The sequence below is a fragment of the Arvicola amphibius genome, chromosome 3 (assembly GCF_903992535.2).
Source record: "Arvicola amphibius chromosome 3, mArvAmp1.2, whole genome shotgun sequence".
In the NCBI taxonomy this organism is placed as follows: Eukaryota; Metazoa; Chordata; class Mammalia; order Rodentia; family Cricetidae; genus Arvicola; species Arvicola amphibius.
In genome coordinates this window covers 122,178,643-122,250,731 of record NC_052049.1, presented here as the reverse complement: position 1 = coordinate 122,250,731, position 72,089 = coordinate 122,178,643, and the positions used below count along the sequence as shown (strand labels likewise).

The 72,089-nt window shown below is 43.4% G+C and overlaps 1 protein-coding gene and 1 pseudogene across 1 annotated transcript; both read left to right on the top strand.

Moving 5' to 3' along the window:
* The first annotated feature begins 5,015 nt into the window (after positions 1-5,015).
* Positions 5,016-6,666, top strand: LOC119809386 (annotated as a pseudogene).
* A 27,282-nt stretch (positions 6,667-33,948) lies between these two features.
* On the top strand, positions 33,949-66,276 carry Tnfaip8l3 (TNF alpha induced protein 8 like 3). The gene is made up of 2 exons (XM_038324528.1): positions 33,949-34,047; positions 65,714-66,276. Exons 1-2 carry the CDS (start codon positions 33,996-33,998, stop codon positions 66,274-66,276), a joined length of 615 nt encoding a protein of 204 aa, XP_038180456.1. The 5' UTR covers positions 33,949-33,995.
* Positions 66,277-72,089: the final 5,813 nt, after the last annotated feature.

Below are 72,089 nucleotides of genomic sequence, written 5' to 3'. Positions count from 1 at the left end.
ATATCCAAAGGGGTTGTACCAGCTTGCACTCCCACCGACAATGCAGGAGTGTTCCCTTTACCCCACATCCTCTCCAGCATAAGTTGTCATCAGTGTTTTTGATCTTGGCCATTCTTACAGGTATAAGATGGAATCTCAGAATTGTTTTGATTTGTATTTCTCTGATGGTTAAAGATGTTGAGCATTTCCTTAAGTGTCTTTCAGCCATTTTAGATTCCTTTGTTGAGAGTTCTCTGTTTAGGTCTGTACCCCATTTTTTTAATAAGATTTATTTATTTATTATGTATACAACATTCCTTCCTTCCATGTATGCTTGCATGCCAGAAGAGGGCACCAGATCTCATTATAGATGGTTGTGAGCCACCATGTGATTGCTGGGAATTGAACTCAGGACCTCTGGAAGAGCACTCAGTGCTCTTAACCTCTGAGCCATCTCTCCAGCCCCCTGTACTCCATTTTTTATTGGGTTATTTATTCTTTTGATGACCAATTTCTTGAGTTCTTTGTATATTTTGGAGATCAGATCTCTGTCTGATTGTAGGGTTGGTGAAGATCTTTTCCTATTCTGTAGGCTGCCATTTTGTCCTGTGACTTGTCTGTTGAAAACTACTCATCCAAACGGCAAGTTTCTCGTGTAAGATGAAATGAAGGGAGGACACACGGAGGAAGTGCGTCAGCACAGCCGGAGAAGCAGAACGACTGTTGAACAGATGCAGCTGGAGACGAAACTGGAGAGTCTGAGAAACTGGGGAAAACCAGGAGACAGCGAAAGCACTGCTCTTCCTACACGGAGAGTCACCGCTGCGGCCCTGGACAGGTGTCCTCGGTCCACGCGCAGAGTAAGGGAACAACGACACCTTGACTCTCACTTCTCTCAAAGGAAGCAAGGAACTCTTTAACTAGAGGCCAAGGAAATCCAGCCTGGAAGAATTTAAAGGAGAGAGACCTTGAAGCTAGGTGTGGCAGCTGGGAGGACCATCAAAATTTCCAGGTCATCCTCAACCACAAATCAGTTCAAGACCAGCTTGGACTACATAGGACCCCACTTAAAAAAAAAAAAAAACTTAATGGAAAGACCACTTTTATAACTGGTGCTGTGCTTAAATGGCGTCGGGAAGCAAAGCAGTTTATTAAACATTCACATGTGTATATCCTTTGACTGAAAGACTCACTCCGAAGAGTCTAGCCTATGGGAAACACTCAGGAACTCTGCGCAGAAATACTTGCTGCATCATTCTCGATGTTTGCTTAGACGCCCACTCCGTATCTAGTAGAAGGCGAAGTATTAGATACGGTTCAGAGTATTTATATGCAGAACACTTCCCCCTCCATCACCAGACTCCATAGGACCGTGTGGAATGTGGGTATTATGGCTGAAGACAGCATGCTGCAGGACATTAGTCATAAATTCATATTTGGTTTATTTTTCCAGAATGGGATTAAAGTGTCTTGAACCAAATGCACTTGATTTAGTAATCATCAATTACACAGTTAATTTTCATCGAAGTGGTTATGCCTGCGTGTTTGCGCTATCCCGGCACTAGCAGGACCTGCTGGGACATTGCTTGAACATCCCTCTCAAACCCTCATTTGAACAGCCTGCTGTGTTAGACTTGATGACTTTGATGGCACAAGATTCTCTCTTTTCGTGGTTTGCTTCAATTTGGAAAAATGGAAGCCCCACAGCGACAAAATGGTCATAACTACACTTAGCGATATTTTTATCTCCAAAAATTGCCAAGTGGCAATGTGCTAAGCTACATCCAGCCCAAAAGGCAAATTACAAAGGACATTAACAAGAGAAGCCAGTGCCATTAATGTTCACAGTGCCCCAGAGACTCAGACGCTCTCAACAGTGTCCTTGCCACCAGCCTGGATTCCAGACAGCTCCATCCCACACACTGCCTTTAGAGATCCCCTGAGCAGTCTCTCTCTCCCCGCTTATCTATCTTGTTCATAGACTATAAGTTCATATGAGCAGGGACCACATCTGTCAGTCACAGTCTTTGGCAAATACTAAGTGCTCAATTAATTTGTTGGGTGAACGTGTGAACCCCAAAGGGCCCTTGAGGGCATCATGCTTGAGGACTAGGGATTAGAAGAAGCGCTATTTGAGCCCGTGTCTCTCATCTTTTTCAATGGACCTTATTCTTACCCAAGTTTTAAAAAAATCATGGATTAAGCAAGCACCATCTAAAACATGACTTAGCAAACCCTGTGGCAACCATGCTACTTCCCAATGGGAGAGTTGTTTCAGGGAGGGCACTCTTTCCACTAAGGAAACTGAGTGCAAAGGCCCCAGTACCACCACCTGAGTCAACAACAACAACAAACCCATCCAGGATGTAATAAGTAGCTAGCAGGAACCAGTTACCAAAATCATTTGGAAAGGTGCAGTTGCTTCTAAACACCAGCCATGGAAGCTGCTTTTAAAAGAAACGTCAAGCAAGTAAAAGCACATTGTTTCTAAAGGGTTTTGAAAGCAGTTTCTATCATGGTTTTCTGTATCTGTTCCTTCTTTACCTTTATATACTACTTATCAGGACTCGAAGTTGTTCTAATTAGTTGTCTGACTATATTTTCTCTTTCTCTCCTTTTCTAGACTATAAATCCATAGACACAGGGACCATATCTGTCAGTTACACTCTCTGTCAAATAATTGGTACTCAGTTAATTTGATGGGCGAATGTGTAGATGGGTTAAAAGCATTATAAGGATCCACTTATGATCTCAGACCAGCTGAGCATGAAACAGAAATAGAATAGAACCTCATTAGAGATCAAAGAGCCCTGCAGGTCATAAAAAGAGAAATATATGCCAGAAAGGATAGAGCATAGAAATGCCATTTACTGGGTCCTTAGTAAAGAAAATTACAAATTAATATCATAATTTGCCTGTTTAAGGTAACCCCTCAAATCTACAAAATGTTATGAACAGATGTATAATGAGTCACAGAGGTTCTCTAGCCCATATGGTAGGTTGAGCGTTTGCAAAGAGGACAGGGTGCCACGGAGCACAGTCTCACTGTGAATTCTTGCTCTCGGGGAGCATGTGAGGTCCCAAGGCAAATAAACCGTGCATGAACTCGTAGCTGAGGCTGAAGTACTGGTACCAAGTGTATCATGTAGGATTTGTTCATTTGGATGGTATATGCTTTAAGTAAGTTCTCACTGGAGACACAGGTGCTGTGGCTGAGGCGGCATGGAGTTCACGGTTTGCTCTAGAATAATCAGGGTCCAGGCTGGCAAGCAGAACAAGTACAACAGGGCTGACGGTGAGCTGATGGCCCCTGGAGCTAAAACAGGGTGTGTGCTCTCTTGCTAGTGTTTCTTCTCCAATGTCGTATGGTTAAAACTTTTATAATCAAAGGTTAAAAAGCAAGTCAGTATGTACACATAGATTAGGATATCAGTGCCTGAATGGTGGGGTAGGTTTGTAAATGTCTTTCTGCTCTTCTTCTTCGGGGATGACGAGTCCTACCTTACGCATTGCTGTAAGGCTTAATAAGATGCAGGTGTGCATCTTAGGCAGGTGAGGGGCTTACAGTGATCTCAGGAATATTATCAGGGAGGGAGACACACAGGTACAAGTCTGAATATAGCTTTACCAAAACCTAGTTCAGGTTAAGGAATCACATGTGATCTTAATGTTCTTCTTGTTTGACTCTACTTTCTAATATTTAAAAGTGTGACTGTGTATTGCTTGTATAATAAAAGTTAAGCTGAATAGTACCAAATGCAGTAATCTAGCTAATGAACATTTAACCAGGAGATTAATTATTAAGGGAGGATTAAAGAACATTTTAGGCAGGAAGCCTGGCAGGGGCGTTTGACCCTGAATGATCTTTGATTGAACTCATATTCGCCCTTCAATGCCCAATCTTTGTGACATTTTTCCAATTTCTTTTTCCAAGGCCTCGGTTTATAACCTATTGCATTTACAATAACTGTTTGGTAGGCGGGGGACTGCTAATTGTCCTTCAGTATTTACTAACCTCCCCCCCCCCCCCAATAATAGAACCTCTAAATGTCAGCCCAAGAAGCGGTATCCCAGAATCAAGAATACATTTCCCAGTCTCCCTTACATAGCTTGTGACCATAAACAAATCCATTCAATGGGACATAGATGTCTAAGGAAGACCCTGAAGGGAGGGGTTATGAACAGTTCTTCCCTCTGCCCATCCTGCTGATTTGAGCCAAGTTACAGCCGTAAGTCACATAGGTTCAAGCAGATGAGGTCAGTCGGTTCCCAGAGAGGAAAGGTTGCTACCACAAACCTGGGTGCCTCCCTCTTGTTTCGTAAGTAAAGATAACAAGGTGTTTGATTTAGGCTTCTCTCGTTCTGTGTGTCTGTAACACACAGCTATACCCATTTCTTCAACTATATCCTTGCCTACCTCTCATGCACCCGTCAAGTCTGCATAATTCCTGAGGGGGTTACACCTACAAGTAACACATGAGTGATAAGATGAGGAGCATAAAGTGAGTGCTAGAAATCAAGAGATGATATCACAAGTGTCAAAAAACCCTCAGAGTTTATCAGTGGTTCTCAACCTTCCTAAAGCTGCAGCCCTTTAATACAGTTCCTTATGTTCTGGAGACCAACCCCCAAGCCATAAAATTATTTTCGTTGCTTCTTCATAACTATAATTTCTGATGTTATGCATCATAATGTAAATATCTAATATTCAGGATATCTGGTGTGTGACCCCTGTGGAGGTTTTGCTGCTATTATGAATCATAGTGCAAATATCTAACATGCAGGATATCTGATATGTGACCCCTGTGGGAGTGGAGACCCACAGGTTGAGAACCACTGGCTTAGATTCATGAAACTATATGATCAAAATAGGATAAAGTCAAAGAAAACTACAGTTATCAAATCAAAATAAAACTGCTGAAACCTCAAAGAGAAGATCTTGATGGCAAAAAAAAGAAAGAAAGAAATCTTATTTATTTGCCCAGTGCTTAGAAATAGAGCAATTCCAAAAGAAATCATTCTTAAAGGAGCAAGCAATGGCTCATCTGAAGTTTGATGGAGTAAGACTGCTTTGTTACCCAGTCTGCTGTGGTAGACAGCACAGAAATGGGCACCAGGAGGCCTGGGTTCTAAATCCAGCCTGCCTTAATTAGCTGTAAAATTAGACCACTGACTTCTCCCTCGAGGCTCCTGTGTCCTTGCTGCAAAATGAAGGCATCGAACTCTGCCCTCAACCGCGGCAGAGTAGTTTATTGAAGAGCAGCCTCACAGGCACCTGAAAAGGCTAGACAAGATCACAAAGCCGTCAAAACCATCAAGTCAAAAGGCACAGAGGAGACGAAGTCATGGAGAGAAGGTAGCGAGTTGGTAGGCACCGAGTAGTCTGTGGGCACCTCCCTCTACAATATAGTTGCTGACTTGAGTAGACAGGAAGCCAAGGAGAACATGGTGCCAACAGTCTAGCAGCTAGCCTTGGCTTTTGTCATCTTCACAGGTCCTGAGGGAGGCAATACTAGGTGAATGTTCTTAAGTAGTTTCCTTGCCCTGGAAGTAATAAAGCAAATATATTGCTTTACGTAAAAATCTAAGAAGTTAGGGGTGTCTAACCTCTGAGGTAATCACTAAAAGATAAGTAAACTGATGAATAATTACCAGCTGGCAGAGAAGCAATTAAAAAAACCCGCTTGATCTATTCATAATCTATAGAAGCAATGTATATCTGTGGTTACCAGAGACAGGGAAGTAGATTCTTGGGCATCCTCTTGGGTAGTTGAGAAGCAATTGCCCAAAGGGCAGCGGGGTATGGTGGTCTGTGCGTGTGATAGCAGCATTCCGAAGACTGAGGCAGGAAGCTGGGTTTGAGGCCAGCCTGAGCTACATAGTGCGGCTTTATCTTACAGCACAAAGACCCGGGGATGTGGCTCAGTGGTAGAGCGCTCACAAGGCCCTTTGATCCATTTCCAGTCCACAAAAAGAGGTGGATATGACATCTCCTTGTGGGATAATGAAAATGGCTCGAAACTAGACTGACGTATTGGTCATACAATGTAGGTACCTACCAAACACCATTGGATTTTTTCATTTTGAAATGGCCTGGTTTATGTTATGCAAATTTCACTTCAATGAAGACTAAAAATATGAAAAATAAAATGAGTTATCTGAAAGGAAGCAAGAAGAGAAAAGGGGGAGAAGATGGCAGTGGCCATGGAGCTGAGTCACTGGAAAAATCCCTGGGACTGAGGCCGGGGAACAAGTACAGTGCCCAGAGCAAGCTGCAGATTCCAGTTCTACAAACAAACAATAGCCCAAGTCTAATGACATTAACTACCACTGCAACTCACCTAGTCAAGCACACCAATAAAGAACCCTGGCCGGGGAGCCTTGCAGCCGTGGCGAGAGTGCAGGATCACTAGGATAGACGGACACTCCAGTAAAGAAGAACCCACACTCTGACTAAAGATCTTAATTCCTGTCTGAAGATAAAGCCTACCTTGCAGGAGATACTGTTACCGTGGTGGGTACTCTACTGTACTACGGGCTCCATCACTTTGTAGTTGACCTGACAGTCCAAGAAAAGGAGAACTATCCTAACGCTGGTTCTGCCACATCCAACATTACCCAGACATCAGGCAACATCTGTCTACTGTTGTCTTGATCAAGAGCAGACTGGACGCTAACTCCCACTAGAAGCCCTTGCTGTGCAGCAATAGGATTAGAAGCATAGAGGAAAATGTATTTTGGACCGTGGCATTGATGTAAATGAATATGATGTCATATTTGTCCCTTAGTTGAAACTTTGCTATTTTTTAATGTAAAAATTCAACCGTTATCCAAACAAATTGTGATCACATCACCAATAATCTTGCATTTACAGGTGAAATTTATTTTAATAAAAGTTGCAAATCAGTGGCTCAATCTTAAAAAAATAAGTCACCCTATCAGTGGTCCTCATCTGGTTTTTTACCTTTTTTAAAAAAAATATTTATTTATTTATTTATTTATTTATTTATTTATTTATTTATTTATTATGTATACAATATTCTGTCTGTGTGTATGCCTGCACGCCAGAAGAGGGCACCAGACCCCATTAGAGATGGTTGTGAGCCACCATGTGGTTGCTGGGAATCGAACTCAGGACCTTTGGAAGAGCAGGCAATACTCTTAACCTCTGAGCCATCTCTCCAGCCCTGGTTATTTACCTTTTCTGTGGTTTTAAAACTCATTTTCCTCTTAGTTACTTGTAGTAGTTTATTAAAACCTGTGATAAATTATGCTGAGGTTTCAGAAGGGGCGGTAGATAGTTGTTCTCAAAATATTTATGTGACTAATAAATGTGATTTTAAACAAAAAGAAGAGAAAAAGGAATACAGACCAGGTGGAACAAAACAGAGGGGTAAGTGTGTGAGTAGAAGCAAACTCAGTGTGTCAGTATTTTATTGAATGTAAATGGCCCTGATATATCAGTCGAAAAGGCAAAGTTACACAAAGTCCGTGCTTATTAAAATCAGTTTCCACACCATCCAAGTGAAGGAAGATAAAGGCACGACCCGTAAATACAAACCCAGGGACACACTGGGGCTGAGCTGGTGTCAGACAAGTTCGCCTCTGAGGCAAGGAGCATCAGAGATGAAAGGGAAACTCTATTTCAATAAAAATCACTACACCAGTAACTGTAATAATTCTAAATCTGACTCCACAAAAACACACACAATTCTACAAGTGCAAAGCCAAACTTGACAGAATAAAGAGAAATAGACCCCAGAATCATGAAATATGTAACAAATCTCTCCCATAATTCCTAGGTGAAGCAGTAAACAAGAAAAAACATTAAAATATTTGAGATTTAAACACAGTGCTGCATAAACCTGATTTAAGTGATTTATAAATTGTGGACTTAAGAGAACATTGCATTCTACAGTTTCAGAACACACATCATTCTCCCTTTTTCCCCTCAAATTATTCTGTTCTAAAATTGGAATTCATGGGGACATAAAACAAGCTTCAACACTATTCAAAGAGCTAAAGTCATACAGTAAATCCTCTCTGACCATAGTAGAATGGAACTACAATCAATTTATAAAAAGGCAAGCTCCCTGCTCTGTGGTCTGCCATGGTGATTACAGTTGGTAGCACTGTGCTGCCTTCTTGAATGGCATTAAATGAGATTTTGCATTTCCACCTTTAACAATATTTTTATCATTAGAGAAATGCAAGTCAAACCCACACTGAGATCACACCTCACACAGTTGTGTAGTCAGGTCTCCCACATCTGCACATCCATCTAACCTCTGACTTGAAAGACTTTTCTTAAAGAGTGTTTGTGTGAACGTGTAAAGGCCCTTTTAGCCACTATTTCCTAAATCATGCTATTTCCATAGCATCCTTACATTGTGTTAGATGATTTACAGCATGTGGGAGGGTGTGCAAAGGCACTCACAAATGCACACCTTTGTGCAAGGCATGTAACAAGGAGATGATTTACAGCATGTGGGAGGGTGTGCAAAGGCACTCACAAATGCACACCTTTGTGCAAGGCATGTAACAAGGAGATGATTTACAGCATGTGGGAGGGTGTGCAAAGGCACTCACAAATGCACACCTTTGTGTAAGGCATGTAACAAGGAGATGATTTACAGCATGTGGGAGGGTGTGCAAAGGCATTCACAAATGCACACCCTTGTGCAAGGCACGTGAAAACTTTCAGCTTTCTTATATCTGGCAGGTCCTGGAGCCAGTGTCCCACAGGTAAGGAGGGAAGGCTGTCATCCAAGGTAGAGCGAGAACTGATGGGATGTGGAACACTTGTGCATTGCTAGTGGGGATGTTATCGTGTATCCACTGTGGCTGTAGCTCAGTGGTTTCTCAAAAAGCCAAACACAGAATAAGAACGTGTGACCCAGCAACATTACTATCATGTGTGAACTCGAAAGAAATTAAAATTGGAGGTGTAACCGATATGTTAATGACAACGTTCACTGTAGTTTAATTCAAAATAAGTAGTGCTCAGCTTTGGTCGTTGGGACAAACTCTCTGAACAAACCAGCTGTGTGCGGGTAAGGTTTTTCTTGTCTCACATTTCAGCCCTGATGGAAGCCATTGCTCTAAACACAAGGTGAAGGCTGAATGCTGTGGCAGTGGGGTGGCAAGTCAAAGGAGGCTGCTCACCCCACAGGGCTAGGAGGCAGAAAGACAGACAAAGGATGGGATCAAGATATTCCCTCCGTGAACACACCACCACGGATCCACTTCCTCCAATCAGGCTCTGCCTTCTGCAGTTTCTACTTCAAGTATTCCACTAAATTACAAGCCCCTCAATCGACTAATCCACTAATTAGATCAGAGCGTTCATAACCCAGTCACTTTGTAAATCCTCCACTGCTGAACATTGCTTTGGGGATCAAGTCTTCAACACACGAATCTTCGGGGGAGACATTTCACATTAACCCACAATAACCAATAGGTGGACTGATGAGTCCAATAGATGAACAAGAGAGCAAAAATGCGACATGTTTGCATTATACAATGAATATATTTATTTATATTTTATTATTTATTTTTTATTATGGGTATTTTGCCTGCATGTATGATTGTGCATATTCTTGTGCCTGGTGCCCACGGAGACCAGAAGAGGACACTGTGCTTCCTGGGACTGGAGTTAAAATTGGTTGTGAGCCCCATGTAGGTGCTGGAAATCAAACCTGGGTTCTCTGGAAGAGCAGCCAGTGAGCCATCTCTCCAGTCTCTTATACAATTAAATATGATTTAACCATGAAAAAGTAATTGTGTTACCTGTTATAACATCAGTCAAACTGAAACATTGCACTGAGTTTGTATTGACAAACATCAACAGACAATCATATGATTCCATCTATGCGAGGTACCCAGAGTAGACACTCTCACGGAGACAGGAAGTAGACTGTAAAGTCGGTAGGACAGAAGTAGAGAACATGGGGGGGTTTCTATTTACAGTTAGAGTCTCTGTCAGGGAGAATGGAAAGTGCTGTTGGCTTTTTACAGTTAGAGTCTCTGTCAGGGAGAATGGAAAGTGCTGTTGGCTTTTCACTCTTTTTCCTCTTCGCAGGGCCGCCACCCAGCTCCCAAGTAATCACACATGGAGGCTTATTCTTTCTTATGAAATGCCCAGCCTTAGCTTGACTTGTCTAGCCAGCTTTTCTTAGCTTACCCTGCCTACCTTTTGCCTCTGTGTTTTTAACCTTTTTCTATTTCTTTATGCCTTTTCTTTACTTCTTATTCCCTGTCTCACTGTGTGGCTGGTCCTGGACATCCTCCTCTCTCCTTTTTTTCGCTTCCCTCCCAGAGTTCTCCTCCTATTTATTCTCTCTGCCTGCCAGCCCCACCTGTCCTTTCTCCTGCCTAGCTATTAGCCATTCAGCTCTTTATTAGCTCAGTCAGGTTTTTTAGATAGGCAAAGCAACACAGCTTCACAGAATTAAACAAATGTAACATGAAAAAACGCAACACAATTTTGCATCATTAAACAAATATTCCACAGCACAAACAAATGCAACACACCTTCAACTAATATTCTGCAACAGAAAAGTTTTGAAAATACACAATAGTGTGAATGTTAAAATAGAAAATATATATGTCTTTATTATATGTATATATATTTCTATATATATATATATACTTACATATATGCAACTACAATTCTAAACATAATATAATACAACAAACTATTGAATTTTATGCTTTAAGGTAGTTACTTGTATAATATGTATTATGCCTTAATAAATTTGCTTACTAAAAAGATAAACTTCCCAACTATTTAGAGATTAAGCAATACTCCCTAAAGTGAGGAGTCTGAAACAGATGCTCTCTAGGATCCCATCAAAGACGGATGGTTCCAGGGTATGGAACCAGGTTTCATGGCGGCCTCATCTGCCAACTGTCCTTTCCGTGCTGTGCAGTGCAGGGTTTATGGCAATGTTTCCCTTGCACCTTCTGAGGTTAATGGGATTTCAGCCTTTGTCTCATTTTAAGAGAGAAATTCCCCTAATAGAACTGGACAAGCTCGCGCTAGTTTTCTTCCTTTGATCTCTTCCCAGCCACCTGAGAGTGCATTTGTGCTCCCTAATAACCACTTTTTCCCAACTTGGGGCTCTATCATATTACGTGGGAGACATCCACAGATGGTCCAGATTCCTGGAGGCTCTGTGATCCTCATGGCACAGGTCTCTCCATTTCTTTTACTTTTTTATAGTGTGTGTGTGTGTGTGTGTGTGTGTGCACGCCCACACACATGTACACACATGTGGTGTAGTCCAGTGCAGTACAGTGTGTGTGTGTGTGTTTATATGTGTGGTGTGTGTATATTTGAGTATTTGTATGTGTGGTGTGTATGTATGTTTGCGTGTGTGGTGTGTGTATGTTTGTGTGCATGGTATGTATGTATAGTGTGTGTGTACTTGTATGTGTGGCATATGTGTAGTATATGTGTTGTTTGTATGTGTGGTGTGTATATGCATGTCTCTGTGTGTGTGTGTGGTATGTGTGGTGTGGTGTATAGTATGTGGTGTGTGTGGTATGTGTGTGGTGTATGCACACATCTGTGCAGATGTGCCTGTGTGTGTGAAGGCCAGAGGAGGATGTCAGGTATCCTGCTCCATCACTTCCTTCTTACCCTCTTAGGTGGGTCTGGCAGTGAACCTGAAGCAGACTAGAAGTCAGAAAGACTCCAATGGTCCTCTGTCCCCCCATGCCAGTCTGGGTTATAGGAATGCATGCAACCAAGCCCAGGATTTTAGGTGGCTGCTGGTAATTCAAACCCAGCTCCTCGTGTCTAAGCGGTAAGCACTCTTATCACCGAGACACCTCCAGCCCCCAGCTTCCATTTGGGAGTCTTCTCATAGGCCACACAGCAGCAGGGACCTGGGAACTGGTGTCTGGAGAGTGTACAGACATCAGTACCGAAGCCCCAGGTGGCTAAGAGCAGCAGATGCCAGATATCTTCTGTTTGAACTCTCCTGGCTAGGGCATGTGCGGCTTTATTGTTTAGGACCTGAAGGTAATTAAAAACAAATCACACACGATCGACGTGCCTTGATCCAAGATGAGGCTGGCATGGGCAGGTCCCAGCCTTGTCATTTATGTACTGAAAAAAAAAAAAAAACTACTCTTTTTTTTTTCTAGAGTAAACATGATAGGTAGAATTTAACAGGCACCTAAAAAATCATGTTTTCAATATACATTTATTAAGTTTACTCCATAGATTCTGCAGTGACAAGGAGGAATGTGGATGGTTCATATCTAGGTGAATGGTTCATATCTAGGAGAACTATGCCTCCGGAGTCTGGGTCCATGCCCCAGGGGTACCGTTTGTGATGAGTCTGCAGCTGGGTCTGAGGGCAATACAGGAACATAAGAGGCTTATCACCATCACCACCACAACCCAGGACCCCTTCAAAATCCTACCAAAGCAGATGCAGATACAGAGACATATGCACCTAAGGAAAAGATGCAAAGCTACCACTCCCCACGGACTTGTGCAATGGTGTGGTGTTAGTCTCCTAGGTCCAGATGTGTGCTGATGCCTTTTGGGGACTTGGTCATCATCCTTGAGCTGAGCTATCTTTTCACTCACAAATGTCACAAAATGAGCACAAGATTCAGGATCTTGTGGAAGGATGAGGAGGCATGCTGAGGGAAACCAGGTGATACAGGAGGTCCTTCTGTCTATGTGTTGCCTTTATTAGTTAATCAATAAAGAAACTGCTTTGAGCCGAAAGCAGGGCAGAACAGAGTTAGGCGGGGAAAACTAAAATGAATGCTGGGAAAAAAAAGGTGGAGTCAGGAGAAGCCATGCAGCCTGGCCAGAGACAGATACCAGATGCAATCTTGCCAGTAAGCCACAGCCATGTGGCAATACACAGATTAATAGCAATGGGTTAAATTAAGGTGTAAAAGTTAGCCAGTAAGAATCTAGAGCTAATGGACCAAGCAGTGATTTAACTAATACAGTTTCTCTGTGATTATTTCAGGGCTGAGCAGCTGGGAACAAACACATGGCCTCCCATAACAACTAGGTACCTATCTGGGCAAGCATAAATGATTCAAGCCTTCCCTGGGTCTTCTGGGCTAGCTCATGTAGCTGCTCTTCAGTAATTCACTGGAACCTCCTCCTTTCTATCTCCAGAACTGTCCGGTTCTGAGTTGTAAACTCAGGGCCTGCATGAGTCAGGGTCAGGCTGACATCCTTGACTCTGGAGCCAGGCCACCCTAGGGGCCATACGAAACTGACACAAAGCCCTTCTACCCTGATGAGGCAGCTGAGAGCAAGGTCATGGGTATCACAGAATTTGTTGAAGAGGTGGCCAGCTGCTTCCCAAAGCTTTCTGAAGAGTCAGTAGCAGGGACTGAATTCAGTTCTGGGTGTTGTTCATGTGACAATTATTATTTGGCTTCCTTATAGCCCAAGGTGGAGAGCATACGCCACTGAGGTCTATGGAGAAGCCATAAATGCTGCTCTTCGAGTTAGGCTAAATGTTCCCCAGAGACCAGGCTACACAGAAAAAGAGAGAAAGGTCGTTCTCCTTATCGGGTCTCTTTGGTTCCTGTGGAACCCCTCAGCACTATTCCTTCCCTGACAAGTGCCCAGTGTTGCTTCCCAACAGTAGCCTCATTGCCAGCACCCCAGTTTCAACATAAAAGGTGGGCAACAGCAATGGGAAAAAAGTAGATGGGTGCCCCATTTTATGAGAGAGCCTCAGAGTAGGCAAAGGAGAAAAATATTAATATTTATTGCATACGTGATACATAGTTTTACTCAAACCAGTGAAGTGGGAGAGTTTCCTATTTTATAGAAAGCCAAGAGAAATTGACGTACAAAGATGCTAATTCTGCAATTTGCCCCAAACCACAGCACTGTTGAGGAATGAGACTGAAATGGGAACTTAGGTCTCCCTGATGGACAGAAAATAAGCTTGGGAAGCCAAGTGTGTCTTTTGGAAAGGAAATAATTCAAAGACAGAGCTGCATGCAAAAGCAATATAGTAAACAATAGGATTCATTGTAACAGTTCAAAGGTCAGGGATGAATACAGGACAGGAGACATTTCAGGTAAGTTTTCAGAAAAAAAAATAGACCTCTCTTTCCCTAAGTGAGTCCTTCTGGACTATGGAGACCCTAGCCTCTGTTGTGATTCCTGTGCAGCCTTGGACGAGCTGCCAAAGCCTCTGCAGGGTTAGGTTCAGGAACTCGCAGGAGTAAGCTGGCAAAGCAAGGAAAATTGAGGCTGTGAATGTGAACGGCAAATTCTAGAAACGCAGATGTAGCTGAGAAAGGAGAAGCAAGCAGACAACCGGAAGGGAGACCAAGACTTGAGCCCCAGCAAGCAGAGAACATGACTGAGACCAGCTCCTGGGAGGAGCAAGGAGCAGATCCCCAAGGAGACCTAGGGATGGAAGAGGGCACCTGAGGATGACCTCCACGTGCTAAGACTTTCTGATTGCTCTACTGGCTAACAGATTTCAAAAATAAGGGGCATTCTGCGACTATCAGGAAGAGCGGGTAAGAAAGGGAATTTTGTGCTCCAATGGCAAAGGTAGGATTCCAGGCCGTTCCTTCAGAGCTGGTTTCTGCAGCATCTGGGGATCACTGCGGAGCTGACACGGAGATGATAAATATCTATTCATTAGGTAGACTAATAAATCAGGAGAACTCATTTCTGAGCCAATTCCACTTCTTCATGAATCTGAACAAATCAGTGTGGCCTCTTGATATCATGTTCATTCGTCAGTTGGAGAGCTTGGCTTGGACAGCCTCCAGCTCAGGTACTTAGTGGCCTCGTGGCTGAGGACTCTCTTAGTGAGGTCACTGAGTCTCTGAGGCCCAGGGCCAAGGATATCCTTGGAAAAAGAGCAAGTGACTCCTGAGCTGTAGTGAGATGGGGAGAGGAGAGCAGGGACTGAAGAGTGAGCCGTCATGCAAGAGTCCCTCAACATCTGAGCTCAGTTCTGCTATGGTGCCCTAGGAGATGGCAGAGCATGCGTCATAGAGTTGGTCTAATCTGGGATTGGCTGATTGGAGGCTGTTGCTAGGAGTGTTTTTTGTTTTTTCAGAGATTTCCACATTGTTTTCTGTGTGGGATCTGAGGGTGTTCCGCTGGCCAGAATGACTGCAGCACCTGGCTGAGGGTGGCCAGGTACCTGCAGAGGGGAGCCTGCAGGTGTGTACAATGAGCATGGAGGAGCAGGGTGCCAGCGGCTGTGCCACCCTTGTGGGTATGCTCTTAAGGCTTTTGCAGCCCTCGCGTTATTGATGCGCTGTCCCAGAAGATGAGAGGGGAAGCCAAGCTCGGAGCACAGCTATGGGTCTTAGGTAGGTGTAATGTTTTTTACTCCGGTGAAGTGAAAGCATTCATCTTAGTTTACAGCCGGGGCTCTGGGAGTTTGGTTCCATCCAATCTCTTAGTGAATCTCTCTAATGAAAAGGGTCTGTTTATTGGCCTCTTAACCATTCTAGGCTCTTCAGCATATATTAGATCAGAACATCTAAAGAAAGTCTTTGTTATCCCTCATTTTCATATAAAAGCCAACTACAAGTTAGAGGACCAAGGTCCTAAAGCTACTGAGGATAACAAGAATGTGAGAGAATGTGAAACAGGAGTCTTTGTGAGCTCAGGGCCTCACATTCCCGCAGTTGCTTGCCTCCTGAAGGCTCTGATGAATCAACGTTCTGAACATGCAGAGCCGGAGTAAAAGGCTTGCCACACAGGGCCCAGCCAGGATGCAGGTACCCTGTGAGGACTAGCAAGCAGTCAGCCCCAATTTCTCTCACCTGTGTTCTACTTTATTCTCATCCTACTGAGAGAATATTCCTATGGGGGCTTCATTAACTCTCCTTTATTCTTGTTGAAGAAATTATAACCCTCATGCTTGTTAAAACACTAAAGAAGATTTTATTCAGGGCTGTGATAGGAATCATGGGGGGCTGGAGTTCAGCTCCAAACACAGGGACTAGTGGTAACTTAGAGCCAAGAAGCTGAGATGGGGACTAGTGGATACGGAAAATTACTAAGAGGAAAAGGCAGTGGGAGGTGGACTCTTGCTAAGCCAACTCAGAAGGGCTCTTGCTGAGGGCAGACCCGGTGACCAGATGTCAAGGATGAAACCCTCTCTTTAGATTGACTGAGTTTCTCTAGATTTGGCAAAGATGGACACGGACATAGAAACTCAAAGTTAAGACCATCGAGAAGAGGCTTGGAAGAGCTTGCCAGGAGTTTGGTCAAGGAGCCCTTGTCACGTGACACGAATGGTCCAGTTAAAATCGATGGAGCCACACACTTGGATTTGCTACTCTTCTACAGTGACCTTCAAAATTCCTGGAGTGCAGGACTGGTTGGTACTAGTTTGTTTTACCAACTAAAATTCTTCCCAAAAGTAAACCTGCTATTATAGGCGGATGAAAGGGGTGGGATTGGAACCCAGAATGTCTTGCTTCCCACCCATAGCCCTAACCGCCAGAAGACACAGCTTCTCATCTTGTTCATTCTCTAATGGGCTTCATGGCTTCCTCCATCACCAAGTTGGGCCTGAAAAGACCCAAAGAGCTGGGCTCTCATATGACCATCCCTCCATGCACTTCAGTTTCTTTGAGGCCTCTACAGAGACAGTGCTGTGATGGATATTCCACGATGTGATTTGACAAAAAAAAAAAAAAAAAAAAAAAAAGGCATTGTCATCCGGAGGAAGAAATGGGAGCGGGAGCAGACCCCTGCGCTCATTTCTATTTCTGTTGTGCTCTGCTTTTGTTTAGTAATAAGGGGGAGGAGACCGAACCAGAGCACTTTATGTGTAGCAAGAATTTTTTATCCCCAGGAATGAAAAACAAAACAAGTTTTAATTCATTTCAATTTTATTTCGGTTTTGCCAGTGGACATCTGTGCTTATGGGCTTGGAAGCTATAATACACGGCTAGTTCCGTCCAATAATTTTCTTTTGATAATTCCTCTGAAAGTGTGAAGTAAAGGGTCCTAAGCATGGATTAAATTCCTTATGACAATCCTGTCCCAGATCTGCATGGCAAACCGCTACTTTTCTTTCTATGCTAAGAGAATAGGAAGGAAAACCACTCCAATTTGTCAGAGGGAGAAGCGGCAGACAAAGTATTAAGGGAACTTACATTTCCCTGGCTCTGCCACCCACTGGCTAACTGCAATTAACGCAGATGACCTAACTAACCTCTAGAAATTTCTTGTCCTGTGTTGCGAAATACAGCATTGTGACTGCTTGATCTTCACGGTCCATTCAAGCCTTGAAGTTTCCGGAGTCTCTGATACAAAGTGGCACCAGATGGTTTTCATTATGTTCACACCATGTACACACGCACACACACACACACACACATTCACATGCACACACACACACATATATACATACACTCATACATACGCACTACACACACATTCACATTCATACACACACACACACACACACACATACATACATACTCACGTAGCCATACATAAATACATGAGTTTGGCAGCTTCGTGGCAACCCCTCAGAGTTTCTGCTCACACACACGTTTCTTCTGCCTTCTCCATATCCTTCACTGCCTACACCCTGGGAAAAAAGCACCTCCCATTGCTCTGCATGGCTCCCTTACACTGTCTGCTGCCTACCTCTCAATGGACAGGGTCTCCTCCTTCCATCCCCAGGCCTCTCTCCTCATACACTTGGTTTCCCTCCAACCAGACCCCCGACCTCCCCTGTAGAGTGCTCCAAAACCCTTTCCTCCCAGTCCTTCCCAGTCCATCCAGCTAAAACTCCCAGAACCATGTCTGCCTTGCTGCCTTCAAGTCCTCTGAGCCTTGAGATGATGAATCCCATCTTATAGTATGGTGGCTCTCAGCCTTCCTAAGGTTCAGGCCGTCAATACAGTTCCCCAGGTTGTGGCGACTCCAACCATACAATTATTATCATCACTACTTCATAGCTGTCATTTTGCTACTGTTGGGAAGTGTAATGTAAGCGTCTGTGTGTTCAGTGGTCTTAGGTGAGCCCTGTGAGAGAGATGTTCAACACCCTGCCCTCAAGGGGTCGCAACCCACAGATTGAGAGGTGCCGTCACAGTATTTCCAACGGTAGCTTTTTTTTTATTTGACCCCTCAAAGACTTGTGCAGCATCTGCCTTGTGCCATGCCCCTCCTGTCATACCCTGTTCCCCAACTTCTGGGTCAGGTACTGATCTGGACCCCTCTCTTCTCATGCTCTTCTCCAAAGCCCCCCCCCCCCAGGTGGGCTGCTCTCTGAGATTCACCCTGAGCTGCTTTTCCTGTTCTCCTTTTCCAAGTCGGTCCCTGGTTGATCTCACCTACCAACCTCCGCAGCTTCCTCCAAACCTCCAGGCTTCCTCTTTCAGCATCCCAGCTAGTCTCTCCTGTCGCACCAGCTGACAATACCGACACTTTCACTTCCCTGGCCATTAATACTCCTGTTCCCTAGTGCTTCTTGTCTCTGTTACTGTTTTTGCAGTTCTAGGGACTAAACTCATGACTCGAACATGTCAACAAAGCATTCTGCCACTGAGCCCACCTCCTTTAAACTCCCCATTTTTGGTCCTATTATGGAGAAATAATTAACAAATGAAAATTGCATATATTTACTGACTTGCTCCTGCCCAGCCCAGATCTTCACTTGCTTAGAGTGTGACAGTAAGCTCTTCGTCCTTGGTCTAATTGTTCAGTTCTACAAACTAGCCCTCAAACTGTCACCAGAGACCTTCCTAGAATAGTTTGATTATGTCATTTTTCTGTCCCAAACCAATACTCACATTTCCCATAGAAGGCATGCATCTTCCACTGGATTTTAATAGCTAATAGAGCAAAAAAATCAAAATTGAAAATTGACCCAAAAAGATGAACATGGGATGTACTCACTCATAATCGGTTTCTAGCCATAATTAAAGGATATCGAGCCTATAATTTGGGATCCTTGAGAAGATAATAAGAAGGTGATCCCCCCAAAAAGATATAGTAATCCTCCTGGATATTGGAAGTAGACACGATCGCCAGGCAAGAATTGGGAACTTGAGGGTGGGGCAAGACGCGGCCAAGAACCTCCACCTGGCGAGAGATGAAGAAAATGACTGAGCCCCACATTGGAGCACCGGACTGAGCTTCCAAGGTCCTGATGAGGAGCAGAACGAGAGAGAACATGAGAAAGAAAGTCAGGAACGTGAGGGGTGCGTTCACCCATGGAGACGGTGGGACAGAACTAATGGGAGATCACCAACTCCAGTTGGAATGGGACTGATGGATCATGCGACCAAACCGGACTCTCTGAATGTGGCCGACAGTGGGGGCTGACTGAGAAGCAAAGGACAATGGTGCTGGGCTCTGATTCTTCTGCATGGACGGGCTCTGTGGGAGCCTTCTCAGCTTGGTCGATCACCTTCCTGGACCTGGGGAGAGTTGGAAGGACCTTGATCTTAACATAGAGTAGGGAACCCTGATGGCTCCTTGGCCTGGAGAGGGAGGGAGGGGGGTATGGGTGGAGGGGAGGGGAGGGAAGGGGGAGGAGGAAGGGAGGAGATGGAAATTTTAAATATAAAAAAATAAACCATGAAAAAAAATTGAAAATTGATTTATCAAAACATACTGCATTAAACATTTCTTTACTGTAGATACTCAAGACAGGTTAACCATCACTTTGAATCGCCAAGGCAGTGTGAAAGTAGACCCCTTCTCAGTTTTGTGAAGCCTTTAGAGCATTCGTACTTTAGGAAAGATGCTGGAGTGGCAGAGCTACCAGACAGGAGCCCAGGTCCCACGTCCGCTTGGAGAAGAGCTCCCCAGGACAGTTGCTCCACTAGACACACCTGGGCCATTAGGTGGGTGAAAATAAAGCGTTGTTTTCAGCCTTCAAGCCTCAGAGTTGCGAGTTACAATAGTTAGTCTATGTGTTCAGTACAGAGCACATTTGGGTTATATATGCCAAGGAATAAATAACCATTCCCAGGCCAGCTGGGGGACAGGGTTAATAATAGTAATAAGTCACATCTGATTTTATTCTCTTGACCAGTATGTGGTGTTATCATTGTCCCGTTTCACAGAGAGAGAAACTAAATCTTAGAGAGGTAAATGAGTTGGAGTTAAGAGACTCAGAATTTGAACAAAGGTCAGTTGGCTTCTAGTCCTTGATATTAGTTACATGGGGCCCTTATCTCCTACATCAGGTGATAAGTTCAGAAAAGGTGGACTCCTGACACCGCTTGACTGCTTGTTGGGTTAGGAACACCGAGATGATTTACTCCCAGTGTTTTTACTTAGACATCTTTGGTTGTCAAAACTGCGAGGTACCCCTAGAGTCTAGTAACTAGAGTCCAAAGATGCTCTTAAACAGCCTAGAGAGCACAGGGCAGCCCCAAGACAAAGAGATATGTATTCATGATGCTATCACGCTAAGGTGAGAAACTTTGACTACACATTTTATATATTTAGGCAACAGAACTCCAAAGATTCCAAATAAGTTCATCCTCTTGTTTAGAAGGATAAACATGCTAAACATTCTGCCTTATTCTTTAGTACTCCAAAGAACAGGACAAAAAATTGCTAACCAGTAGCTTTGATACTGAGAACTGTTGAGCCTTGGACCATTTGGGCAGGGAAACCAGCTCCAAAGACTGGCCACGGATAAAGAATTTGGTTTGGCAGGACTTCAGGAACAGTATATGGTAGCAGAATACATTCTCCTGAGTGAATGCCAAGGCTTTCTGGTTTCCTAGTAACATAATTTCCCTGAGATTCCTCTCCTATTTGAATTTTCAGCATCTTGACACCTATTTTACAGCAAAGCAACAAAAGAAATGTTGGGAAAAGACATTGGCAGAGTTTTTGGGAGAGGGAAGGAAACTAGAGAAGATCTGGTCCAACACCCGTCCCCCCTTCTGCTGTAGGATGCTCACACTCCACATCATATAACGCAGAGATTGACACCATCACAAGAGTCCCCGTCCACTTCCAAAAATACCAGTGAGTTCATTTTGTTTTGGCTAACCACTCCTGGGCATGGAGCCCACACTGAAGTGTAGTTAATGTACCTGGCGTGACTCCATTGGAGACAACCATTTATTTTTTGCCAACAGGTATCACCTGCAGAGATGATCTTGGTTATGCATGGGACATGGGGGTGAGGCCTTGTCCATGCTTCCTTGGTCTTTCTGAGTTCATATGTGCATCGATCCTGCTGTGTGAAAGGCAGTTTCCTTGGAGACATCCATCACCTCTAGCTCTAAAATCTTTCCACTTCCTCTTCTGCATAGAGTCCTGAGACCTGAAGGGAGGGGTAGGATAAAGACATCCTGATTAGGACAGGGTGCACACCAAAGTCTCTCACTCTCTGCACACTGTGGGTCTCTGGTTTAGTTCCAATCTACTGAAAGAAAACCTTTCTCTGATGATGGCAGAGAGTGGCACTGATCTGTGGGTATAGCAGAATGTCATCAGGAGTCATATTATTACTGCGTTCCCTTAATAAAACAGTAGTATTTAGTATTTAGTTTTCTATGAGGCCCATAATCTATGCAGTCTCAGGTTCTTGGCCATTCTACCAGTGTCAGGCATGGGCTATATCTCATGGGCCTTAGTCTAATTAGATAGTGGCTTATTACACCTGCCATATTGGCACCACTAATATACTAACACATCTCACAAACATCACAGTTGTAGATCACAGATCTGTAGCTGGGTTGATGACTTCCTTTCTCCTTTGTTAGCATGCAGAGTGTCTTCCAGTACCATGAGCATTAGTTGGTAGGAGTGAAGGCTCTAGATAGACACCAGCTGGACTTCTCTATGTTCAATGAGATACACAAGCACTGTCTTCAGCAATAGGACCTTACCATCAGTTTATAGAGTGTGACCAATAGCTTTGGCAGTAGCCTGAGATGTTTGAGTTTCCATGGGACCCCTTTAGACAACAACTCAGCAACATGTAATCTATTCCTGTCACTTGAAGTTTCAGTTGATGGGGTAAGAAGTCCAGCTAGGGCATCGTCTCCCCATTATTTGATGATTCCATTTAGATGTTTTGGTAAGTGCATATATTTTAGGAATCTTCTATAGTAGTAGGTTTCCATATGGCCCACAAAATGTCCCTTCCTGCTTGTTATCCATCCCCACATTCCCTCTCTCTACATCCCTCCCTATTTTGGTCCTCCAGTCCAGTTTCTCCCTCACCTCTTCATAACAGTATATCTCCTTCATTGGGAGAGCTTCTTTTACCCTCTAGTCCCTGACGAGGTACCTAATATCTATTGTTATATGGATTGTAGCATGAATAGTGAAGGCTTAAAAGCTAACATATACCTATAAAATAAAAAATGCAATATTTTGTTTTGGGGTCTGGATTGCCTCACTCAGCATGATTTTTTTCTAGCTCTTTCCATTTTCCTGTGAATTTTATAATTTCATTTTTCTTAACAGCGGAATGATATTTCATTGTGTAAATGCTTCACATTTTCAGTATCTATTCACCCACTGACGGCTATCTAGGCTGCCCCAATTTCTGCCTATTATGACTATAACAGCAATACCATGGACGAGCAAATGTCTCTGCTGTAGAGTATAGTCCTTCAGGTATAAGTCCAGGAGTACTATAGCTGGATCTTGAGGTAGATCTATTCCCATATTCCTGGGGAGTCTCTGCACTGATTTTCACAGTGGCTATATAAGTTTACACTCCTACTAGCAATGAGTAAGTGCTCCCCTCCCCCCACATCCGCACCAGCATGAGCTGTCATTTATTTCATTGATCATGACCATTCTGACTGCTGCAAGATGAAATTTTAAAAATGGTTTTAATATGTCTTCCTCTGATGACTAAGGATGTTGAACATTCTTTAAGTGTTTCTTAGTCATTTGTGTTTCATTTTTGGAGAACTCTCTGTTTAGTTCTCTATGCCATTTTTTAAAAAGTCTTTATACATTTTAGATACTAACACTCCATCTGATGTGAAAGTGGTAATATCTTTGCCCATGCTGTAGCCTACCACCTTATCCAAATGATGGTGTCCCTTGCAGTACAGAAGCTTTTCATTTCTATAGCTTTGCAGTACAACAATCAGGGCTGGTGATATCCCCAGCGGTTCTTTTATTATCCAGGCTTGTTTTAACTATTTTTTTTTTCTCTCTTTCCACGTGAACCTTAAGATTGTCCTGTGACTTCTGTGAAGGATTGTGTTGGAAGTTTGATGGGAATTGCATTCACTCTGTAAATCGCTTTTAGGATGGTCATTTTTTTTACTAAATTCATCCTACTAGTCCATGAGCATGGGAGATCTTTCCATCTTCTATTATCTTCTTCAATTTATTTCTTTGATGTCTTAAACGCCTTTATTATACTGGTATGGCATGTTGTACATTCACTTTTATTCAGTTCTAAAAAGTCTTTCTTTCTTGACCCATTTTTGTTCATTTAGTGGAGAGTTGTTCCGTTTCCAAGCATTTGTAAACTTTCTGTGTCGCCGACACTTAGTTTTAACTCATGGTGGTCAGAGAGGATGCGAGTGTTGTTTCAATTTTCTTATATCCGTTGAGACTTTCTCTGTGTCCAAGTATGTCATCAGCTTTGGAGAGAGGTCTCCAAGTTGCTGAAAAGGAAGTAAATTCTTTTGTATTTGAGTGAGATATCCTGTAGCTACTTGCTACTTTATTTGTGACATTATAACGCCAGAGTTTCTATTTGGTTTTTGTGTCAATGACTGGAATATTGGCAAGAGTGGGATATTGAAGTCACCCGCTGTCACTGTGGGAGGGTCAATATGTGGTTCAAGCTGTAGCGGTAATTTTTATGAACTTGGGTGTCCTTGTGTTTGGGGCACAGATGCTAAGAACGGCAGTGTCCTCTTGGTGGACTTTTCCCTTGGTGACTATGCATGTTCTTCCCTATCTCTTCTGATTAGTTTCTGGTTGAAGCCTATTTTGTCAGATATTAAAATGACTTTGCCTGCTTGCTTCTTGGCCATTTACTTGGATTTTCTCTGTCCTTTTACACTGCGGTAATGTCTATCCTTGGTGGTGAGCTGTGTTTGTTGGATGCGGCAGGAGGATGGACCCTGTTTTCTGAAGTTCAATGGGTGACAGAGAGGGAAATGGTCTGGGAGGAAGGGTTGGCTCTGGTTTGTTTATTTTGGGGGGATGCTTTTGAGGAGATTTCTATTCCTTCCTTCTTTCCTTCCTTTCCTTTTTTTCAAGACAGGGTTTCCTCTATATAGCCCTGGGTGTCCTGGAACTCTCTCTCTGTAGACCAGGCTGGCTTTGAACTTAAAGAGATCCGCCTGCCTCTGCCTCCCATGTGCTGGGATTATTGGTGTGTACCACCACCACCCAGTGAGGAGATATCTTTCTATGTAGCCCAGGCTGGCCTAAACTCCTGGACTCCAGTGATCCTCCTAGCTTGACTTCCCAGGTGACAGGACCCACCATGGTGCCTGCCGAGAGCAAGCCTCTGTGACTGGATTAATGCACTTACAGAAGGGACAAACAAGGTCTGCCTCCCTCTCACACCCCATCCAACAAAAGGAATGCCCTCCCAGTAAACTGGATTCCAGCTCTCTAATTTTGAATTCTGGCCTTCAGAAAGTAAGTTTCTGGATTTTAAGGTACTTAGTCTGTACTACTTTAATATGACATTTTTGGGTGACTCCCAATATTTTTAGACTATTAGTTTCCTTGTAAAACTTTTTAAGACCATAGCCAAGAACTAGGGTAAGAATTGGTGGGGCAGGTAATGGTCACAGACATGTTGGCACTTGTTGGGGGGATGGTGTCAATCCCTGAATGTTTTCGAAAGGTCGTAATCAAATAGACAAATCACCCATACATGTGAATTTTCCACTTTCTTTCCATTTTAATCCTACAGCTAAAATTCTAGGCAGAGATTATGGCATGGATTAAAATAGCCTAAGAGTATCATTATATGTAATTTGGAAAGTGTCTCACTGGCATGCATCTGCAAGCGCTTCAGGAATTCTTTCAAGCTGTGTTTACATGATATTAAACATCTGGATGAAAACTGAAAAAAATAATCAATTTGGATGGAAAACAAAACAGAAGTGCCGATTTCAGTGTCCTGACCCCTGGGATTCTGCATGCAGAGCTGATCTTCACAGCCCAGGAATGAGATAATGACAAGTAAGAAGAGCCATTAAAATGGCCAAGGGGCAAAGGGGGCTTCTATGGAAGGCAGACTTTTTTTAAAAAAAAGAACTCTATTATGCAAGGAAAGAAGGGCTACAATAAAAAACTAATATGAGAACATGAATCATAAAAATCCAAACTTCTGGAGCCAAGAGGCTTAAAGCTTGAAGGCAATGACTTTAATTCAAATGAAAACCCAGCAAACCCTTGTTAGCAGGGGTCTTCGGGAAACTTGGGCTTCCAAACAGTCAATGAATTCTTCCTTAAGATACTTAAAATTTATTTCACAGTTTGTTTTGACTCTTGTATGCAGAAAGCATTTCAAAATGTGGAGCTTACTCCCAGGCCTCTTCTAGAATCCTCTGAAATACATTTCGCCATGACTGCTACGTTAGCTCAGTATGTTATATGTGACTCAGTGGGCCCTGGCTGTGGACTCAGTGTCAATACACTTCCACTGCCAGCTCTAGTTCTTTTTAAGAGTTTTCTCATTCCTTGGCTTTGTTCTTGTAGCTTGTGTTAGACTAGGCTCTGTCAGAAACAGACCCTGAAATAAAGACCTGATAACATATATTTTGGGGGGAAGTAATCCCGAAGTATGCCCCAGTGGATGCTGTCATAGGACGGAAATGAGAAGGTAATCACGGCTGATGGATTAGCTGGAGGCCACTTGAGAACCTTGAGGGCATCGGGAGCTCATTGCCCTGGGCTTGTAGAAGACTGTAGAACAGGACTGGAGGAGGAACACAGGTTTATTCTCCATCCTGCCCACGTTATTTAGAGTTCTTCTTTCACTTCCATTTTCAGAGGCCCGAAGTTCCCTTCAGTAAGAAGGAAGCCACCTCGGTTGCAGGGAGGAAGGTGAGTGATAGGCCATGTGGGCATGGAAAGGAATTATTACACCAGCTCTGGTGCCTACTGCACCTTCTTGTTCTCATGCCTCGCAGTTTGGGGGTAAAGAAAGAAAACTAGACCATGAGGAAGAGCTGAAGAGACTTACTGGTAACATTTTCAGGTAACTTGGGACCTTTTCTTCCTGATTTCCTTCTGGGTCTTGGCTATAGTTGCAATAAGTTTTGCAAGGAAACTATTAGGCTAAAAACATTGGGAATCAAAAAAAAAAAAAAAGCCAAGCAAGTTAATGTTTTAAATAAAGTGAAAGTAAACACAATGGTAGCTATGTTAGGCAAATTCTCCAGCAGTTTGTACTGACTCCTTCCTGCTATTTCAGGTGGTCAAAAATGGCCAGGTCTCAGAGTATCAGAGGAGAAGGAGGCCTACGTTTCCAGGAGAATGCCCAATGGGAGTGGTGGAACTGAGACAAAGCAGAGTCAACTGGTTTACACCAGCTCATGACTCTTTGCTGGCAGAGCCTGAGCGGGACGTTGGACTGGAGGATGTATAAGGATCCCAGGAACAAAACATTCCGGGTTATAAACAAGATCATTTCCTCCCTCAGTATCTAGTGTAAAGAAATGTTATGAGAGCTGACTCAGGATCCCACAGAGAAAGTGGTCCTCAGAATGGGCACCTGAAGAGATCTGGGACATTCAGGCAGGCCTTGAATAACATCCAGTTCAATAAAAGTTAGGCCAAAATCAGACTTTAGTTTGGTGTCCCTGGACTAGAACATGGCTGGCGAGAGTAGGGTTAGTGACGAGGGTAATGTCATAGCACGGCAATGTTCAAGTCTATGGTTCCAGTCACAGAAGAGGCTAGGGTGGGAGTCACTAGAATCCAGTTAGGGTAACACAAGAGCCCGTCTTTTAAAAGTCATGGACAAGAGCTATGAGAGCTGGGTATAAGAAGGAAAAAGTAAAATTAAGAGACTCATGGAAGAAGTGGAATTAGAATCTGATAAGACTTTGGATGCCAATGTAGAAATAATACAAAAATTAGAAAGCAAACCTTGTCATTACTAGTCTGGGAACGCAAAGCCTTTGGCCACAATGGGGACTTTAGAAAGACAGATTGCTCCATGCTGAAACTGGACGTCGCATCTCACTGACCGTACTTCACACGAGAGGACAGGAAGACACAACAGATTGTGTTCTTGGGTTCCAGAAGCTGTCCTTTCGTTCCTGCCAGCAATTCTCCTTCTTTGTAACTTTGCCGAAACATCACTTGTGTGAAAGGAGAAAGCAAGTGTCCCGTACACTTGTCTTCCAAACTTATCAAGAGGAATTAGTGTATGAATTACAGGAATGTGGAAGATAGACTGAGTTCCTAACTTCTAGCAATTATGTGCCTGAGACAAAATCCACACAAGGAAAGAAACAAAATTCCCAGGGCTAGAAAAACAGCAGCCAACAGAAACTACGGTGGCAATATGCTCTGCTCTGGGGGAAGGCCAACATGAACAAGGTTGCTAACCTTGTTCTTGTAAATGCCCACATAACACAAACTTGGCAAAGATATAAAACCCAGCTAAGATTATTGCTAAGAGCCAAAGGAGAAAATCGCTGAAGCACTGAAACTTCATGGATAATATATTTTGAGAAGTGTGTGTGTGTGTGTGTGTGTGTGTGTATGTGTGTGTGTGTGACTGTAGGTGTATGAGAAGGCATTGGATTAGCTAGAGCTGAAGATACAGGAGGCTGAGTCACCAGATCATGAATGCTGGGAACCAAATTCAAACGTTCTGCAAGAACAGTACATGCCCTTAACTACTAAGCCATCTATCTCTTCAGCACTGGATAATATGTCTTAATGAGAATAGATGTGATTTTTTGGCTAAAGGAGGATTTCCCACATCTGCAGTCATGTTTGAGGTGTGAAGACATTCACATCAGCAGCAGCCAAGAAGCCAGGCAACAGTAGAGACAGTCCCACGGGTCCTGCTTATGCATAAATGTTATGATATTAACTTACGGCCTTTCTCAGAATGATCCAAGGTGTATGGCAACCAGAGTTCAGGCCCAGGACTTAGAGAAGATTCCTCCAGTAGAAGAGTTTATGGTTTCAACCAGACAGACTGGCCTCGGATCAAAAGGAAGGAATCCATGAAGGGACAATGTCAAGGGAAGATTTGGGAAAGAACATGTAGGCTAGACTGAAGAGGAGAACGGACAGTTTAAAAACCCAGGAAAGAGAAGAGAGGGAGAAGAGAGAGAGACAAGGACCCTGAAAAGAGGTGTTGGTTAAGTCCTGTTTTGAAAACAGGCTAGCAGCTGAGAGAAAATGAGGGGCAAGAGCAGTATTAGAGAAAGAGTACATGAAGCCAGCGGGAAGCGGATAGGAAGGTTGGCAGGTGGAGGGGCCACAAAGGAGAATCGCCTTAAACTAGGCCAATGACCTGGGTTCTAGTCCCACCTACCCCTGGCTCTGGGAGAGGCGCTCTATAATTTTAGGTGTGTTTCTTCCCATCTGGAGTGACGAGGTTAGAATGGCTGACCTTGAGCACCCTTTTCCCATTCTCCACCCCTACATTCCACACACACATTATGAAATTGGAGACTTACATAAATGAAGCCTTCCAGATTGGAACACGTATTTAGCTTTCCTAAGGATAAAATTTTTGAAGAGAAGAATAAAAGGTTCCACTCAACACTTGGCAAGCAACATTTGTTCTGTATAATAATTAGCAAGTAAGCATTATTGAACTAGTTTGTCATATAATTACAATAAAATTAAAACGGGAAAATTTAGAGCATTCAGTTTTCCTTTCCCCGGATCAGAAGGGTGATTAACATAAACCACGGAGAAGGATTGTTGAAGGCGTAGCCAGGGGAGGGAGCCAGCATCAGATGAGGAGCTGAGGTCTAGCAAACCTCAGGAGTTCTGGGTTCCAATCTCACCTGCCACTCCCAGAACTTGGACACGCGATTTCTCCAGTGCTTCAACTGGTATCAATGCTGAGGACTAAATTCAGATCCTCTGCAAGAGCGGTTCATGTCCCTAATTTCTAAGCTATCTCTCCAGCCCCAGATAAGGTCTTCATGAGAATGAATGTGATATTCTTAGCTATAGGAGAGTTTTCCACATCTGCAGTAGTGTTTCCAGTGTGAATCCTTCCAAAAGAATCCTAAATAGTTGGAGCTCCAGGCTCCCCCAATATCTCTGCCCATGACTATCCAGGAACCAATGTTCTTCTAATGAACATTTCATATTAGGAAAGCATCTTTCCTGTTTTCAAAGAAGGCAGAACAATTTGGGGAACTGGTTGCACAGGCCACGGAAGAGTGGAGAAGTCGAACGGGGGCTAGCGAGGTGATCTGAACGTTTGTTGCAGCAGGTAACCATTGCCACTCTGCATTGGAAGGACCGGAGATGCTGCGACGGCAACCTAGCTGCTGGGGTCACCTGAGTTTCATGGTGGTCACAGAGGAGACACAGCTGCCGTCAGAAAGCCAAGATTCAGGGATAGAGTGCTGGGAAGAAAGTACTTGATACTCATTTCCTGACCCCACCCCAGGCTTCTGCCAACTAAAAACCAAACAAACAAAGCCTACAAAAGCAGAATACTATGCAGCCAACAAGGGGGAAATCCCAAAAGATACACATTCTAGTTTGCTTTCTGTTACTGTAAGAAGCACCATGACACAAAGCAACCCGGGAAAAAAGGGCTTACTTCATCATATCGTCATGGCAGGAACCTCAGCTGTCCAGGGACTTGAAGCAGTAGTGATGGAGGAACTCTGATTGCTGGATTCTTCCCAGGCTCAAGTCCAGCTACTAGTCTTTTATAGCCCGGCCCACCTGCCCTCAGGTGGTACGGTCCACAGTAGGCTTGTTCTTCCTACATCCATTAGTTTCAAGAAAATTCTCCACAGACATACCCACACGCCAATCTCATGGAGGCAAATATTCAACTGAGGTTCCTTTTTTTCCCCCGTGTGTATCAAGTTGATCAACCATCACAGAACATTAGCAGGGATTATAACTAGTGGGATTATTAAGGATTTTTTATTTTCCTTCTTTTTACTTATTTATATTTTCCTGTTTTCCATGGTCATAGTGCCCTGCATTTGAAAGAAGCAGTGGGAATCATAAAACCCTATTTTTGCTAGAAAGAGAGAAATGTGGAAAACCCCTTCCTTCTTTCAAGGCTGTCTTCCAGCTCCTTGTCCTCTTAGAACAATACAAAACTACCTGCAAGCATCAGCTCCTATGGAGCCATGATGGTTCTGGCAGAAGCTACCTTATGTCTACCTTGAGATAACTTGTCAATAACGTCCTTGTCTCCTGGGTCAAGGCCACCTCAGCCCAGAGAGAAACACACTTGAATCTAAAGCTGGAGCATTGGAAACCACCTTCCCTGAAGCCTCCCTCCCCTCTGCTGTCAGGAGGTTTGCAGACACTCCCTTTCCATCCCACAAGAGGAGACAGGCAGATGAGTCACGGCCCTGGCTCAGATTGAAAGAGTATTATTGCCTTAGCAGAAATGGATCTACTTTACTTTCTATTTCTTGACACCTTACAGATAGAGATACTTTTCCCAGCAGATACAGTTTCTCTAAAAAGTGAAAAATTCTATTCGCTGCTAAGAAATGGCCAAAGAGAGTTAGATGTTCTCTTGGCATCAGAGTTACCAGGCTCCAAAGATGTCGTGGAAACACTGAAGAAGGCGGATTGTAATTCTCTGACTCTAGATTCAGGTCTGCAGAGTGAGACCATTTTTTCTAAAAATACACAAAGGCATTAATGAAATCTATTTCCCCTTTCAGCTCCTAAAGAGGTTTATTGTTTTGTTTTTTATTTTATTTTTTATTAATTTTTTTGAGGAAAAAAAAATGCCAGGATGGGTTTGTAAAGAGAAAGTGGCACTTTGGATTTCACTGTCTTCGGTCAGGAGATGTTGCTTTAAGGGCTTCTCTGGCACTGGCTTTCCCATCTGGAGGCACAGATAATGTAACATTTCTCTTTACCCTCGAATGCCAGCAATCAGTTCCCTTTGTCTTGTCCCATGACGACATAATGCATATCATAGGAAACCAGAATGGAGACATTATTTAGTTTGGATCTCTCGCTTGCATTGTTTAATCGTACATACAATATTTCATTCTCCATCTGTCTCATTCTGCAGAAAGAACAGGCTGGGAACGGCTAACCGAAAAGGGATTACTGTGGAAAGACTTAGCTCCTGCTCTTTCCGGGGCACTTTGACCAGTTCTTCCTCCTCTTCACTCACAGGCACTTATCTCTGAGCTCAAATAAGCTGGTATTCAGAGGAGGTCTGGTGTCGGGAATACGTGTTCCCAGGACTTTTCTGTTGGTCTCAGCACAAGAAGTCCCTGTTTAATTTCTGCTGTTAGACACGATTGTATCCACACAACTCTCATAGAGCATCTGTCCATGAAATATATACAAACAAATAAAAACAAAAACAGACCTACCAAGCGCAAGGAATCAAAGTATAAGGCCCAGAGAAAAACTTATATTCCTGTTGTTGAATTTCAACTTTGCATTTAGAGACTGTGGGAGGGGGGTGCCAGGGACTGAACCCAGAATCTTAGACACGCTCCACAAGCAGTCTGTCACTAAAGCCACATGTTCTTCATACCAAATGCCTTTGGCCCAGCGTACTCAGTTGTGAGAAGTCATAGTTACAATTTTCCTCCGAGAAGTGGCTAGAGAAAACTTTAAAAAATTTTTGACTCATTATTTTTTCGAGGCAGGGTCTCACCCTGCAGGACAGTCTGACCTGTAGCTCATTCTGCAGCCTAGGCTGTTTTTGAACTTGTGGCCAGTAGTTCTGTCTCAGCTTCCCAGTGCTGGGATTATGAGCATGAGCTATCAGATCTAGCACAGCAACCTTTTAAAATGACCCAGCCATTTCTTTTCTGAGCATTGACTTGGGTCCAATTTTGCATTCCTTTTTGATTTTCATTTAAAAATAGGGTTTTTTTTTTCTAAATGAGACCCATTAGACTAAGGAATATATGCTCTTTCCCTTGTCAACATTAACAGTGTACCAGCATTGGGGAGTTCCTTCCACGCCCACCACTTTTCCTCCTTCACAGGGGACTCTAAAGGAAATGCTAATTCAGGAGGAGACAGAGAGGCTGGGCCATCTGCCCAAGAGCACACTTCTTATATAGGGGCTTTTTTCATCCTATCCAACTTTAATCACTGAGGCCAAGGAGTTTGGTCTTCCAGAAAACTTTCCTCTAGAGCATAAAGTAGAGTTTTAATGATGTTCTGTGAGGTTTGCCTCTCACAAAATGAGGTAGCTACCAGCTAGATGAGAAGCCAAAACTTGCCTGTAACAGCGGGCCACAACAGACAGTTGTCCACTCCAGACGGCGTCCTTCCCGCTTGTGCTCCCTGGACCGGAGACCCAGATTCTGCATCGTAAAGTGGGGGTGACCATGGGGTTGCTTCTATAAGACAGCCAAATCGCAACTGTGTTTCTCATCTCCAAAACGCAATTTCATCCCTGGGTCACACATAGTTCAGACGACATGAGTGCTCGGAGGGCACACTGGGAATCGGGCACCTCTAAGCCAACATTCTCTTCCTGATTTCTGTTCTCTCAGGCCAATAGTTTGTGACCGCCATGGTCAGTTTACACTCAGGAAAAGCAGGCTCGGGTTATGTGAATTTTAAGCCTATAATAGAGGAATGCAATGAAAGCACATGTATACTCAGAAATTAACAATAGAGTTTTTACTCAGCGTCTCCTCCATGGCTTGGTCTCTTGATTAGATAATTTTTTTTTTTAATGGACGTAAAAGGGGATGTTGAGAAAGTTTAGTTCTTTGCATTTAATCCCATCAGCAAGAAAAGGTTCCTCCCCACCTGCCAGGTCAGAGGAGGACAGCAGGTGTCCGTCATTCGCTATCATTACCTTCAGACAGGATCTCTAATTTAACCTGGTGCTAGGCTGGTAGCCAACAAGTCCCAGAAATCCTCCTGTGGTTGTCCTCCATTGGGTCACAGGCACCTGTGGGGGCCACGGGGGGGGGGGGCTTTTAAGTTCAGTTCTCCGTGCTTGAACACCAAGCGTTCTTACGCACTAGCCAGCTCCCCAGAAAAGAAAACGTTCTAAAAATCAATTCGTGCCTCTTGAGCTGGAGGAAAAAATTGGCACAGAGCATGATTGCCAGGGTGGGTCCAGTCTTCCAGGCCAACTCAGGCTGGGCCCTCACCCAGCTCTCAGAACCAGCTCGACAGGCCACGCCCACGCGGAGAAGAGCAAGACCTGCAGGAGTTATCACTACCTGACTAGTTATTTCCTTCCTCACTAGGAGGAAGGCCCGCTGCTGGTTCTCTTACAAGCGAACCGGCATTATATATCCCACAATATTCCTGCAAGACCGTTCGCCCACTTTTCCACGCGAGGAAAGAGACACACAGAGATTTCACTCAAGTGTCTAAGGGGTGAAATTGAACTAAAACGCGTGCAGCCTCACAACCCTAAACCTTAATAATAACTCCTTTTTTTTAAAAAAATGGTCAGAGGCGCTTTTTCACTGAAGAATTTTGCAAACTTTGCCACACCCAAAGAAGGGGACTTCTGACTTCCAGGACCAGCACCACCTCGCTGGGCTCCCTTTCCACGGCTCTGGGTGTAGAGGAACCCGGGCTACTTAATCCCAGCCAGGAGCCCTGGGGCACTGGACACTCCTCCTCCCCCTCTCTCATAGCCTACCCCCTCCCGTCCCCTCCCCCCCCCCCAACTACTCTCGCGTGCAGGCACCGGCGGCGGGCGGCGGGCGGGCCACAGGAGCAGGCTTGGCCTCTGCGGAGCCGCCCCCTGGCCCTAGTGTCTGGCCACACACTGCCCACTCTGCTCCGTCCGGGCTCCAGACTCTTTGCAGCCCATACCGAGTGTGCCACCGCCACCCGAGCCGGGACGCCGGCCCCAGCGCCCCGCAGGCGGGCGGTGGTGGATGCGCGGGCGGAAGCCCACAGTATGGATTCAGATTCTGGAGAGCAGAGCGAGGGCGAGCCTGTGACTGCTGCAGGTAGAGAGGGGCAACCCTGCCGGGAGGGCTGAGGTTGGAGAGGAGGGGAGGGCAGTACAGGAAATCGAGAGTATTTCTTGGAGCTGTGGGGCAGGAGGCCGGTCCCCCGGCAGCCAAGATCTTTCAGACCAAAACTGGGAACTGGTTTTGGGGCGTCCTCCTACCCCATGGCACTTAGGTGCGTCGGAGGGACAAGAGGGACATTTACCCATAGATCACACTGTGGCGGGGTCTCCAGCGGCGGCCTTGAGGCTCACTACTGGGGCGGGGGTGGGTGCGGGGGGCTCGAGAAATCTACGCCTTGTAGTTTTCTGTGGAAACCGGCGCAACCCTTTGGAAGTAACTTTCCGTGTGTTGCCGGGTCCTCCATCCTGGGGCTGTGAGGCCATGCCTCAGAGTCGGTGGGAAGAAAAGACCCGTGGGCAGAGCTATTGGCTCTTGGCTCCGCTTGTGTCTGCGGTTCTTGAGACTGCTGGGCAAGCCGGCACAGAAGTCCTAGCCCAACCCTGTGGCGTGGCTGGCGGAGGAGGGCCCTGGATGAGGGGTCCTAAAGCAGTCGCGGCGACACGCAGAGCTGGTCTTCCCCTTTAAGAGGCGCCACAAGCTTTTCATAATCAATAGTTATGGAAGCAATAGGATAGGTGGCTGCTTATTAGGAGAGAAATGAATGTCCTCCTCCGCCTCTCCCCAGCACGGAGCAACAGGAGGAAGCTGCCCACAACCGTGGGTCTATTTTTCGCCAGACTCAGCCCACCTCCACCAGCCGCTCTGCCTCTACCTGCTCGGGGTTCAGGCTTCAGGACCCCTCACTTTCTATCGGCAATCATAGTTCTGTGCACCTAGTACAGCCCTGAAAATTTACTTGCCCTACAGACCGTGACTGCCTGCTGGAAACCTCGAGCACAGACTTCTACACGGTCAAGTCTTCACGCTTTCCAAGGCACGCTCGAGGGCCAACCGGGGAGATCAATTGGTGGAAGGCCTGTTAGACCAGGCGTGGGTGTAGGAAATGCATGTTCAGGAGTCAGAGTAGGACAACATCTAGCTAGGGGGGCTTTTGTTCTTGTTCGTTTTTAATTTTTTAATCTCCATTTTCAGAGGTGAATGTTTAATAAAGGGCTTTCCCAGACTCCTAGTCATGGGCCCTGGTATTTGTCTTTCTGAGCTGTGCTTACTCCTCAGAGGGTGGCTGTGGCCCCTGACTTAGAGTGGGTAGGATTCCTGGGCTAAGCAGGCAGAAAGGGAGGTGCCCGTGTGTGAGTAAGGCTTCCAGTGGCTGTGCAAGGAAGTACTTCTCGGTGTAGTACTTGTGGATGTCATTCATAAATGCTATCCTTTGGCATGCGTGTGTTTCTGTGACTTTAAGGTGCCAAGATTTTGCTTCCCAGGTGGCTTTTGGATCTTCTCTAATCATGGAATAATCCAATAGGTGTATTTAATAGACATCTGTGAGTATCTAAGTATATTTCCAGAGCTTGGGGTAGACGGACACCATACATGCTGTCACTGACACTTGAGCAATGTCAGTAGCTTTACCTCCGACCGTCTACCAGCTCATCCTGTGGGTGGAAGCTAGGGGACTGAGGGAGACAGGGAGGAAGGCAAGGGAACTCCTTAACAAGGAGGATGGAACTGGAGAGACTCCAGGGTGCTTGGTAGTCAGAGGAAAAGAGAGAGAAAGAGCACATGTACACCCTGGTGTGCCCACCCCCAACCGGCTGCAGCTCCGAAGGCCCCTGTCTGTCCAGGTGACTGACAGCTTGTGTGAGAAGGCCACTGCACAGCTGCACAGCTAGCAGCACGAGTTATCTATGGCTCAGGTCAGATGCGCCTGGAAGAGCAGGGGCAGCCCGCTCTCACGAGCTGACACCATTTGTTTGCACCTTACTGTTTCCTGCAGTCACTTCTTGCCTTGTGTGCTTGAATCTCACGACTTGAACATTTATTTTAATGTCATGAGCCATTATGCTAAATGGCATTTAGTCTCATTATTTCCAGTCTGAAAGTGTTCTCCTTTGGGACAAAGCTCCAGAATTAGTGTCGCTTCTCCGTCTTGCTTTGCTTGCATCCTGTTGCAGACACTTTGTTGCAGAGTCAGGTGTAATTTAAATGACAGACACCCACCCACAGAGGCTGACCTTTGCCCTAAGAAGCTGGCATTCTCCTGTGGATCTGTACCTCCTCCAGGGGAGAGTCTGTAACTGGGAAAGATGGCTCCTGTGCGGCACACATGTTTACTTTGTTGAGAGTTGAGTTGTAAGGACTGTTGCCTCCTCTGCACATGAGATGCCCTTTAGAAGGTTAAGAAAAAACCTCTAGAATGAGAAAAACCTTAGTGTCTCTCTCAGGGGCAAGTTACTTCTCTTTCTGACCTTAGTACTACCAGAATCGAGTAAATAACACCTGGTAAGTGTCCTTGGCCATTTCAGTAAATGGTAACTGTCATTTTACCCATTTAGGTTATCTCTAAGAACCCCACAAAATAATCGATCTTAGTGCTTTGTAGAGTAAAAATCACCATATATATATATATATATATATATATATATATATTAGAGAGAGTAAAAACTACAAGGCAAACACACACACACACACACACATACACACACATATTCAATAGAATTGTCATGATTCCACTGATTAGCTGACAGGATTTCGAGTTGTCTTCTCAGGTTACATGTGAGTGCAGAGGGGATTTTGTTTACTTCTCCATTCCCCTTTCAGCTCAACAAGATGGGGACATTGGGACCTCCTGCTTCCACCATTCTCTCCTCGGCTCTAGGGGGTGTTGAAAAAGACAGAGGCCACCTCAGCCAGTCCACTTGCTAATGCAGAGATGGGAGCTCCCCTGTGCTGTGCTACTCCAAATGGAAGAGGCACGGCAGTCTCCTCCCGGTGCTGCTCCCACTCCATAAACCTCTTACTACTGTCCAGGTGGCAGGAGGCCCAGGAGGTATTCACGCCCCTCTTGAACGTCCCCATGGTGGTCACCTGTTGACAAGGAGCAATGCAGCTTCCGTAGTCGACTTGCTTTTTACTGTTTTAGGAGACTCTTCGAAAGCTTCTCCCATTTGGTGTGGGGTACTCTCATTGAGTAACAGACACCCTGGGTTCGGAAGGGTTGGGGAGAAGAGGTTTGAGCGTGCCATTAGAAGAAATCTTCCCCCGCCCCAGGAGGCACAGGATGATGTTTCTATGCCACTCTGCCGTCTGCATCTCCCCTGCTTTTCTGTCATTTTGTGGTTCATTCTGTGATTAGGAAAGCAGCAGAGTTTAGGGAACACTGTATTCGGTCCAGAGACTCAACTGTCAGCAAATCCATCATCCGTCTCTTGGAAATCCTAGGGCTTGATATATTAATTCTAAAGGGAATGGGAATCATTTCTAAGAAGCAACGGGGGAGTAGCATTAGCAATATCAATTTTTTTCCCTTCTGGTTTGGAAAATCAAGAGAGTCTGTCTGCTCAGCCAAAAGCAAGTGAGTGTCTTAACCACCAACTCCCTGGTTCAGGAAAGTCAGGCTGATTGTACCTGGGGAGGTGCTGCAGAAAAGCATTTCCATGGGGTGGGGTCTCTGCGAGAGATAGAAAATGGCAGGCTCTAACTGCCTTTACTGTTTTATCGGATCATCAGTTGGTCCATGTAATAAGCAATAGGTAGAATGTAGTAAAATTGTTAAGAGGAGACAGACATTCCAGGGGCGGGAGGCCGCTGGAATTCTGGGAGTTCTCAAGGACTAAAACAGTCAGGGTAGGGCAGACGTCCTGGAGAACTTGGGAAGGGGTGTTCCATGATTGTTGGGCAGGGACATGGCCAACAGAAACCACCTCCAGACATCACTTCTTGCAGAGATGAAGAACTGCAGGGATTCCTGGGATTCCTTTCAGAGTGTGAGCCCAACACTGGAGAGGCTGGCGGCATGGATGCAGGACAGAGGAAGGACGCCAATGGCACTTCGGGGACAGCAGCACGAGTTACTTACAGGCTGCACCAAGGCAGTGGCAGGAAAATGAAGAGAGGCAATGGCATGTGCTGAGCTGGGGTGAGAGCGAACAGTTGAGTGGAAGCGCCCTGGAGGCAGAGAAAGGCTGGGAATGGACTCTGGACACTACCACTGTTCTCCAGAGCCATGCTCCTTACCACACTTGACAGTGGCATTTTGTTCGAAGAGTCTTTTCTTCTTTGGCGCTAAAGAAAACTCTGCAGGTGTGTTTGTTTGCGAGTTTAGGGGTCTGGTTCCCAGTGTCAGGTTAATGACAGAGGTTCTTAATTACCCTTTGCTGACAGATTAATGATGAGTGAGCTGGCCAGCTGACAGCAGAGATGATGCCCTGCGCATACTGTACCAATTGGCTATTAGTCAAGTTCCTTTTCTTGTTCCTGTTTTTGAAGCTTGAACTGGTTTCTGTCCTGCCCACACAGTGAGCTGTAGCTGTTTGGCAGTCAGGAACTTGTCTTGTGTTTCTGCGGATTCTCAGATTCTATGGATGAAGTTTTAATAGACTTCTGAGCATCTGGAGAAACTTCCTGGGAGCTTCACACTGAAGGCCAGGCCAGTGGCAGAGCTTTCCCTACTACATAGAACTGTTGGTTGTGTTGTCTTGTGCTTTGTTTACAGTGCTTGGCGATTTCTGCACTGTCTTGGACTCTGTTAGACATGATGAGGAACTGTGAAGAGAGACAACAGAGTCTGTTTTGTCCTCCAGGGTTTAGCACTGCATAGGGGAAGCAGGTTAGAGATACTGACGGTTATAATGCGTGAAGATTCTAGATCTCTCTTGCCTGGGATTGCATCCTGGCTGTCCCCTTTATATCCTTCCTTAGCCCTGGTCACAATATTTAATATTTTATGATCGTTCCTATACTGGACTATTATATTCATTAGCTCCCTAACGGGTAGAACTGGCTTTTTTCATCTGTAGCAGCCCCTCCCCCACACCAGACCTCCTATGTGCCCAAACCCAGTGGCAGGCTGCTGGATGACTGGGCAGATAGAGGCATGTATGCACACACATGGGTAGTGGGTTGGTTCTCCGGGAAGCAGACTGGGGTACAATTTGGCAGGATGAGGGTCGGTTTTGGTTTGGTTTTGGTTTTGAACTTCTTTGGGGATCCAAATCTATAGAAGAAGAGGTGAGGGGGAGGGAGACAGGAAGCTGTTTGCAGTCCTGTTAGGTGGAGGGAAGCACTCACTCCAAACTGAATCTGTGAAACTGGGCGATCCTAGCAGGATGCAGTGTAGGATTTGGAACATGGGGGCAACACAATTTGTTCTCACGGGAAGTTTCTGAAATAGTGTATATGAATATGTACATATAAAACCATTTCCTGCATTATTTTTCTCTTTAAGAAACTATGGTACCTGCTTTTTTATTTGCCAGCCAAATGAAATTCTTGTCCCTCTCTCCGTTAGCGCTTTCTCTCATGGGTTCATTCTCCTCCACAGCTGCCACCAGCTTCCACCTTAATCCACATTCAAATCTCTAGAAAGATACTCTATAAATAATTTTGTTTAATTTTTCAGTTACTTGGCCTCTAATTTATATAAAATGTCTGTGTAGGTGGGTGTTTGGGGTTCATTCTGTGTAAGTCTGTAGAGAGAAAAAAAGGAGGGCCGAGGGTGTATCTCAGTGGTAGAGTGCTTGCCTAGCATGAATAAGTGTTTGGGTTGGATTCCCAAAGCCACAAAGAGAAAAGGGAAGAAAGGGAGGCAGGGAAGGAAAGAAAAAGGAGAGCATTTAAAGGATAGACTTCATTTATGAGCCTCTCCCAGGACAAAAGCCCTATAAGATGAGTGAATACCCTTCAGCTCCCATGTATGTTGAAGCATAAGAATATGCTACTTTTGTTTTGCAATAAGAAATGTTCTTTTTGGTTAAATGCTTACTGAGTTTCTTAGACATCATTGCTTGGGAATACATTTGAGCCTGTTCATGGAAAATCTGCCCGTGTACAGACTATAAAAATGGAAGGCTTGGCAGCACAGAGAGTGCTGGACACACCCTAATAGAAACCAGGATTTTGTAACTCAGTTCTCCGGGAAGAAAAGGAGACACTTTCGTGGTGTCCAATATTGCTTAAACTAGAGAAACCGCAGAGACAGCCACTGGCTGCGAGATTCTGTTTCAAAAGTAAAACATGCTTTCTGTGAACTGCTCTAGCCTGAAAAGTAAGAACTTTAGTAATGGCACACAGTTTTTTTTTTGTGTGTGTGGCAGAGGCATCCAATTTTCATGTGAGACAGGAAGTAAGTTATTGGTGAGCACACGTGTATGTTCTGTGTCCCCAGTTTGGGGCCTGCGGTTCAACTGGGAGGCTGAAAAACAGGGAATCGGATAGGAGAAGTTCGTGAAGGGCTTTTCTGCAGTTCTTTGCTGCTACCCTTGAATCCTGTTTCCTTGGTTTCTGTTGGATAAAATTAAGAAAGGTAGCGAGCAAAGACTGGCATTGGGAATTCTGTGGTAGGAGAAGCAAGGAACTTAGGTGGCCAAACAAGAGGGAAACAGGAGGATGTTTTTTTGTCTCTCCCAAAGTCCAGCCCATAAGTCCTTATAATGTCTTAGGGACATGGTTACTTATTCCTGTGTCATTTCACCTTGAACTAACTATCCTTCTGGGTTAAATACTAGGAATAGCCTAATTTTCTAGGTAAGGAAATAGAGGCACAGAGTGTAAGTAGCTGTTTCAGGACTGTGCAGCTTGTGAGTGGAAGCAAAGTCATCTTAAGTTCAAAACTGTATTAGATTGACGGGTGTCACTAGGCTGCTTTGCATATCCTGCTCAGTTTCCTCCGTACCCAGAACCCTAACAACTGGGCCCCCTCTGTTAGTTAGGGCATTGTTTCTCCATGGGCCCTGCTGTAAATTAGACATACTCCGCATTAGTAATCACACATGGGCAAGGATCAACCCCCGTAGGCTATAGAGTGGACTGATGGAGGCTGTTTTTGTGTCTGCTTTCTGTCGCTGTAACGAATGCCTAAAACTGTGTTAATTACCAAGAAAAGGAGCTTTTAACCTAGGTTTGGGTTCCTGCACCATAGTTTAGCTACTACTTTTCAGGAACATTCTTTTCAGGGCTCGTAGGAATCTCATCGTGTGAGAATAGAGCAAAGAGGAATATTAGACAGGACCTGAAGAAGATAGAAGATGTACGTACGCTTTTCCCGAGAAAATAGTTATCCCAAGGCAATCCCAGAAAGATGAGAGACAGCTTTATTTGGAAAGTGTGTTTTATATGAGAACAAGAGTCCCTGTTCTTTAGTGTTTACCCACAGAGGTAAACATAACAACAACAACAACAACAGCAACAACAACAACAACACACCAAACCTCATTTGGCTGCATGGCCAGGCAGGCTGAGAACTGGGTTGGTAGGCTAGGTCCTCTGACTTCGATATTCCTTCCTAAAACCATATGTAATTGTGTTTTATAAACAAAGAACTGTAGTTATTCTAGGGTCTGAGATAGTCACCTGTCTCCTAGTTTGTCTTTTGTTGCTGTGATAAAAGACTGACCAAAAGCATCCTGAAGGAAGAAAGTATTTACATGTCTTACAGATTACAGTTCACCACTGAGGGGAGCCAAGGCAGGAACTGAAGGCAGGAGCCTGGAGGCACTACCTGAATCAGAGACTGTGAAGGAACACGGGTTACGGGCTTCTTCCTCACTTCCTCAGCTACCTTTCTTATACAGCTCAGGCTCACCTGTCTAAGGATGGTATCACCCAAACTGGCTTGGGCTCTCCTATATCAATTAGCAGTTAACCAAATGCCCCACAGACATACCCACAGGCCAATGTGATGGAGGCAATTCTTAGATTGAGATTTTCTCTTCCCAAAGTAAGTTCAGGCTTGTGTCTACTTGACAGACCTAGCCAGGACAATGCACTCCTTGTCAGCTTTAATCCACAGACTCATAATTTTAAACCATAACCTTTTCTTTCTTGTTTGTCTTCAAAATCTCATGTTACTATCATAACATAAAACACAGGATAACTTTCCATGCTTAAGTGGGTGTTGAGAGCCTACTTTGCCTGTTAAGAACTCAGAAGAACGTGTCACGGATACTTTTGTATATATAGCCAAAGAAAAAGGGTTGTTAAGTTTTCTCTATAAGAGTTCATCTTTTCCTCACAATTTTACAACTCAGACTTCAGGCTTTCTTCACAGGAGGGTTTTGCTCTCAGCGCAGGCTCTTGTATTCTATGAGGAGTTCATTGTACCATGAATAAAGCAGCACCCACAGCCTTTCCTTCCTTTTAGCTCTTAAGTTAGCCGAGTTCTCACTTAGATTGGTAAACTGACTAGTCCCTAGTTTTTAAGTCCAGAGTTCATAAGTGTCATTGTATGGTGGCGTTTCCTAAACTTCCCATGATTTGACATTTCATTTGTTGAATTTGTATAAACAACTGTGTGCCAAAACAACAACAACAACAACAACAAAGTAGAGTAGATCTAAAAGTTCCACAGTCTTTAAAAATCCAATGACTTAGAAGTTTAATATTTCCATAAACTATTCAAAATATTGTAACTGCAAGAGCCTATGAGATAAAAAAGTTAATTATTTTCAGATGTTAGCTTCAAGAAGAATTGTATCGGCCCCTAGTTCTCCAGTTACGTCCTATCTTTCTTGAGATTTTTTTTTTAAAAAAATAAAGGATTAAATTTGTTGTAAGGAAAATGGGAAATGAGTTCCCTTATGTTAAGCCTGTCTGTCTTTAGGATTTAACTTCATAATTCACTGATTCAATCCCATTGAGTAAACAGGGAGAACTAACTTTATCCAAAGTTAACTTTTAGAAAGCCCAGAGTAGTACATGGTGAAATTAAACCTCAGTTGCCTTAACTCTTCTTTCTTTGACTAATTGGTCTATAATCCCGATACTCCTGTCCCCTTCCTTAACTGTTACCATTGTATTTCTTGCAATACCCCTTTCCTTCCCGTGTCCCCCGTGATAGAGTGGTGGCTTTGCTCTTCTGACAACAACCCTTCCTTTAGGAAATAGTTCTCATTCTTACAGCACAGCTCTGAAGAGCCCTAAGTGGTCTAACTCAGGCTGGTCCTGAGCAAGACTCACATCTGCCAGAGGCCGTTCCTCCTGGACCACAGAGTCTTTGCAATGCCCATATCTTGAGTCTTGCTTTTCTCTCATCTTTCCTCAGCTCTGATGACAGCCTCTGAGTGGACTTAAAAGGATATATGACCTTACCTCAGAGCAAAATCAAGACATGGGTAAAGCAAACAGTATCAGGAGGGTTACATTATCCCAATCTCAAATTGTGGGGCCTACTTTTACTATTTTAAACTGATGATCCCAAAGGAAGGAAAACCTCAAAAATAAACAACCTCAATATTCAGTCAAACAATCACTGTTGAGGATTGGCATTCCTTATTTGCTAGGATTTCTTCTCTATACTTTGTTGGTTTATGTTGTGAAATAATGGCTTAGTTTATGCACTTCAAATCTAAAATTATAATAAGATTCCGTAAAGAACTCCTCTCCTCCACATAAAGAAACTCATTTAGTTTTTAAGTGGAAATCAAAGCAAGCAGTTCCATCACTTTGTACCCTGCTTATTAAGGCACTATCTAGGGACCAGAGTGTGGCCCGTGAGTGAGAACATTGGCTTGGGGAGGCCCTGGGTAGAATCCACAGCTGTTGTTTGAGAAGACTTTTCCCGAGGAGACACAACACACGTGCCTACTCACCCCAGAGAGGGAGCCCATCAGGACTGAGTCCACCAAAGCAGCTTGGTGAACCTATGAATTTTATTGGTGTTATTTACAGGAACATGGGAGAGGGGTTATTACAGGGGCGGAAATGACTCACAGACATCTAGACAGCCACATTACCAATGCCCGCCTTAGCATGGGTGACAGTTCACAGAGCTGGGAACCTGCAGCACACGGTGCAGCCTGCACGCAACTCAACGTGCTGGAGCGTGTCCTCTCCAGGTGCCTCGGTTGGTCTTCTCCAGGGCAGCTTGGCTGGTCTCAGAAGCTTTGCCCTTCATTGCCTGAGATGGCTTTCAGTAGTCATTTCACTCCTGGGAGGGAGGAGCCTGGTGGGCCTGCTCAGTTTCAGGGATTTCCTGAAGATATTTTGAACTGTATAATTTCTGCCTTAAGCAGCTTCCCTGCAGGTTGGGATGCTTCAGTCTTGGAGGAAACTGCTCACAACACTAGTGCGGGCACACACACAGCAACAAGAACCACAACAAGAACAACAACCAGGAGCGGTTATCTTATTCTTCATAACTGAATATAACCAACATGGCTTTTAAAACAAGAGAGCAGAGAGTATGCAGGAAAAAAAACAGTTGAGACGGAGGTAAATTCCTAGAGAAGCAGATGTTGTGCTGAGAATAATACACAGCTCCTCCTGAGACCATATCCACTCACAGCTGTTCCCAAACACCCCCACCCCAGGCCTTCTTCTCCCTACCCCCCCCCATAGCGGGGTGGGCCAAGGGTCATAAGTGAGCAAAGAGATCTGTTTCCAACCATTCTCAGTGTGTTATTTTACTCTTAAGAACTCCCTAGGATGGAGCTTACTGGTAGAAAATTGCCTAATATGTAGACAGCCCAGGTTTTAAAAAAGTGGGGAAAACAGAGAAGAAGAAAAAACTCTCTATAAAGATATCTCTGAATTTCTGCTTAAAGAGCTGAAAATAAGCAACTGTCAGTGCCCAGCTATGGTGTGGTTTGAAAGAAAATGGGCCCCATAGGGAGTGGCACTATTAGGAGGTGTGGTCTTGTTGGAGTGGGTGTGGCCTTGTTGAAGGAATGTGTCATTGTGGGGGATAAGCTTTGGGGTTGCCTATGCTCAAGCTACACCCAGAGTCACAGTGGCTTCCTGCTGTCTGCAGATCAAGATGTAGAACTCTCGGCTCCTTCTCCAGCACCAAGTCTGCCTGCATGCTGTCATGCTTCTTGCCATGACAGAAATGGACTAAACCTTTGAAAGTGTAAGCCACCCCCAGTCAAGTGTTTCCTTTTATACGAGTTGCTGTGGTCATAGTGTCTCTTCACAGCGATAGAAACCCGAACTGAGACAGTGAGCCATCTATATCAAGCCTTCCCAAGATGCAGGGAACCCCGAGTGAGAGAGGACACAGAGAAAGTAAGAGCTAGATGGTGGGGAGGAGGTGCTGTGAAATCCTGTCATGGCCCGGCTCCTGTACACATGAATTCACAGCAGCTGTGGGCACCTGTACAAGACCTGGGTTAGATCAAGCCAGTTCAAACTTCACATATGGATTGAGGAGGGCCTTGTTGCCCCATCCTTAGCAGAAAAGATACTGGCAGTTGATGACTGCTGGAAGTGGAAGAGTCCCTTGGAAACGTGGCCACAGGAGCTTCCTCTGCCCCAGTAGATAACCTCATGCCGGTGATCATATGGGTATAACTTACTGACTCAGAGTGGTTTTTTTTTTTTTGTTTTTTGTTTTTTTTTTTTTAAAAAAAAGGTATAAAAAGACATAAAATTGGGAGGGAGATGTGATGGGGGCATGTCCTGGGAAAGTTGGAGAGATTAATTAAATTGTGAATATGATTGAGATACATTGTATAAATATATGAAATTTTCAAAGAATAAATATTTTAAAAACTTTTTGGGGCTGGAGAGATGGCTGCATATTAAGAACACTTGCTGTTCTTTTAGAAGCCCCGAGTTCAGTGCCCAGATTGTGTGGCTTACAGCTGCCTGTAATTCTAGCTCCTGAGGGTCTTACAGCCTCTTAGGGCCTCTGGGGATACCTGCATACACGGAGCATACAATCATACAGATGCATACACACACACATTTAAAAATAATCTCTAAAGTTCATTATAGTGATGAGTACCCATAGTCCCAGCACCTGGGAGGCTGAGGCAGGAGGATTGCTTGGATTCTTAAGGGATTGGGGATATAGCTATTAGAAGACTTGCGTAGTGTATATAAACCTCCTCTGTCTCTCATATATTCGTATCTGTTTAATTATCATAATCTGGTGAGAGTGACTGAGGTGTGAGCGAAATCAGGGCTGGACAAGGACTAAGAACACCTGATCCTATTGTTAGAAGGTCGGGGGAAAGTGGTAATGGAGTGCCTGTATATACGGAGTGCCTGTACATACGGAGTGCCTGTACATACGGAGTGCCTGTACATACAGAGTGCCTGTACATACGGAGTGCTTGTATATGCCATGGCACATATGTGGAGGTCAGAGGACAACTTTGCAGAAGTTGGTTGTCTCTTTCCACCACATGAGACCTAGAAATTGAACTCAGGCCACCAGGCTTGACAGCAAATGCTGTTACCAGATGAACCATCTGGTCAGTGTCCCCCTCCCCAGGCTTTTCTTCTTTAAGAAAAGGTCTCATTCTGTTTTCCATGCTGTCTGGCTTTCGATTTGTGATTTTCCAGCCCCAGACTTCCAAATCATTGGATTACTACAGATGTTCTGTGTCCTTTGCTCCTTCAGCATCTCTGGCCCTCCCAATTTCTTGACCCTGAGTTTCTACACAGCCCTACAAGGCCTCCAGAAGAAATAAAGAAAAAGGAGTAGAAACTGAGCTCAGTGATGAGTTCTAGAAACTGGTTCTGAAGTCATGGTCTTAACCACCAGAGAGTAAAAACAGGACCGCACACTGTGATAGTTTACAAACCATGGCCTTGAGAGCTAGGTGGCAAAGGTAGTAAGTCCATTGCATACTTGAGGTAAATGAATTTTGATAGCTCTCTGGGCCCAGTTAAACCATCCATCAAGTGTGAAGATGGAATAAAGTCATTGTGAGACATGCTAGATCTCAGAAACAATGGAACTTCCCAAGCAAGACCCCTTTCATGCTATCAAAGCTTAGGGATCAGCCAACTGGGTCCTCAGGTGCAATATAATTTCTACCTTTTTTGTGTCTTTACATTTAAATGGCCACAGTTTAAGTGTTTATTTAAAAACCTACGTAAAAATTTATACTTTTCCTCTGGACCTTTTATTCTCTGACTTTTTAAGGTGTTTGTTGACATCTATTCTGGACAAAGTGCCTATCCTGGTTTGAAAAGAATAAGTCTCCCGCAGGCTCGGGTGTTGGGTGTTTGGTTCCCAGCTGTTAGCACTGTTTCTGGAGGCTCTGGAAATGTTAGGAGATAGGGCCTAGGCAGATGAAATAAATCATTAAGGGCATGTCCTTAGGTTGATCTTGTTCTGCCCATTCCTTTCTCTTTGCTTCTTCTCTGACCTTAGATGAACAGCCTGTTTCTTTACCCTCTGCATGCTCCTGCTTCCATGATGTTCTTCCCAAGTTCCTGGGGCCACACGACCATGGAGTAATCCTCTGGGCCGAACAAAACCTTCCTTCCTGGTGTTGTTTCTGTTCAGTATTTTGTCACGGAGATGAAGAGTAACAAACAGAGCACTCTACTGGACCAGGAAATAAATTAAAGGAGAGAAGCCACGAAGCTGAGAACTCAGACAGAGTCAAGAAGTGGTGAAGCGGGAGGGAGATGTCAGGTATAGAGGAAAATCTGCTCGGATCTCAGCAGTAGACAAGTAGTTCATGTGTTTCATACTGAGAACCATGTATCTTGTAGAATTTCGGGGGTGTCTTAGCTCTAGATAGGAAATAAACCAGATGATGGACAAGCTGTGTTAACTCCTGGGAAAAACAAGATGTGTAAGAGAGGAAATGCAGTCATAGAAGTCAGAGAACATCCTGGCTAAGCTATGAATGTTATCTAAATCATAATAATATAACTGCCAAAGTGTGATCTAACCAAATGTTGACAGAGAACCAAATTAGAAGGTAGACGGAAAAACAAATAGGGAAGACAATGACATTTCCGCCTTCTGTAGTCTGAAGTTAAAAGCAAATAAAACCAAGAGCTAAAAGTATAAGCATATAATTTAAATAGTGGAGGGCATTAGTCATGGGAACATCTGAAATAGCCTGAAGGGGTTTGTCTCAAAGAGGCCAGCATCAGAGATGGGTCAGGAGATGTTTCATTTTGTTACAAGTTTTGTAGATTGGTTTGATTTTGAAATGATATACCTGCATTATTTTGAAATTTAAAAAAGCTTATCAACCAAGGAAGTAATGTGATTGCTACAACCCCTCACTGGATAAGAAGCACAATGCAGAAACCCCCACCCCTGGAGGAGGAAGTAGACCTCAGTGTCCCAAGTATATGCCAGCTCAGGTTATCGTTGGTGTTCTATTGTTGTTGTTGTTGTTATTGTTCTTGATTTTTAAGAAAGGGTTTCTCTGTGTAATAGCTCTGGCTGTTCTGGAACTTACTCTGTAGTCCAGGCTGGCCTTGAACTGAGAGACATTTATTTCAAGTCCTGTAGGTAGCTTTTGGGTGCATGAACCATGATTTCCGCTCTCGAGGAGTTTAGACTGGGAGGAGATAAAGTTGTTCATTCAGGCGATGTGTGATTAGTCATGATTAATGTCTAAAGAGAATTACAAGAGAACTTTTCTCAGGAGTCTGAGGTACTTGAAGTAGAGCCCTTGAGGTTGAGTGGGGATTGGGCTGAGAAGGGGAGTGGGATGATTGAATGAGCAGAGTCATAGAGGGGGCCCTGGTGTGAAAGGTCATGGTATAGTCGAGAGATGATGCCAGATCAAGAGCTTGGAGATGATAGTGAACAGAAGATCATAGGCCATTAGCTCAGAGTTCTGGCTGAGCCATGCCTGGGAGATTAGAGTGAACAGAAGATAGGCAATTAGCTCAGAGTTCTGGCTGAGCCATGCCTGGGAGTCTGCATAAATCTGTGAAGAAACTGGAGAACTGGGGGGATGACAGCAGAAACCCCAACCCTAAGGATAGTTCCATGCTGCTGACAGCCAGGTTAGTCAGAGACTGAGGAAACCTAGCTGGGGGCACTCTTGGCGTTCCCGGTCCTGGACTGTGTGGCAGTCAACAGACCTGCCCAGTAAGGCTTGTAGCGCTCTGTTCTCTCACATGGTGACAAACAAAAGTGCCCCCTTGCTTCAGACACCCCACATGGATAATTAAAAGACTATCTGATTGGCAAACAAATATATGAGAAAAGTATTCTATATCATTAGCCATTAGAGAAACACAAATCAAAACTACAATGAGAAGCCATCTCAACATAGCTACAATGGTTGTCAAAAAGCCCAAAATAACAAATACTGGCAAGACTGTGATAAAGGATAAATTCTCATACACTAATGGTGGGAATGTAAATTGCTATACATGTTATGGAAAATTTTATAGAAGTTCCTTTTTAAAAAATTAAAAATAGGAGCTGCAGAGATGACTTATGGGTTAAGAGTATTTGTTACTCTTCCAGAGAACAAGGATTCTTTCCTAGTACCAACATAGTGCCTCAAAACCATCTATAATTCCAATCCCAGCAGAATCCAGACACTGCACACTTGGTGCACAGGCATACATGAAGGCAAAACAGCCAAACATATAAAAAATTCTAAAAATAGATTTACTGCCTCATCCAGCTATCTAACTTTTATGTATCTATCCAAAGGAAATGAAGTCAACGTGCCAGAGATACCTGGATAGCCATGTTTCCATGGCTTTTTTTTTTTCATAATGACAGGATAAGAATCAGCATGGGTGCCCATTAATTGATGAATGGACAGTAAAAATATAATGTATATGCTCACACACATATTTGTATATACGTATATGAAGTAATTTTCAGCCATAAGGAAGAATAGAATTCTGTCATTAGCAGCAGAATAGATGGAATTAGAAAACATCATGTCAAGTGAAATACACTGGACACATAAAGGCAAGTGCCACTCAGTGTGTCTCATACAAGTCCCCCTGAATGGAGAATATTGAGGCCAGAAGTTAGGAAGCAGGGTATAGATAAAATAAGGCTAGGTTTGCTCAGCACACGTACACTGGTTGCCGTCAAATATACAATTAATAAAAGCAATCCAGAAAATTGGCTGTAACAATTAAATTGTATTTTATAATTGTAAAGGCCATTTGTGGCACTGGCAACAGCAGTTACCATTGAGTGTGGAGTGAAAATGGGGAAGAATAAGACGAATCCTCCATGGGTACCTTCTTGTGCTGAACAGTCGCTGTTTAATTTTTGAGGTTTAGGTTTATTAAATGTTTGCCATGTGTCAGGGATACCCCTCTTGTTCCAAGGAACAAACAAAGGAAGGGCAATGGGAATTCCGTGACTAGGCCCTGTGCAGGGCAGTTTGTTTAGAGGATAGTCATGGAGCATGGCTGGACTTGCGTGAGCTTGTGGGGATGATGCGCAGTGCAATTGCTGTGAGTCTGGGGGAAACATGAGCTTTGATTTAGGGGAGACAGGGATGCACATAGAGTGGGGTCTAATGGGAGCAACTGGAGCTGAAGTTTTTACAGGCCCATGTAGACAGCACAGGGCAGCTCGCTCAGGCCAGTGGCTGGCAGAACTGGCAGTCTGTGGCTAAGTCTGTGGGTGCTGAGGCTGACACAGGAAGAGTCTTTTGGAGAGATCCTGCCAACTGTGGTTGGCACATGCTGAGGTCTGCTGGAGGAGTCCAGAGCCCCAGAAAAGACAGAAGGCCCTCTGGAGGGGCGCCATAGAAGAGGAAGACTGCTGGCTTTGAGGTAAACGCCCCAGGGTTTTCAAAGGAGACAGCACTATGTCTAAAGACAACAGTAGAAAGGGGAGTCTGGACAGGCTGGATCAGCCTTAGACGAAAGGACAGCTGCTGACCCGTTCCACAAGAAACGCTTCTGTTTGGTATGTGCACCATGGTGGGTTTTGTGGATGAAAATTCAACTGCTGATTCTGAGGCAATCACTGTTGAACTGAGAACACGAACACTCTGGGCTGCTTCTCTGTTTATCAGACTAAGAAACCAGGTACACAAGAAAATAGTCACCCCAGAGAATTTGAGGGGCTTGGCAGGGGGGATGGGAAACCTGCTCTCCCATTGTTTTCTACTACTCCTGAGTTAGGTCAGCAGGCTGTGTGTCCCTGTCTTTGAGTTTTGACTCCATGGAATAGCTGTTCCCGGCATCCTTGAAAGACTGTCTGGTAATTCAGCAGAACAGTCCTTTCGCTGGTCCTATCTTTGATTACTGTAAAGTTCCAGGACAGGCTCCAAAGCTACAGAGAAACCCTGTCTCAAAAAAAAAAAAAAAAAAAAAAAAAAAAGAAAAGAAAAAGAAAAAGGATAGCTCATGTCTGTGTGTTTAGATATGCTACATATGAACATATGTATATGTATAAATACACACACATTCTATGGATTTTAAGGATATCTTTGACCACTACTGCCTCTTTAAAAACAAACAAATTAAAAATGGGGTTTTCAAGGCTCTTACTTTAGTCAGGGCCTATTTTAGAGGAAACTCTAAGTATTTTTAAATTGTCATTTTGAAAACTTGCTTTGAGGCTTACGTAGACACCTTAGAGTTTGCATATCATCATAATATGTTACACCATAGTGATATATACATATTTTATATATATATATGTGTGTTTGATATATAAATACATATCCTTTAAAGTAGTCATATCTATTTTTATATTATTTTATAATAATAACAAGAAGTAGAAATGTTAAACATTATCCTGCTCTAGATGCCTTATCCTACTTTTGATGCTTCAGAAACATTAGTAAAAAGTAAATACTTTTTTTTCTGACAAAAAATTTCAAACTATGTGTTATAACTTAAATATTTAACAAATAACTAATTTAAATTCGATCAAGAAATGAAGACTATTACGTACTTTGCCCATGTTTATAATTATCTGATCGCTAAGAAACTGCATGTTGTGTTTTAGACACAGCCTCCTGAGTTTTCACTTAAAATTGCCTCATTAAAATTGTTCTCCAAATTTTGCAATAATAATAATGCTAAGATTAAAGTATGTTATAGACAGTTATGTAAAATAAATATGGTTATAACTAAAAATAATATAAAGGCTACAAATTTTTTAATGTTAATTCAATACCCTGAGATAAAATTCATGCTTTTTTCTATAATAATCTTTTCTTAAGTATTGAATTGTTCTTAGTTTTTTCTTACTAAATGGACAATTTAAGAGTTGTGATTAAACATGTTTTATTTTTCCTTTTTGTAATTTTATTTGTTTTATTGAGCTCTACATTTTTCTCTGCTCCCCTCCCTGCCTCTCCCCTCACCTTCATCCCTCTCCCATGATCCCCGTGCTCCCAATTTACTCAGGAGATCTTGTCTTTTTCTACTTCCCATGTAGACTAGATCCATGTATGTCTCTCTTAGGGTCCTCACTGCTGTCTAGGTTCTCTGAGAACTGGTTTTCTTTGCTTTATGTTTAAAAACCACTTATGAGTGAGTACATATGATATTTGTCTTTCTGGGTCTTGGTTACCTCACTCAATATGATGTTTTCTAGCTCCGTCATTTACCTGAATATTTCGAGATGTTGTTATTTTTTTCCTGCTGTGTAGTACTCCACTGTGTAAATGGACCACATTTTCCTTATCCATTCTTCAGCCGAGGGACTTCTTGCTTGTTTCCAGGTCCTGCCTATGTCAAAAAAAAGTTGCTATGAACATAGTTGAGCACATATCCTTGTGGCACGGTTGAGCATCCTTTGGATATATACCCAAAAGTGGTATTACTGGGTCTTGAGCAAGGTTGTTTCCTAATTTTCTGAGAAATTGCCATACCAATATCCAAAGGGGCTGTACTAGCTTGCACTCGCACCAGCAATGCAGGAGTGTTCCCTTTACCCCGCAACCTCTCCAGCATAAATTGTCATCAGTGTTTTTGATCTTGGCCATTCTTACAGGTGTAAGATGGAATTTCAGAGTTGTTTTGATTTGCATTTCTCTAATGGCTAAGGATGTTGAGTATTTCCTTAAATGTCTTTCAGCCATTTTAGATTCTTCTGTTGAGAGTTCTCTGTTTAGGTCTGTACTCCATTTTTTAAATTGGATTATTTGTTCTTTTAATGACCAATTCCTTGAGTTCTTTGTATATTTTGGAGATCAGACCTCTGTCTGATGTGGAATTGGTGAAGATCTTTTCCCATTCTGTAGGCTGTTGTTTTGTCTTGTTGACCACGTCCTTTGTTTTACAGAAACTTTTCAGTTTCAGGAAGTCCCATTTATTAATGTTTCTCTCAGTGTCTGTGCTACTGGGGTTATAAATATGTTTTCTTATTGGATAAAATCTTTGCCTTTTAAATAGTCAGCCATTGCCTTAAGTATATAAAAAATTCTGTTTAGAGAATAATGTCTCCTTAGACTAATCCTATTAAATTATATAGCGGTGGTAAAGCTTGCTATTGGACAGAAAATTAAATCTGTTTATGAAGTCTGGTATGTTAGATGAACCAATAGCACATAGTATTGTAAAAGACTTTAGCTGTTAGCTAAAGCTTAAATTACTTACAGAGACTTCTTATGTTAAAAACCAGACAATTTTATCAACTAAAAGAAAAAAAAAGGACATCACCTTCCTGCCGGGTGGTGGTGGCGCACACCTTTAATCCCAGCACTCAGGAGGCAGAGGCAGACGGATCTCTGTGAGTTCGAGGCCAGCCTGGTCTACAAGAGCTAGTTCCAGGACAGGCTCCAAAGCCACAGAGAAACTCTGTCTCAAAAAACCAAAAAAAAAAAAAAAAGAAAAAAAGAAAAACTCCTTCCTACTTTACAGATGAAGACTGTACCAGATGCTTCCAGCTCACTCCTAGGAGGCTACAAACTCTTCCATGCCATCTGTAAGCACATTCGTGTAAACGCCAAAAATGCTGGATGTTCCTATTTTCATCCACTGACAGCCTAGTGCCCTGAGTAACTACATTTTTTACCCTTTGTTTCTCTCTCTCTCTCTCTCTCTCTCTCTCTCTCTCTCTCTCTCTCTCTCTCTCTCTCTCTCTCTCTCTCTCTGTGTGTGTGTGTGTGTGTGTGTGTGTGTGTGTGTGTGTCTGGCTTTTCGAGACAGGGTTTCACTGTGTAACAGCCCTGACTGTCCTGGAACTCCCTCTGTAGGTCAAGCTGGCCTCAAAGTCAGAGATCCGCCTGCCTCTGCCTCCTGAGTGCTGGGATTAAAGGCGTGTGCCACTACAGGCTGACAACCTTTTATATTTCTTAGATATTTTTGTAATCAGATTTTAAAAATTGTTCATGGCTGCGTGGTGGTGGTGGCGCACGCCTTTAATCCCAGCACTTGGGAGTCAGTGGCAGCAGATCTTTGTGAGTTCGAGGTCAGTCTGGTCCTCAGAGCAAGTTCCAGGACAGGTTCCAAAGCCACACAGAGAAACCCTGTCTCGGAAAACCAAAAATAAACAAACAAACAAATAAGTAAAATTGTTTATTACCTCTAATGTCCCACCTACTATTTCTAATTGATAGAATACTAGTCTTGGCTTTAATGATGCCACAAGTGAAGCTACTGTGTCCTTTCATCTAATCGCGCCTTTTGGTTGTGACGTTTGCTTATGTGAAACTGTTTGGAAACCTCAAGTGTTTCCATTGTCTATATAAGTCAGTATATCTGGGCAAAGCAAAAAAGAAAATCTAGGTTTTAAGTTAAACTTTAACTCCATTTACTCTGCTAGAGATAACTAAGGTTTCGATTAATTCTTCTTATCCAACTTCTACGGAAGACATCAACGCCTAATAACACTCACGATGTTTGTACCTTGAGAATTTGCTTTCAGTTAGTATCTAAATGTTCTATAATATAACCAGCCTTCCTTTAAAAATTAATTAAACAGCCGGGCGGTGGTGGCGCACGCCTTTAATCCCAGCACTCGGGAGGCAGAGGCAGGCGGATCTCTGTGAGTTCGAGACCAGCCTGGTCTACAAGAGCTAGTTCCAGGACAGGCTCCAAAGCTACAGAGAAACCCTGTCTCGAAAAACCAAAAAAAAAAAAAATTAATTAAACAATATTTGTATTTAATTAAAAGATCATACTACAGTAGCGACTTCTTCAAAAGTCCCATTTCTAGCCATTCAAATAAAAGTTTGATAGTTCATAGGCTACAAATATAGGGAGAACTATACAGTCAATCTCATTAAAGATATGTAAATTTTGGTTATTTTGGATGTTTGATTCATCTGTAAGCGTCACTCCATTAAGCCAAATTGTGCTCTTGATTACTTAATTTTAGGTTTAGCAATTGTCACATATAAATGTTATGTCAGATGCAGACGGCGTAAAAATAGTTCAGAATCATACCATAGCGGCTAGTAGTTTTGATGTGACCCAAGGGTTTCTTTCTTTTTCTTAATTTTTTGTTGTTTTTATTGGACTATGCATTTTTATCCGCTCCCTTCCCTTCCGCCCTCTCCCGCGACCCAGGTGTTTCTCTCTTCCTGGCCTTTACTCCTCCTCTCTCCTGGATTGCTGCCCTGTCCCTGCTCAGTGTCATTTGCATCAGATCCCAAAAATGAGCCTTCCTTGCGACGAGGGACCTTAACATTTAATAAATAACATGTAACCCCACATGCACAAAGTACATTGTCTAAGAAGCAGAAGTGTGAACAAATCTCCTGAAAGAAGCTGTGTCTGCAGAGACCGATTGGCTGATTAGAAAGTCAGGGCTGTGGAGAGACTGGAACGTTGCAGGTCCAAAGACTAGCTACCTCAGCTTGGGCTGGTTCTAGCCCTCCGGAACAGCCATTCCTTGCCCACCTCTGTGTCAGAACTAAATCTATGATTAATAGATTAAAGTCTTTGGGAACCCATTAATTTAGCAGAGTGCTACCTTCCGCAAACCAAAAGCTAAGGATGTTATCAGGCAGCATCTTGGACCAGGAGAAAAGTTATCCTCAGCTCGCTTTACCTGTCTCTCTGTTGTCTCTATGGGTTTGTTAGAAAAGCAAAGGAACTCAGAACCCACATTCAAAGGATCAACCCGTCAAATAATGCAGGGAAACTCACCAAGACGCTTGGAGACGGGTCTCTGGAGAAATCCCCAGGAATATTGCTGAGGGTCTGTAGACACAGCATCATTTGATTTAGCAGCCCGAGGAGTCCCCTAACTGTAAGGACTTCAGGGCGGGCCAAACTGAGATTGGGAGCTTTACGGCTGGAAGGAGTTTTAGTAAGACACTTTAGGGAGCACAGAAAGCTGCTCAAGGAAGCTCTAGGACAAGCAATGTCACCAAAAGATGAGTGCTCAGTAACTTTAGAATTTGCCCTTAGTTTCAAAGTTCACTCTAAAAAGACTTTTAATTTTTTACTTTGGCATCTCATTTAACTCATATGCATCTTTAATAGCTCTTTTTTAATAATGAATCACCAGTTTTATCCGTTCACATAGCAGAACACTAGTGTCCACTAATCTCAGAGCTAAGAATTTCATCACACAGCACCCAGTGCCTATACAATAGCCCCCTGCATCTCGCTGCACCTGCCTGTCTGGCGTACTCACCAATGGATTTTAAGGTTGCCTGAATTTATGACTTTCTTTGTCCTGTAAAACTATAAAAAAAAACTTCATGAAAACCACAGTAGACACCATAGTTTATGGAAAAATGTAGAGGTAATCCTTTGGAAGTGAGGAATGAGACAGAAATGCCAATAATTCTTATTTCCCAAGTTCGCACTGGTGGAGGTTCCCACCATTGTAATAAAGCAATAAAACAGCAAACAAACAAGAAAACATGAGGAAAATATGGAAAATTTGTGTAGGCAATGTTGACTGCACTATAATATCCAAGAGATGCTACATGCAGTCTACTAGACCTAACCACAGAGCCCACCAAGCTAAATCACTGGGAGAAGCGGAGGTGAAGTCATCTTTGATGTGGAAACTTCATCCATTAAATATGATCCTCCCACCATTTGGCCGGATCTTCCTACTCTATGCTTATAGCGTGTCTGCACATTTTATTCACCAAATAGCCTTTGCTGTAACTTATAGTTTACTTCTTGGTTGTGTGTGTGTGTGTGTGTGAGAGAGAGAGAGAGAGAGAGAGAGAGAGAGAGAGAGAGAGAAGGGGGCCTGTGTGTTTCACAGCAGAGGTCAGAGACCAACTTCCTAGTTCTCCCCTTCCACATGGCTTCTGGGGACAAAACCCTAGTCATCAGCAAGCACAGCCATCTGGCTAGCCCTTTCTGACAGTTAACTAAATGGCTGTTAATGGTTGGGTTCTTCTGTGTTTATCTCCAAGTGACTTAACTTGCTGAACTCTGTCATTAGATTTTATGCAATAGATTTTGAGCAATGATTTGAAGTTCATGTTGGAGAGGAAAAGAATAGTCAAGACAGTTTCTAAGCAGAACAAAGTGGGGGTACTTACCCATTGTATTAGCAATTAACATGTTGCATTGCTATTGAAATATACCAACAGACTAAAGAATGCACTAAAAAATCAGAAATATACTCATTAAATATGGAAAGTTGATAAGAAAAAAATGAAGGGATGCCTGAAAGATCAGTAGCAGAAAGGATGTAATATTTAACCAAAAGAATAAATTGTTTGGAGGCAAATAATCCAAACCATATAGAATATGCATAGATATCCTCCAGGTGGGCTGAAGACCTAAATGTGAAAAACAGAACCTTAACATTCTAGAAAATATGAGACCTCATTACCTCATGGCATAAAATGCAATTTTAAACAGATAAAAAAAATCAAGGAAATGATTGGCCACTGTGTGTTAACGTTTAAATCTTCTGTATGCCATTGGCTGAGAGCGATGTGTGTTACAACCAAATACCAGTTTTTGCACTGTTCAGAGGAACAAAAATTAAAAACGTGGGCTATGATGCTGACGCTTAACCTCCGGAGCTCACCACCGCTGGGAGTGAAAACTGGTGCACTCTTCATGCAGAGCAGTTGGCAGCACTTCCGCCAGGACTTGGCAGGCATCTTCTAGATGTAGGACCTGGCAGGCTGCTGTGTGTGCACAGGAGGTGCATTGAATTTGAATGTCCCGCAAAGGAAATATGCGGACATATTCAAACGTGGTAAATCTTGAAAGTGTGGTGTTGAATGAAATCTTTCTAAAGGGTTTATGTGACATCTTTTATGAAAAATTTGAAACCACTCATCTATAAAAACCAGAGGTCAGAGATCAGTCTCTAGAGTCGATTAGATTCGAGGGGAGAGCAGCGGGAGAGAAGCTGGAAACAAAAAGGATGCCTCTTCCCTCTGTCTTGGAGGGCAAAATATTAAGAACTGTTCCTGGGCTGACCAGATGGTTTGCCAGGTAAAGTTAAATATCCAGAACTTCTATATAAAGGTGGCGGAGAGAACAGACTACACAGGGTTGTCCTCTGACCTCTGCATGTAGGCTTTGGCGCGTGTACATACCCACACTCATGCACCTCATATGTTCAATAACAATACATTTTAAACATTAATTTTAAAAGAATTGTTCTTTCTGTGCATTGACCATATAAATTTTCTTCTATTTTATCTATGTGCTTGAAATGCTTTGTAAGTTTAAAGCTTTATTGTATTGCTTGTGTGTGTGTGTGTGTGTGTGTGTGTGTGTGTGCATGTCTGTGAGAGAGCATGCATGTGCCCATGGAGGCCAGGAAAGGGTGTCTGGTCCATTGGAGCTGGAGTTACAGGCGTTTGTGAGCACCTGATGAGGGAATGGGTCTCTGAACTCTGGTCCTTCTGATAGAGCAGTAAGCACTCCTAATCACCGAGCCAACTCTCCAGGCCCAGTTATTGAAAAATTAATTCTCCTGAGGGACATAAAACCTGATCAATTTTTATTTTAAAATGGGCAGTAATTCAAAAAAACCATTTAAGCGAATTGTTTTATTACCCATGCATGGAAGCTTAGTATGTATTAAAATAATGTGTATTTAGTGGGGGGGTGAAGTGTAGGGCAACAGGGTGGCCTGCAGAAGCCAGCGCTGTTAGCTCCTGCACAGTGGATTTAGAGAAGTCCCTTACTTTCTCTTGCCTTGTCTTCTCTGCATGTAAAATGCTGCTGATGTTGTGTATATCATAAACTGCTGCAAGAATATGATCATTTATACACATAAGTACTTCAGTAAGCAGGACTACCCTAAAAGGAGAGCATGACCAGGCTTTGTTTAAAAGGATTGCATGAGTGGACGCTGACTTTACTGATGAATGCCCTTGTGTGGTATAAAAATCTCTCGGATCGTCAGATCCTATCAAGTTGGAAATGATTCCGTCTCTAGTGACTTCGCAAATATCTGTCTCAGATAGTCCTGGTAAAGAAAAGTGATCAGATTCTCATTTACTTTTCAGAGCTAGCTATAAAATCCATAAAAAAACAAAATCCACACATAGTTCTTTTAAAACAGACACAATTCTGTCCAAAACCAAAAACTGTATCTATCATCAACTTCTGGCAAATATGCTATTCTCTCATAATGCTGTGCTTTTTGTATTAAATGGTGAATGTTTGCTTTCCCAGGTAGATGGAGATTTAAGTTGAAGTCCATTTAATCACATAAGAAGTCACTATCATTAAGGAGCTTTTTAGTTACTGTTCTATTGCTCTGAAGAGACACCATGACCAAAGCAATCTATCAAAAACATTATTTAATGGAAGACTTGCTAACTGTGTCAGAGGTGAGTCTGTGACCGTCATAGCAAGTAGCATAGTGACAGGCCGGCAGGCAGGGGCCAGGAGTTCAATAGCAGGCAGTGTAGTGACAGACAGACAGGCAGAAAGACAGACAGGCAAGCGGGCAAGCAGGCAGTGCCCTGGAGTAGAAAGGCCTTGGTTGTAGGCTTTGTCTAGAGTCTGGCCCTGGAGCTCTGCCACTGACTAGCTACATGTCTCTGAATCAACTGCTGCCGTCAACTGGGCTTCAGTTTCTTCCTTTATGAGCTAGAGCACCCAGGTCTTCCCCTACAGGACTGCAATGATCCTAGACCCTAGATAGGTGGCGCACTGCCCCTCATGTGCAGAATCATGAGTTGTTACAGATTGCTCCCTGTAGGTTGGTGGTTGGCTGGGGTGGGTAAGAAAAGATAAAGCAAGAGACTGAAAACTTTGACAGCTGCCTCTGCCAAAATCTCTTCATTTCACCTAAAATGATAGATACCTGGGAAAAACAAACGAGCCCCACCTCAAAAAAGGCTTCCCAGTGCTACAGTTACAGAGGTTTACCATCAGGCCTGACTTTATGGCTGATTTCTTATCGGATCGTGTTAGAGCATTGCTTTTGCCTCTGTGGAAGAGCTCTTGCCAAGAGGAGAGCAGTCACTGACTGCCTGCTCTCCTCTGCTCATATGTACTTGAGTGCTAAAAGCATAGCCCCCTGTCTTTGATTTTCTGTCTTGCAGACAGACACTTTCTGAACTCCCTGCGGAAGGAAGAGTTGTTTTTGAGCATGCCCCACTCAAAACACCTTCATGTTTCCTGTTCCCTGCATGGAAACATAAGTGACTGGTGGCCAGAAATCTTCTGAGCTCCTCCATTTGGGTCTTGCCTTCTCCATGGCCACGGTCTTACCCCCCACTTTCCCTGCCCTGCCCTGACAGATGGTGCTCCCTAAACAGCACACACTGCTTCCATCCGGATACCAAGTCCGTTTATAACTTCTGCTTAACATTTGCAGCTAATTTTCCCCTGCTGTCATCTTGAGTTGTCAATAGAAATGAAGTGATGCTGTCTGCTTGCTCTTACAAAGGAGCCTCTGTTGTAGGATGTTAATCTGGCTCTCCGAACTCATGTTCAAGTTTTCCGCTCACTTTTTAGAGAAGCAACAGAGGTAGAGAATGAGAGTCCTGTGAGGAGGAGGACAGAATAGCTGTGCTCTGGTCCCTTCATCCCCACAGCCTGATGAGAGCACTCTCTGGGGCTCTGGTGACAGCTCCAAGTCTGATGTCTTTTCTAACCATCATTTACTTCGCCTCTCTCCGCAAGTTTATTACCTTGTTCTCATGAGGCTCCTCTGCCTTTCCTGCCCACTCACTAAGCTTGGCGAGACTTTCCTGCTGTTTCCCCACTATCAGCATGCCATTTCACCATCTGGGAGTGCTTCGTGTTTTCTGGAAATATAGAGGTATAACTTGTGCTCTGGCGGAATGCTGTTTTTAAAACAGCAGCTCGGACTTGCTCCAGGTTTTCCTATGTACTCAAGTGTCCACGTAGAGCATCTTGGTATTCTCTCTCTAGTTCATTTCCACTGTTGCACTGGAGTCAGGAATCCCTAAGCCTCACAAACTGTCCTTTACTCTTAATGGCTAGATAATGGGGACTTCTGTTCAGAGATTGTAGATGGAGCGGCAGGGCTGCGTCCCGCCACCCGGCTAGCTTTACACCTGAAATAATTACACGGAAACTGTATTCCTTTAAACACTGCCTGGCCCATTAGTTTCAGCCTCTTATTGGCTAACTTCTCACATCTTGCTTTAACCCATATTTAGTAATCTATATAGCACCACGAGGTGGTCGCTTACCAGGAGAGATCTTAACCTGCATCTGTCTTGGAGAGGAGAAGCATGGTGACTGACTATGGCGACTGCCTGAAGCGTCTGCCTTCTCTCTCCCAGCATCCTGTTCTGTCTACTCCACCTACCTATGTTCTGACCTATTGGGCCAAGCAGTTTATTTATTAATTAACCAATGAAAGTACTCCATCAAGAGATAATTAACAGAATTATCCCTGGCCATAGGTTGTATCAATACCGATTCTGAATGTTTTAGTGTTTCCCAGTAGCGGTAGTGAAACTTGCTTCCCTATTCAGATTATCCTTGACTTTGGTTCCCAAAACTCGACTCTTCTAGAGTCTACAGCGTCTCTTCCCAGTATATTACCAACATGGTTCCCCGAAAGCATTCTAATGCAGAAATATGGATAGAAAAGGCCGGGATTTCCATGTGCAAAATACCTCTGAATAAGACTATGTTCTGGAGTCCACACTCCCTTAAACTCTTAATAGCACTGTGTATCTCCTCCCCCACAGAGCTCTGGGGGGTCAAATGTGTTCTTTTGTCCTGATTGTCTGATTTTACTTCTGCTAACCCTTCCCACTGTTTCCATAATGCATCCTAATGGATGTGTTTTACATATTTCTGTGTGTGTGTGTGTGTGTGTGTGTGTGTGTGTATGTGTGTTTGTGCCTAGGTGGCTAAACAAAACCATGGGATTATCTTTCCTGCAGGACCTCTTGAAACCTTGCCAATATCTGATGTAATAAGCATCAAGAGCAAAAATAGGTGATCATCTAAAACTCATTGGAGTGATCAGAGCACCTTCCTTCCCAGGACATCTGGGAGGATGGGTCGGGGCCTCTGTGATGAGGCACATTTATGATCACGTTGAATGCAGCAATTTTGTGGTCCTGGGGCAATCCACTTGGCGATGGATGCTGCTTTTGTTTCATTTGTTTTCCTGGTGGTTTTGATGGTCCCTCACGTTTGGCTTCTTCTGTCTCAAGCCTTGTGCTCTTTAAAGTGTTTGGAGATTTCCATATTCAGACCTTCTTGAGTTCTCAGAGTAGAAATTTGTAAGTCCTGTTTATTTGCAGATAGTAATTCCCCTTCTAGAGAGATAACCAGAAACCTTAGGGAAACCACCCAGTGGCTTGGTATCATGGTGAATAAGTGGAAATTTTTCCTACTGCCCACCTGAATTAGCTTCCTCCAACCATAATAATTCACCATAAACAGAGAACCTTGAAATGCTGTGAGTTTGTCTTCATGGTCCTAGAACTCAGAAGTCTGAAGCAGGTCCGCATGAATTTGGGAGGGTGTAAGGAAGAAAGCTTCATCTTGCATTTCTAGCTTCCACAGGCCACCCAGAGTCCTTGGCTCATGTCTGCATCCTCCGTCTGCAGAGCTGGCAGTCACGTCAACCCAGGCTCTGCTTCTACTCTCACGCCACTTTCTCTTCTGCTTCCAGTCCCCTTGTTTTGTCCCCTTGCAGCAACACAGCATTCCATGAGCCTGTGGGTGGACGGAACAACATAATCTCTCTTCAAAACCTTTAACCACATGGGTTTTGTTGTGTAAGATAGCGTTGGTTCCAGGTACTGGTAAATGGACATTGTGTTGCGAGTGGGCGTTTTCTTCCCCAGTCACTTCCTTCTTCTCTTGGAATTGATGGACCACTATAATATATTTATTAAGCCTCACAGAAAATAATCTTTTTCATTTTGCATAATACCCAGTGTTTTCAAATTTCTTTAAGGGACTTTTTTTCCTTCACAAGACACATTATTTTGTCTTAAAAAAAAGATTTATCCTATTTTCAAGTGTGTGTGTTTGTCTGTCTGTCTGTCTGTCTGTCTGTCTGTCTGTCTGTCTGTGTATGGATGAGTACAGGTGCCCACAGGGGCCAGAAGAGGCCATCCTCTGGGGACAGAGTTACAGGTAGTTGCCAGCTGCCTGGTGTAGGTCTCGGAAACTGAACTCACGTCCTCTGCAAGAGCAGTCATACTACGCTGTTAACTGCTGAGCTATCTCTCAGCCAGATTTCTTGTTTTATTTTGAAGCCTCTCAATAGCCCAGGTTAACCTCAAACTTGTGCTCCTCCTCCTTCATGTGAGCATGAATTGCTTACCCAGCTCAGACAAAGAGAGCATTGAGGAAACGGACTTCCAGACACGAATCCCCTTTCGGATTTCTAGCATCCTTTCTGCACAGACTTTATACAAATTCATTTGTCCGGGAACATGCATGAGGCTAGGGCATGGTGATCCTCCTTCTTCCTATTGCTCAATTATGGTGTTTCCTCCTAGGGAGAAACTGAAAGAAGTTTGTAGCTCTGGGTGGAGAACCTTCCCAGACAAAGAGCCAATCTGAAACTCACATTGATGATGCATCTTTTAATCAAAGTACCTTAGTGTGCTATTCCACATATCATTTAGAGATGTGTGTCTCATAAAGCTTTATTTTTTTAAAGATTAATAAATATTCAGCCCAGATTAGTGTTGGTATGAGCACTGTGCCCCAACAGTAGAAAATTTTCAGTTTGTGGAGGTTTATCATAACCAGACTTCCTTAAATTTCAATTTATTTACACGCTTTGGTTGCAGATCATAATGATGTATTAATCAGATGTTTTCAAGCATTAAGAGCATACATGAAATTAAAGTTCTGTGAGCGAGCCAAGTATGGTGGTCCATTCTTGCAATCCCAGCACCAAAGAGGTAAAAGTGAGAGTATCATAAGATCGAAGCCAGCTTGGGCCACATAGGCCAGTGGTGGACTTCGTGGAGTATTTCAACAACTTCAAGATAGACTTATGCAGACCTAGTGTTGTGGGATTTAAAAAACACATATGTTCTCCTTTATTCACAAAGCGGAAAAGAGCAAAATAAGCTGTCTGTGGTTTCCCTGCGTTTCCTTCAGTGTGCTATTCACACAAGGTGTTCCTGATTTGTCATTTGTTGGTATTTGCATTTCCCACATAGTTTCATTCTGTGCCCTTGAGGATTAGTGACTTGGGCACAGAGACACACACTGTAACCCCAACACTTAGGAGGCAGAGGCAGGAGGATCTTGAGTTCAAATCTAGCTTATGCTACATAAGAAGTTCCAGACCAGCCTGGGCTACAGAGTGAATTCCAGACCAGCCTGGGCTACAGAGTGAATTTCAGACCAGCCTGGGCTACAGAGTGAATTTCAGACCAGCCTGGGCTACAGAGTGAATTTCAGACCAGCCTGGGCTACAGAGTGAAATCCTGTGTCTTTGTGACTTTCTTTTTTGTCTTTTTTTTTTCTGGAGCTGTGGACCATGCCCAGGGCCTTGTGCTTACTAAGGAACTTCCCTCCCTGTGAGACCCCACCTCAAAATAAAAATAAACACCTAAATTAAGTAACTAACAAGCAAGTAAACATTGGTTGGGCATTATTTCTTAACAGACTTCTTTTGACTTCCTCCCACATTTCTGACTCTGTCGTGTAAGTTGTACATACAGGCAATGACAACCCCAGCACAACAGCTGCCTGGCATCTGGAGCATGCCACAATTTCCAAGACCTTGAAAATGAAAATAACATATCTTAGATTCAATAAAACATGGATCCTGAGACTCAGACAAAAACAAAAATCAAACAAAGATTTCCATGATCAGCTTGTCCATATTGCCCCTGGAAGTTGACTACATTCTGAGCACATGCACTAATTCTGTCTTATGTAAGTTGCAAAAATGAATAGTCTCCAGTGGCTGTAGAGAAACCTGTGGTAAGTAGCTGAGTCAGAGAGGCCTCATGCATTGGGTAGGTCTAAACTGGTAAAACCTAGTCTGGAAGAAGGGAAGACGATTCTAGACCAGATGGAAGAGCATCCTGAGTGACGTTCAGAAACTTCTCAGAAGGAACCAGCCCATGTGGAGAGGGCAGGTCAGCTGGTGGTTCGGCATTTTTTATGTCTTTTTCCCCGTAAAGTGTCTTTGTGCTGCCAGGAACAGTGATGAGGGTTGATGAGACTGATTTGGTTGTTAGAAGGGTTAGTGCCACCAAGCCTAATAAACTGAGTTCAACCTTGGGACTCCGCAAAACCGCCCCGTGACCATAACACGTGTGCCCACACATTGTGTATATGCATACACACACACAACACAAATAAATGCAATGTAAAATGAGTAAAAATATTGGTGGGCAGGGCACGGTGACACATGCCTATAATCTAAGCTCTTGGGAGATCTGGGGTGGGGTTCAGTTAAGCGCTTATGGATATAGACATTAACTTGTGTTCAAAGGATGTAAGACCAACTTAATGTGTTTTAATTGCAAAAAAAAATGTAACAGTTCTCATAGTCCTACATGTGCTTATTTCTTTACCGTAGGTCCTCATGTGTTCAGCTCAAAAAGTCTTGCCCTTCAAGCCCAGAAGAAGATCCTGAGCAAAATAGCCAGCAAAACTGTAGCCAACATGCTGATTGACGATACCAGCAGCGAGATCTTTGACGAGCTGTACAAAGTCACTGAGGAGCACACCCATAGCAAGAAGGAAGCCCACAAGATCATGAAAGACTCAATCAAGGTGGCCATCAAAATCGGTATCCTCTACCGGAACAAACAGTTCAGTCAGGAGGAAGTTGTAATTGTGGAGAAACTCCGGAAGAAGCTGAACCAGACTGCCATGACCATGGTCAGTTTCTATGAAGTAGAATACACCCTTGATACAAACGTGCTCTCTAAGCTGCTGCATGAATGCAAGGACCTGGTCCATGAACTGGTGCAGCGACATTTGACACCCAGAACCCATGGACGCATAAACCATGTCTTCAACCACTTTGCTGACGTGGAGTTCCTTTCCACCCTCTATGGTCCACGTGGAAACTGCAGGCCCAATCTCAAGAGGATTTGTGAAGGAATCAATAAATTGTTAGATGAGAAGATCCTCTGAACGGCTTCTCGTCTCCTGGACTTTGCTGCTTTTGAAGTTAGAACATCCCACCTGGTCCCATAAGAATCAAGCAGCAACCCTCATTCAAGACATTCTGGTTCCGTCCTCTTCATCCTTCTGATGCTGATCCTATCCCAGATGTAGTGTGTTGACTCTCTGAGCACCGGCATGAGGTCGCAAGTCTGAAAGAACTATGTTTGCAAGCCCAAAGAACAGTCAGCGGTTCTAAGCAGGGAGCCTGCTTTGCTCGCCACCGTGAACTCAGTTCATCTTACAGTGAAAGGCATCCTGGATTAGGACACAGAAGACATGGGTTTGGGTATCCATCCTGCCACTATGGACTCTGTCTTCTGTGTTCTGGAGACACGATGCTTCCTGACTACCTCACAGGGCTGTTGTGAGGACCAAACGGGACAATTCACATTCTTGATTTTGTGCAGCAGACACCAGTGATTGTATATAATAAATAGACGGGGCATAACTGTTCCTGATTGACGGGTTTGGTGTCAGCTGTCATGGCATATTTAGTAATCACAGTACCAGAGAGGCTGGAATTTGAGAATTATAATTTTTTGGTAGTCTGAACCACAGAGTAGGGTTGAGAGACAAACCTGACCTATATAGAGGAAATGAAAAAGAAAAGGGGGCTTGGAAGAGGAAAAAACGAAATAGAACAAAAGGAAAAGCAAGAGTTCCTTGCCTGCCTTGAGAGAAGTGAGAGTCAAGGTGTCGTTGTTCCCTTACTCTGCGCGTGGACCGAGGACACCTGTCCAGGGCCGCAGCAGTGACTCTCCGTGTAGGAAGAGCAGTGCTTTCGCTGTCTCCTGGTTTTCCCCAGTTTCTCAGACTCTCCAGTTTCGTCTCCAGCTGCATCTGTTCAACAGTCGTTCTGCTTCTCCGGCTGTGCTGACGCGGTTCCTCCCGTGTCTCCTCCCTTCATTTCATCTTACACGAGAAACTTGCCGTTTGGATGAGTAGTTTTCAGTTTCCCTAATGAGATGATAAAGTATGTTTTGTGGGGTGTGGGGATTCTGTGCTAAAATGTTATTTATAACTGATCTGTAATATTTCTAAGCATCTGTGGTGGTGTAAAGCCTCAGTAACTATATATATATTGTATTATCAAATAGTGTAATTAGCATATCTATCACAAATATTTATTTTTTTCCTGGAAGGATTATTCAGAATATAATGTTTTATTTAGTAGCTAGTTAGTAACATGGAGCACATTATTATTCTCTATAATGACCCTATTATGAAGCCGAACAGTAGAATTTTTCGATGTAACTATCAACTTCTCCCATCCCTCCTGCTCTCCACTTCTCACACCTTAGTAACTGATGTTCTACTTTTTCTTTCTTTGATGTCAGCTTCTGAAGTATTTCCTGTTTGTGAATTACACAGTGTTTGTTCAATGTCTGTCTCATTGCACTTAACATAAAGTTTTGTAATTTCGTCCATATTGCTGCAAATGTCAGAATTTTTTTTACAATAAAAAACATTCTGTTCTGTTCAAATGTCACTTTTTCTTCTGTTGCTCATCTGTCGATGGTGCTTTGAGTCTTAGCTACTGCAAATATTGCTGTAATAAACATGGGAGTGCCCGTATCTGTTTTCAACACGGCTATTCCATTGATGTTGCATAGGTACTCAGGAACGTGGTTTCTGGGGTAGGTGGTAGCTCTATCCCTTAATTCACAGGGATCAGCTGCTCTGTGTTTTGCAATGGCCGCTCTGCTTTGCATCTGCAGCAACACTATATAAAATTTCCCTTTCATCCTTGTCATCCTCTGTCATTTTGATATTATTATTGCATCCCAGGAGAAGTAAAATCTCACTGTGATTTTGATGTGTATTTTCCTAATAGTGATTTTAATCATTTTTAGAAATATTTTGGCTATCAGTATGCCTCTTTTTGAGGAATTTCTATTCTTGTCTTTTCCCTTTTAAAACTTGGATTGTGTTTTAATTTGCTATCGAGATCTTTGGTGACGTTAATAGTAATCTATGATGAGAGTGGATGGGTAGAACTGAGTGTGCTGTGGGCGGCAGACACAGAGAGATGGGACTGCCCACATCAAGGTCTCAGACATCCCCAGATGTGGGACACTGAGCTACAGGATTTAATTTCTACTGTTAACCTTTGGTTTGGTTCTGATTTGATTGGGGCTGTGCCCCGATACTTACTTGTTTGTGATTTTAAAGGAGCCCAATCTTCGGCATTTTAGAGCCACTTTGGGTTCTTTGAAGAGACTGAACTTTTTCACACTGTGGGACTTTAAACATTATACCATGCTTTATTATATTGTGATGTTGATATTAATTTGAGATCTTAGGGACAAACAAAAAAGGAAAGGTTATGAATTAATAGTAATATTTTAGTGTGCCAGTGTTTAGTATGGCAAGGGGCCTGTTGTCTTGGTTGAGTGTTTGTTAACTTGACACAAGCTAGAGTTTTCTGGAAAGAAGAATATCTATTGAGAAAATGCACACATCAGATTGCAGGCAAAGCTCTAGGGCATTTTCTCAATCGGAGACTGATATGGAAGGGTCCAGCTCACTGGAAATGCTGTCATTCCTGTGTAGGATACCCAAGGTTGTATAAGGACTCAGGCTGAGTAAGCCAAGGGAACTAAGCCAGAAAGCAGTACCCTCCGGGGCCTCTGCTTTAGTTCCTGCCTCCAGAACCCTACTCTGAGTTCATTCACTTAATTAACTTCATGAAGAACTTTAATCTGTGAGGAGAAATAAAAGCTTTCTTTCCCAAGCTGCTTTTGGCCAGAATGTTCCATCACCCCAGAAGGAAACGAATGAAGATAGTAGATACAGAGTCCTTTGAGTATGCCCTGAGTATAACTTGAAATATTCGATGGTGACACCTCCAGCCATCCTTTTGCTGTTCAGGATTTTGGTTGTCATGAGTCTTTCATATTTTATATAACATTTAAGGTTTTTTTCTTTAAAGAATTACATTTAAATTTTGATAAGAATTGCTTTATATCTTTAAGTTGCCTTTTGTAGGGTGGCTGTTTTGTAGTATTAATCCTGCCAGTCCAGGAGCATAGGCGCTCTTTCCATCTCCTGGTATAATCTTCAGTGTCTTAATATTTTTATCATACGAGTCTTTCACTTCCTTAGTTATATTTGTTCCATGACTTTTTAAAGCTGTTGCAAACTTAATTTCTTCCCTAATTTCTTCCTTGGTGTGCTTGTCATTTGCATATAGAAAGGCTATGTATTTTTTAGTGCTATTTTTGAGTCCTGCTACTTTGTGGATGTGTTTACCAGGTGTGGGATATGTCTCATGGACTCTTCGGGGTCTTTTATGTACAGAATCCTATCATCTGCAAATAAGGATACACTGAATCCTTTGTATCCTTTGTATTGTCTTCACATGTCTTATTGAGCTAGGTAAGAAGTCCAGCACTATATTATATTGACTAAGAGGGGGAGAAACCAGACATATTTGATTTGTTCCTAATTAAAGGAAATGCTTTGAGTGTCTCCTTGGCCCCCTCCTTCTTTCTTCCTTCATAATTCTTCAGTAACACTGGGATTAAGCAAAATTAACAAGAGCCCATTAGCTTTGACTTAATTTGATTTTCAGCTTAACTGTAATTTGTGGAGAAGGTTGAGAAAAGCAAGTTCACCTGCTGCAAACTGGCTTAAATAAGCTCCAGATCACCACAGACTTCCAGGTATCACCGCGTAGCAACCACTAAAACAGAGATCCAAGGCTAGAACCACTTCAAAAGTACATTAGGGGAGTCCCCAAGGAAGGGAAGACCTGGCACTCAGGGAGGGACTTTGCTTTTATCTACTGCTGAAGTCTTTGGTTTCCCAGATGAACCTCTGTGTGGTCAGAGCAAACCTGTGAGTAGACGCATTGATGCCAACTGCCTGGTGCTGAAGACACTTAGCGTCTATGACAAAGCTGGTCCACCAATATTAGAGCAAGTACTAACTAGATTCGGCTGCGCTGCTGAAGGAAAGAAGCGTTGCTATGGGATACTGGAGCAAACAACACAAGCAGAATATCTCCTCCCCACTTGAGTCCTGCAAACTCCCTCACTGTAGAGCCAACAGGAAACCTGGCAATGCAGGTACATGACTCTGGAGTTCTAACCCCAGTGCCACACAACGGAATATTGAAGAGTGGCTTTGGAACTCAAAACTAATTAACCGAATGACATAGATACCCACATAGAGTCACTTAATGCAATTAATAAAGTACATATTATGTGGCTAGTTAACTAATATAAATAAACTATAAAGTCGAGCTCCACATGTTGTGTTCTGAGTATTCTGTGTATTATCAGTAACTAAATATTCTGCACATTATCAGTGACTAAATAGTATCAGAAAATTTCTCCCTTTTGATCTTGATCTGTAACTTACATATCAATAGTATAGGTTATACATTTTTATCTATGATGGTGATACTTTTGTAAAAATTCTTTGAAGCAAATAAAAATTTGATTGAAGGTAAGTAGATTTTGGCTTTTGAAAGAACTGCCCTGTTGCAAGTCTCCAGTATACTCTCAAAACTGCCTGAAGACTCAGTAGACCAAAAAAACTTTATGGGATTAAAGTTTTTCAAATTTATGAACAAAATTTAATTTAAAAAAATATCCAGGAGAAGATTTTTGTAGGAAGACAGCAAAACAGATGTGAAAAAATGAAGGAGACTAGCTACATTTTTCCATCATACATATCACTGGTCAGAAAAAAATGAAAATCAATAAAGCACTTAGCTCACTGCCATGGATATCCACTGATGTACACACATGCACACACACATAACACAGACATCCACTACCATATGCACATACATTTTGCACAGCAATCCACTAACACACTCACATGCGCACACACAACACAGCAGTTCACTAGCACATATATATGCACATACATACACACAAAAGACATCCACTAACACACATTCACACACATATACAAGAAGACACACACAAGCATACACACACATAATACAGACATACAATACACAAACATATGCATAGAGACACACAAGCAGACATATACACCGACACACACACTCTTGAACATACACTTTGTAGAGAGAAGATAAAAAATGTATATCTAATTTAGATGTCCTTTATTGTAATTTAATCAGTGCATTTACCATTAGGGAATGAAATGGCTATCACTTAAGTTATGACTTATTCATGCTTATAAAATAAATATGTTACTTCAGAAATGTTAAAAATGAAAGACCTCTTGCCTGACAGTCTATGATGCTTAGTATGAAATAAGAGTACAAGTTAGGTGTGTGTGGTAGGGATGACATTTAGTTACAAGTGTGTTACACTAAGTGGGGGTGGGGAGAAGCTTTGGGATTCTGAAGTCCAACTCCTCAGAAACAAGGATTTAATAAAATAACCTATTCTGACCTCAAGCTTGCAGTGAGCCTTCTACCTTGGCCTCCTGAGTGCTGGAATTATGGATGCGAGCCAATATACCCAGGAACACTAGTACATAGTTCTTTAATTGACAATAAGGAATTTCTTTCTAATGGTAAGGTCTAAGTTTTCATCCTTCAAGATGGGGACATGGAAACATTAGATGTGACAGAAATGTATTAGAAGCCATTAAGGGGAGGAGGGGAAACCCTTCACTCTGGGGTATGGTCATGGCACCTATGGAAGGACATGGGCAGGAGGGAGAATGGTCACACAGTACCCACCTACCGCACAGTTTCAAGAAAGGCTGAGCAAAGAATGGAAAGACCCGAGATCACATCGTGGTGAGCAGAAGCCCTGAGTAAGTATGTGTTGTGGACGTGATCACCTGTC

Excerpts from the sequence above, each read along its gene's own strand:
- Tnfaip8l3 (XM_038324528.1), top strand. The coding sequence starts at position 33,996 with ATGGATTCAGATTCTGGAGAGCAGAGCGAGGGCGAGCCTGTGACTGCT. Across the intron at positions 34,048-65,713 it reads CGAGCCTGTGACTGCTGCAG|GTCCTCATGTGTTCAGCTCA; the intron begins GTAGAGAGGGGC and ends TCTTTACCGTAG.